This window comes from Mauremys mutica, chromosome 23 (genome assembly GCF_020497125.1).
Source record: "Mauremys mutica isolate MM-2020 ecotype Southern chromosome 23, ASM2049712v1, whole genome shotgun sequence".
In the NCBI taxonomy this organism is placed as follows: Eukaryota; Metazoa; Chordata; order Testudines; family Geoemydidae; genus Mauremys; species Mauremys mutica.
Window position 1 is genome coordinate 21317994 of NC_059094.1, and position 72089 is coordinate 21390082.

Here is a 72089-nt window from a genome sequence, read left to right on the forward strand (position 1 = left end):
CTTAATTCGAATTTGTGGAATCGACCTTATGAAGTCGAATTTGTGTATCCACACTAAATACACTAATTCGACTGTCTGAGTCCACAGTAACGGGGCCAGCGTCGACTTTGGAAGCGGTGCACTGTGGGAAGCTATCCCACAGTTCCCGCACTCCCCGCTGCCCATTGGAATGCTGGGTAGAGCCCCCAATGCCTGCTGGGGGAAAAAAATGTGTCGAGGGTGGTTTTGGGTAACTGTCATCATTCAACCGTCAATCACGCCCTCCCTCCCTCCCTGAAAGCGCCTGCGGGCAATCTGTTCGTGCACTTTTCTGCTCAGTGACAGCGCGGGCGCCACAGCACTTTGAGCACGGATCCCGCTGCAGTTATGGCCGTTGTCAACTCCTCGCACCTTATCATCCACCTCTTCCACAGTCAGCTGCTGAGAAATAGGGCTACTTTTCAATGGTGCTGCGAGTACTGGTGGACCATGGGGGACGTTTTACCAACATCAACGTCGGGTGGCCAGGCAAAGTTCATGACGTGCTTGTTTTCAGGAACTCTGGTCTGTTTAGACGCCTGCAGGAAGGTAGTTTCTTCCCGGACCACAAAATAAGTCTTGGGGATGTGCAGATGCCTATAGTGATCGTCGGGGACCCAGCCTACCCGCTAATGCCCTGGCTCGTGAAGCTCTGTGCAGGCGCCTTGCACAGCGACAAGGAACTCTTCAAGTACCAGCGAGCAGTGAGCAGCGTGACCTGTGACTGTTCAGTTTCGTTACAGAGAAGCTGAACCTGCCCGTTTCTTTACCAAGTTACTGTTGACTAGCATCTGCAGTTACATACCCCGCCCACCCCGCTTCCCCAACTTCCAACACACGTATAAAAATAAAATACATGTTCCACTGTAACTTTACAAAGGTTTCTTTATTGATGACTTTGCGTTACAGGGTTGAAACTGGGACACGGACTGTGCTGGGTAGGGTGTGCGGTGATGTAAAGACCGCCTGTAAACTCGAGGAATGACAGGCTCCTGCTCCCAGAGCGGTCTGCAGTGCCGGACTGGATGTTTCAACGGAGCCTGCCATCCCTCCTTTTTGGGACTCTGTGTGCGTGGGCTATGTGGCCTTTTGGCGGGGGAGGACGGATATAGATTCCTCTGCTGCGTGGCTCTGTGGTCCAGGACAGGGACCGTTGCATGAGATCTGTAACCCCCCTCCCCCGCTACAAAGTCACGTACCCCCCCACCCACACAGAACCTGCAAACCACCTCCCATACCGACCAGGGTGCGTACTGACTGCAGTGTGTGTGTGACCTGCTGCTGATCCTGCCCCCATGTCTGTACCCTGGTAAAGGTGATTGTCCTGTCAAATTACCAACCCCCTTCCCCCCCTTCAAACACAGTCTCCTCTAAAAGAACATGACGGAAAAAGTAATTAACAGAAAAGTATTTTTTATTATCAACTAGACAGTTAGGGGATGAAACTGGGATGGGGGCTTGGGTGAGGCGGGAAGGAAAGGACTTCTCAAAAATTAGGCTATGAGAGCTTTTCGGTACTTGAGCACTCTGCTTGGGTGCAGTGACAGTTTACACGGCCTCTGGCGCCCCTCCTTCTGGTTATTTTGGGTGAGGGGGGTATGGGACTTTGTGGCGGGGGAGGGCGGTTGCAGATACACTGCAGGGGGCCTCTGTCCTCCTGCCTGAGGTCCTGCAGAACATGCACAAGGCGCAGGAGCATGTCTGTTTGCTCCCTCATTAGTCCAAGCAGCGTTTGAGTCGACTGCTTGTCTTCCTCACGCCACCTCTCCTCCCGTTCGCTGTGTGAGCGCTGGTACAGAGAGAGGGTCTCCCTCCACTGGCTCTGCTGGTCCACCTCGTCTCAGGAGCGCCCCATAACTTCAGCGAACATCTCGTCCCCTGTCTTTTTCTTTCGCCGCCTAATCTTTGCCAGCCTCTGTGAGGGGGATGCTGTGGCAGGTCTGGAGACAGTCGAAGCTGTGTGATGGGAAAAAGGGAGTGAATTCCTTGCAAAGATAAATTTTGGCAAACAATGAACACAGTGTAGTCTGTCTCTGTGAATTCTGGGTTGAGATCCCAGTGCCTGATGGGGCAAACACCATTTTCGCGGGTGGTTCTGGGTAAATGTCGTCAGTCATCCCTTCCTCCGGGAAAGCTACAGCAGACAATCATTTCAAGCCCGTTTTCCCTGGATTGCCCTGGCAGACGCCACAGCGTGGAAACCATGGAGCCTATTTTGCCTTTTGTGCCTGTCACCGTATGTGTACTAGATGCCGCTGACAGAGGCGGTCCAGCAGCGCTACACAGCAGCATGCTTTTGCTTTTACATGATAGCAGAGATGGTTACCAGCCATACTGTACCATCTACCATACCATAAATTGGTAATAAGATGGGCATGGTTACCAGTCCTCTTGCACTGCACCATTTGCTGCTGTCATAAGTGCCCCTGGCTGCTCTTAGCCAGGGGCGCAAAAGCCAAAATTGGGAATGACTCCCTGAGTCAATCCCTCCTTTTTGGTATGTAAAAATAGAATCAGTCCTGCCTAGAATATGGGCAAGTGTACTAGAGAACCACTGTATCAGAGAACCAGAGAGCACAGCTTCTCTGTGTCAGATCCTGCATAGATTATGAGCTGAATGCTATTCACAAGGGGTGCTCCTGCAACAACCCCACCTGTTCATTCCATTCTTCCCCAGCCTTCCTGGGCTACCATAGCATTGTCCCCCCACTTGTGAGATGAAGTAATAAAGAATGCAGGAATAAGACACAGTGCCTTGTTAGTGAGAAATGAGTGGAAGGCAGCCTCCAGATGCTATGATAGTCCAGATAGGACATTCAGGAGTGTGGAGGAGAGGAGCCCAGCATCCTGCTGCTAGTCCAGGGGCAATTGAATCTTTTCTTTACACATGAAGGGTGGGGGCTGATGAAGCTCAGCCCCCTGTTGCTATGATGAGGACGGTTACCAGCCATACTGCACCATCTACCAGGAAAAATTAGGGCCAGGCGCCCTTGATCGACCTCACAGATGCTAGTACGCATGGTTACCAGTCCTTTTGCACTGCCCCATGTACCAATAGGCTGATGATGACGATGGGTATCAGTCTTATTGTACCATCAGCCATCCATAGCGTGGGGGGAGTGAGGATGTCGGTGTTCAGTGCTGCACCATCGCATCTATCTTCAGCATTCAGTAAAGATAGGGTGACATGTAAAAGAGTCAACAGAGGATTGTTTTCCCTTTCACTTCTGGGGGTGGGTGCGTAAATTGCCGAGCTATGCCCTGACCCACCACGGACACTGTGTTTGACCCTAGAAGCATTTGGAGCTCAGCCAAGAATGCAAATGCTTTTTGGAGACAGCAGGAACTGTGGGATACCTTGCGTCCTCAGTCCCCCCTCCCTCCATGAGCGTCCATTTGATTCTTTGGCTTTCCGTTACGCTCGTCACGCAGCAGCGTGCTGAGTCTGTGCTATGCCGTCTGTCCGGAGTTTTTTGAAAAATACTCTGGACCAGGCGTAACATTACAGTAATTCCCCTAATTAGATGCAGGAGTCTCCGAGCGAGATCGCCCTGAGGAGGGTCACTGAAGGAGATAGAGAGCGCATGCTGCGTGAAAGCCAGCACAAACCAGGGCCCTATGCAGCCGTGCTCGGGGAGGCAATGCTCCCTGAGTACCTCATGAAAGCCTCGCGCGGAAAAGTGTGCTGCCACGGAGCACCCAATAAGGCAGCTCTCCCCAGGAACCTCCTCTGGAGGCTTTTCGATTACCTCCAGGAGAGCTTTGTGGAGATCTCCCAGGAGGATTTCTGTTCTATCCCCATATATAGAGAGACCTCCTTTTCACATACTTCAGATTCCTGTTATATTAAGAATACAAGTTTACATGGTTAAAGCACTTACCGAGTGATCCTTCCCCTGATTCAGGGTCCGGGTTAACGTCCGGGGAGGGTTGGTAGGGGATCTCCGTGACGGTGATGAAGAGATCCTGGCTGTCGGGGAAACCAGCGTTGTAAGCGCTGTCGCCTGCCTCGTCCTCCACAAACCCTTCCTCATCTTCCCCATCCGCGAACATCACCGAGGAACTGGCCGTTGACACTGTCCCATCGTCAGAGTCCATGGTCGCTGGTGGGGCAGTGGTGGCAGGCTCTGTAGCGTCCGTTTGCCGCTTTGATTTTTTGGTAGCCTTGTCTGGGGTCCTTGATTTTCACGCGGCGCTGCGTTGCATCCCGGCTGTATCCTCTGTCTCTCATGGCTTTGGAGACCTTCTCGTAGGTCTTTGCATTCCGTTTTTTGGAGCGCAGCTCCGAAAGCACAGACTCCTCGCCCCACACACCGATCAGATCCAAGAGTTCCCGGTCAGTCTATGCTGCGTCCCTCTTTCTATTCAGAGATTACATGAACTCCTCTGCTGGAGAGCTCTGCATCGCTGCCGGTGCTGCTGAGCTCGCCCCGATGTCCAACCACGAAATGAGATTCTAACTGTCCAGACAGGAAAAGGAATTCAAATTTTCCCGGGACTTTTCCTGTGTGGCTGGTCAGAGCATCCAAGCTCGGACTGCTGTCCAGAGTGTCAACAGAGTGGTGCAGTGTGGGATAGCTCCCGGAGCTAGTAAGTTCGATTTGCATCCACACCTAGCCTAATTCAACATACCCATGTCGAATTTAGCGCTACTCCCCTCGTCGGGGTGGAGTACCGAATTCGAACTAAAGAGCCCTCTAGGTCGAATTAAATGGCTTCCTAGTGTGGACGGTTGAGCGGTTAATTCGAATTAACGCTGCTAAATTTGATTTAAAGTCCTAGTGTAGACCAGGCCTTCCTAACAGAGCCTGTCTCCTTTGCACCCACTGGGTAGCAATGCAATGTACAGAAGGAAACTGAGGCATGCCTAGAATTTCTAAGCATATTCCAGAAAATTCCCACTTCATCACAGGATCAACAATCCAGTCTTTCCATCCCATGTGCTTTAAAATTTAAGAAATGAGAGTCTAATTTTGAAATGGTGAGACACCTGCAATTATATACTTGAATTTTTGAATCCACGCACACTGTCCTCATTTTCTGAAGTTGTGTCTGAAATAGGATTCTGAAATAATACTCCTATTACAAAACAAATCTACTTTTTTTATTACTGAAATCAGACATATTGAAGAAACTGCTGTAAAGCAAAGGTGCTTCACTAAGTGTTTTCTGCACATGACCTTAATGACCAGAATTTAGCTTTCTGTAGTTGTGAAGAAAACTACCACAACTCAGCAGGCTTTAGAATACTAAAACAGAAATGCATTATTTATGGTTTTCAAAATAACTATGCAAAACAAGCAAAATGTTCCATTCCAAAAGAAACATTAATGCATATTTGATTATCTAAAGTTTTGTGATCATTTACTTGGGCTGCATGTGTGGTGATACTTCTGGTTTCACCAGAGTTCCTCTGGGGTAATTCATTTCTTTTAAATAAGAGATTAAAGCTGCCTATTTTAAGCTAACAAAAACTTCATGCAGTAAACTGAAAACATGAAAATGGAACGGACAGTGATCAGCTACCAAGCTCCCATGTTAGGTACCTCAACTTTTACAAAAGTGAGGACAGTTCAGTTTGTTCTAAATGCTCTGTATAGGCCCAAGAGTAATATGCTGGTGGTATCATACCTCAGATTCTGGGCTATGGTGGCATAGGTTAGAAAATTCTAGGAAAACAAGATGTATTTTAAAAGAATACCACACAAAATTCTCTTTTGGCTGAAATTTATGCTGAAAGGAAATCCTAGTGATCCCTAGTGTTAAAGTTTCTGATTGTTATTAGAAGTATTTTTTAAACCTTTAAACAGCCTCAAAATATTAGACAATTATGCAACTTTTATGTGAATCATAGCAATGTAGGGCTGGATGGGACCCTCACCACACTGAGGAAAGACCAAGTACACCTAGACAATCCCTGACATGTCTCTCTCTAACCTGTTCTTACAAATCTCCAACGATGGGGATTCCACATTATCCTGTGGTAAACCATTCCACTACTTAGCTATCCTTACAGTTAGAAAATGTTTCCTAATAGCTAACCTGAACCTTTCTTCCTACAAATTAAGTCATTACTTCTTGTCCTACCTTCAGTGGACATGGAGAACAATTAATCACCATCCTCTTTGTACAGCCCTTAACATATCTGAAGACTTATGAGGTCTCCCCTCAATCTTCTTTTCTTAAGACTAAACACTTTCGGAAGGAAGGAATTTCCCCTGGGCTATGCCTTCTAAGCTGCAACTCCTGTGAGGTGCATCACTGATTCTGCCCCTCAGTATCCAGGATTCATTCAGCTGAAATGAACCTTGTATTGTGAGGTTTTGATTTATTTCAGTCATTAACAATCACATCCCTGTGTGATCAAAGAGACAAGGTGTTGACCATTAAGCCAACAGGACTTATTGCTAAATAAAGGCACATGGCTAAATGAACCAAATCCCTAACAAGCTGTAGGAATAATCTGCAGTAATGATATAAAGTTGTTTAACCTTTATTAAGAGTGGAAAAATTAGTTTAGTAAAAGTTGAAAGTTTAGTTGCTTAATGTTTGGTATAATATTCTGTTTATCAGAACAAGTGTTTTTATCTGCAAATGTACTAACTGCATTAGTATCAAAAGTCTGCAAATTTCCAAGCATATATTGCAATATGCAATGTGTGCCAGGCAAAAAGGGAATAATGTGTAATTATCATGTGTGTAAAAGAAAATTACATTACAAGCTGTCAACCATATATTTATAAATAGATAAGTTTAAATTATTGGTTGAACCAGATAGAACTGAGAATCAGACTGTCATCAGCTGCATGCTTTGCTTCCATAAGGATTAGGTATGGAAACGGAGAGGTTTTGTCTTGAATATTCCCAACACTTGACAAATTATGGCCACTGAAGCTATCTTTATGAAATAAGAGAGAAGATAAAATCCAGCTGTGAAATTGGTCACAGCATAAAGTGAGATATGAAGGTGTTTTCCCTCCATCTAACAGTCAATAGTATATATTAACATCTAAATTATTTTAAGGAAATATAATAAGACTAACCAGCAGGCTGTTAATGATGAAACAGATTATCTCTGGGAAAAAAATCAATACATAGTTCTAGCAGGTTTAGTTAATATAAACTGCATTTCCTCCTCCCCCATCATCATCCCCTAACTCCACATTGATTATACGGACTCAAAGAAGATACTGTCATATAAAGTTCAGTACTTTATGCAAGAAGATCCCATTCAAGACATCTCTTGAGAATCAAGGTCAAGAGTGTACAGAACTGAGATAAATAGAGGTGTTCCTTGAATCATAAGACTTCTCAATGGCTGCGTTTACAGGAAGCATTCCCAGCATTTATATTTGGCATTGTTCCAACCATTCAGTGTTGTCAAGCATCAGGTTAATTATAATTCAGTGCAAAAAAACTTCACTGATGTAATGTTACAGTTGAGACTATAAACACACAGAAGTCAGGAAATTCAAGATATGATCCTATTTGCATTCTGCATTTTAGTATTTTGAATGTATACATAGGTTGTTAAAATTTGTGCCTCAATACATATTTCACACACACACACAAATGTTAAAGGAAAATTAAGGTTGCAAAGTCAAGTACTCAAAAGTTCGGAAATGCCAGAATTAAGGTTGCCTGTGCAACCTGCATTAAGCCACTGGTGCATATGTATTATGATACAAGCTTTACTTGTAAGCTCAGATACACTATTTTTGAGTGCCTTATGCACAGGATGGATCTGCTCTGGGGATCAATCAGGGTTATACAGTAAAGGGGATTCTTGTCTGTAGGACCCCTGATTCATTTGTTGTAAAAGCTGGGAAGTGTGAGATGTGAATGAAGAGAAAGGATAGTTTCATGCTTAAAGCAGTTGAATACTGCCCTGGCTATCTTTCTCTACAATGGAGTTCCTATGTGATGCTAGTCAAGTCCCTTAAAACTTTTCATGGATGATAACTAATTATTTGTGCCTCATTTAATTGGGGCCTGACTTGCGACTGTGATGTCTGATTTGCAGAAATGCTGGCATTCATAGCTGCAACTGAAGTCAATGGGAGCTGCGCTTTGAACATATAAAGTTCTATAAAATGCCAAGTACTCTGAAAAATAATTAGGCTCTAGGCATTTCAAATTGGTCACACAAAGTTAGTAGATACTTTTTACCTGCATTTCCCTTTGCCTCATCTGTAAAATTAGGATAATAATCCCCTCTCATCTTAAAGGAGTGTTGTGAAAATTAATTCACTAATTGTAAAGCAATCAGATACTGCACTATAGTGATCCTGCCAAAGAAAAGCCTATGGGAAAATTAAAATGCTGTTTCCAGGACAGGGTTTCAATGACGTAAGTTGTCTTATGTCTCTTTATACCATGTGGAACATAGGTCCTTCACCACTGCCTTCCTTTGGTGGTCTTTTGCTGCAGTCTTAGCTTCTTCCAATGTCATTTTCATAGAATCACAGCACTGCAAGGGACCTCGAATGGTCATCTAGTCCAGCGGTTCTCAACCAGGGGTATGTGTATCCCTGGGGGTAGGCAGAGGTCTTCCAGGGGGTCCAGAGGTCTCCTCAGCTCATCTAGATCAACTTGGTGATTACAGCCCCCAGGGGGCTCACGGGACAGGTTTAGGAAGATCGCAAGTGCAGAGCCAGCAATAGGGGGTGGCAAGCAGGGCAATGCCTGGGGTCCCATGCCACAAGGGTCACTTCAATGCTAAGTTACATACTTCAGCCCCATCACCTGGGGCTCTGGCATCAGACAAGGCTCACAAGTAAAAAACAGGCTCAAGTATCACACTGAAATGTAAGTACATTTATATTCTAATTGGTTTATTTTATAATTATATGGTAAAAATAAAAGTATGCAATTGTTCAGTAACCGTGTGCTGTGACACTTTGGTATTTTTATGTCTGATTTTGTTAGCAAGTAGTTTTTAAGTGAGCTGAAACTTGGGGTATGCAAGAAAATCAGACTCCTGAAAGGGATACGGTAGTCTGGAAAGGTTGAGAGCCACTGATCTAGTCCAATCCCCTGCACACATGGCAGGAATAAGTATTATCTAGACCGAGGTGTCCAATCTGTGGCTCCGGAGCCACATGCGGCTCTTCAGAAGTTAATATGTGGCTCCTTGCATAGGCACTGACTCCAGGGCTGGAGCTACAGGGGCCAACTTTCCAATGAGCCAGGGGGGTGCTCACTGCTCAACCCCTGGCTCTACCACAGGCCCTGCCCCCACTCCACCCCTTCCCGCCCCCTCCCCTGAGCCGGCCGTGCCCTCACTCCTCCGCTTCTCCCCCAGAGCCTGCTGCACACCACGAAACAGCTGGTCGGGAGTACGGGGAGGGAGGGGGAGGCGCTGACCGGCTGCCAGTGGGTGGGAGGCGCTGGAAGTGGGGGGGAAGGGGGAGCTGAGTGGGGGCTGCTGCCGTATTACTGTGGCTCTTTGGCAATGTACATTGGTAAATTCTGGCTCCTTCTCAGGCTCCGGTTGGCCACCCCTGATCTAGACCATCCCTGACAGGTGTTTGTCTAGCCTGCTCTTAAAAATCTCCAATGATAGACATTCCACAAACTTCCTGGGCAATTTATGCCAATGCTTAACCACCCTGAGTTTGGAATTTTTCCCTAATGTCCAACCTAAACCACCCGTGCTGCAATTTAAACCCATTGCTTCTTGTCCTATCCTAACAGGTTAAGAAGAACAATTTTTCTCCCTTCTCCTTCTAACAATCTTTTATATACTTGAAAACTGTTATTTCCCTTCTCAGTCTTCTCTTCTCCAGACTAAACTAACTCAATTTTTTAAACCTCCCCTCATAGGTCATGTTTTCTAGACCTTTAATCATTTTCATTGTTCTTTTCTAGACTTTCTACAATTTCTCCACATCTTTCCTGAAATGTGGTGCCTAGAACTGGACACAATACTCCAGTTGAGGCCTAATCAGAGTGGAGTAGAGTGGAAGAGTTACTTCTCGTGTCTTGCTTACAACACTCCTGCTAATACATCCCAGCATGTTTCCTTTTTTTGCAATAGTGTTACACTGTTGACTCACATTTAGCTTGTGCTCCACTATGACCCCCAGATCCCTTTCTGCAGTACTCCTTCCTAGGCAGTGATTTCCCATTTTGTATGTGTGCGACTGATTGTTCCTTCCAGTCAAGGCTCTGGAGTGGTGTGCACTCTTCTGCCCTTCCTTTATCCACCCCGCAGAAAAAACATATCCCCTTTTGCCCCATCTTCTCCAACTTGTCCTTGTTCTAGTCCTGTCTCCTTCCTGTCCTGCTTTCCCCTCCCCACTGCCCCCGACCCCCCAGTCCTATTTTCCTCATGTAACCACGTCCCATCTCCACTCCTCAGGCATCTCAGCCCAGTCCCAGACCCCACTTATTGGCTCCTCATCTGATCTGTCTCTCCCCCACACCCTGACCTCCAGTCACTCTCTGCCTTCCCTATACAATTCCTCATCCCCACTGACTTCCAACCTCAATCTCCCTCCCCAGGCTCCTCATCCAATCTCAGTATTCCCCCCAAAGCTCCATGTCCCAGTCTCCTTTCCCAGGCAGTTGCAGTTCTTCCCCCACACACTGACTCCTCAGAAAATCTGTTTTTTTTCTCCTCCACCCTCCCGCCCCCTGTTTCTCAGTTCCAGTCTCCCCCGAGCTCCTCATCTGATCTCATTTCCTCCACCAAAAATCTACTGGCTGCCTGTCCCCCATTTCCCTGCCACACTTCCAGTCTCCTTGCTCAGCCAGATCCAGTCTGCCCTTAGTAGGCTTCTTCTCCCGAGGCTGGCAGAGCTAATTCCCAGAAGAGACCAGCAGGAGGCGCCACAGGGGTGAGTCCCACATCGCTACACTATCCCTTAGTCTTTTAATCTGAAAAATATAGAAGGATTTTTTATTTTAAAAATTCTTTGGTTTCAACTGACAAATATTTATCCTCCTCATATTATACCAGCTACAATGATAAGCTGCTTCCAGTAAAGACACGCTAGAAAGTGCAAGCCTGTTCCGGACTGCACAGCCAGAATGAGGTACATGTTAAACAGAGACATATGGGAGCAGAATTATGAGTTATATATTGACTCTACTTTCTGTAAAGGTGTACTTATGTTGACCCCCCCCCCAATCCATACCTGTTCCAGCACCCACAGTTGTGAAAATACCACTCCCCTGATCAGAGATTCTCCAATTTTCTTCGAAAGCAGAATTTCATCCTGAGTTTAGAGATTATTAACTGGAAGAGTTGTGGTTTCTCATGCTAACCAAGACCTACACTCTTATAATCATTATGAAATTATCAATAACAATTTTAATCTGAGGATTAAAAAACCTGCTGGTAAACAAAATACCATGCATATTTTTCATTTGTTTCTTTCTCCAAATGCCCTACCCTATGTCACAGATCAATGGTCTGGAAAATTTCAGTTTAAAAAAACCAAAAACATAGCTCCATCAGTAATGGTGTCAGAATAATCCGAGGTCAACATCTGCTATTTTCTCCCTCCTTCATATCCCCTAACTGCAAAGTTTATTGCAAAGTTTTTAAATATTTAGGAATCAATTTTGTATGCAAACCTTTACTCATATTAGCAGTCTGATTGATTTCAAAGGATCTACTCATGTAAGTAAGGAAGACTCACAAGTAAGACTTTGTTGGGTGAGGTCCTGTATATAGAGATATTTTTAAGCTTTCCCAGTTATAAGATGGATGCATTTTACATATACTGAAAAAAACTATACTTTTTCAAGGGTACTTTTGCAGTTCCAGTGGTCTAGAGAAATATAACAAATAATCATCTTATATTTCCTATTAACCTGAAACACACATTTATCCCAAGTATCAGAGGGGTAGCTGTGTTAGTCTGCTAGAAATGTGTAAAAGCAGCAAAGAGTCTTGTGGCACCTTATAGACTAACAGACGTTTGGGAGCATGAGCTTTCGTGGATGAATACCCACTTCGTCAGATGCATCCGACGAAGTGGGTATTCATCCACGAAAGCTCATGCTCCCAAACATCTGTTAGTCTATAAGGTGCCACAAGACTCTTTGCTGCTTTTACACATTTATCCCAAGTTCTCTCACACACATGTAATAATCATAGTATTCTAAACAGAATGTTATATTATCAAAACTCTGTTAAGAGAACATTAAGTTATCTTCTAGCATGCGCTCAAGTACAAGCCACTCCAAAAGCAAGGTGAGGTGCGTGATGGGCTTGGCCCTGTCCCCCACTCACAAGCCAGCAGCAGTAGCTATCCCTGGAGGGGAAGAGCAGCTGCACTCTGCTAAAAGGTGCTGCAGTAAGTATCCCTCCATGTGGATCTGAGAGACTGAGTACACTGGATAAATTTCTTCCCGGAGCAGGCATGCTTCATTCAGTGAGCAAACTTTTAGTAGATTTTAAAGGTTTCTTAAGTAGCATGCACCCAAGTTAGCTACACATGCAGGCAGAGTGCCATCTACCTGCCTATGGATTGTTGGTAGATTGTTATTAAAAATAGGACTGAGTTGGTTTTTAAAATCTATTGCAGATACACAATGTACAATTCCCAAAGGCTCATCATTTGGCCAAATCATAGACATTTTTCACCAGGTCATTCCGACACATTTCACCAAGGGCTCTTCTCCTTAATTTTCTACTTTCTAATCACATCTCTCTATTAGAACTGTTGAAAAGGTCAGACAATTTTTATAATGGGAAAGGTACTTTTTGCTCTCTCTCAAAAACAACAAAATTGTTTTTGTTGAAGCTTTTCAAAAATATCCATCCTAAGACAAAGTCATGGCTGAAACATTTCAACCCAACAGATAAACATTATACGTGTCTGAAAACAGGAGGTTTAAATGGCAACTTTAGCTAAAGCTGATGCTAGCACTCCTGTTATATTTAGTGTATGTCTTCACTAGCAATGTTAAAGCGCTGCCGTGGCAGCACTTTTATGTGGCTGTGTAGATGCAGCAGCAACGCTGGGAGAGGGCTCTCTCAGTGCTGTAAAAAAACCACCCCCCACGAGGGGAGTGGCTCCCAGTGCTAGTGCACTGTCTACACTGCCACGTTACAGTGCTGAAACTTGCAGCACTCAGGGGAATGTTTTTTCAGACCCGTGAGCGAGAAAGTTGCAGCGCTGTAAAGTGGTAGTGTAGACAAGGCCTAAATACCTTTTTTCCCCACAGGCACTGCACCATACTGCTACAAGTAACAGCAATATAGAAAATGATGGCCTAAAGAACACAAGGTTTGATCCTACATCATTGAAGTTATCAGTACAGTAGACATTGACTTTAACGGGAGCTAGATCAGGCAACAGAGGTGAAACCCAAAACATGAAAGATAGCTGAAATGTAGATGTCTCCCACAAGATCCATTTTCTTGTTTGCAGAAGTGCCTTCTTCAGGAATAAAATATGGATGTGATATGTTTCTAGACCTCAATTTAGCCAAGGTTGAAATCTTGCCAGCCCAGTTAAACAGCCATAAAATTGGATTTGACAGTACAGATACTAATCACAAAAGAATACGACTGTTATGATACTTATGAACTTGCTGGATTCTAACTAGATCAAAGTGCCAGAAGGGGTTACTCAGCACCTTGATGAAACAGGATGAGAGACCGGGTTAACCTAACTAGGCCTTTAAAAAAACAAGTATTGTGGAAGCCCTGCAGAATTCCAGCTGTCACTCATTGCAAATTCAGGAGTCATTTAATGTCACCACTGCTGTAGGTGGGCAGGAGCTGAACTCCAGCAATTTCACAACTTTACTTTTTCTGAAATAAAAGCCCCTTCCTCTTTCACTTGAATGTGAAAATGGCGCTTGGATTAAAGGTATGAAACAAAATGTCAAACAATACTCTTTGTAAGGGAGAAGAAAAGGGGCGGGGGACGAAGTGTGTGTGTGTGTCAGAGAGAGAGTTGTTGCATCATGACAGATACTCCCCCATGCTTCTATGTGATGCTCGTCTCCTTTCAGAAGCTGGTTACCCTTATACTAGGATTTTATTAAAATATTTTTATTTTGGGATAAATTCAGGTGAGGGTCAACAAATCAGACACTAATCTGATTGTAGTCAGAACGCCTCACTGCTCAACTTTAGTTTGTGTTATGCAGTGTTGTTGTAGCTGAATGGGTCCCAGGACATCAGAAACACAAGGTGGGTGAGGTAATAACATTTATTGGATCAACTTCTGTTGGTCCAATAAACGATATTACCTCACCCATCTTGTCTCTTTAGTTTGCACTGTCCTTTTCAGCAGGGAGGCAGCCAGATATTGCATAGGGAAAGCAGTCTAGAAACATATTGAATGATGATGATGATGATGATTGATGATGAGTGGTATGGGACATGCACTGTTTCACATGGACAGGTCTTTCTTCTATGTACAAAATGACTGGAGTCACAATTAAGCTTAAAAAGTGCTGGCAGCATCTGTTTCCTCACATCTCAGTGTGATATATGTGTAGTAGTCAAGTGATCTCAATACACTGGTCAAAAGGGTTAATTGTCCTAGAATGTGAAGGAGAAAGTGTGATAGTATGAGGGGAAAGTGGTCACTGAGGCAACATACATTACTGAATCAATGGCCAGCAATTGAAGAACAGACTCACACAGCAGGCAGCTAATGATGAGACAAAGATTACAGCTAGCCACATCTTGCTGGTATGAGCATCAACTTACACATAACAGTGCTGATGTTGTACAAAACACAGAGCAGAGGGGCCACAGTGGTAAGACTAGTAATAGAGAGGGAGGGAGAAAGACTGGGAAAATAAATTGTGTAAGCTCAGATAATATTAATTCACCAGACTAATTCCTTTAAATTCTAGGCTGGGATTTGAGGGATTTATTTGAGCTGTACTTGGGACTTTAATGCTTTTTTGTCTTAGATAAGCTCTCCGTTGCATAGCAGTCCATAAAATTTAAGGCTTTTTTTTTTTTAAGTTTACAGTGTCTACCCTTATTGTCATGTTCATGGGGCCAGTAACACACATTCAGCTATGACTGTTGAACCTATAAAAAATGTGTCATGTTGAATTGTGAAGATGAAGTATAACACAGTGAGATATGTTCAGCTTCCTAATGCCTTAAGAATATTATGTTCACTGTATAGTTATCACACACTCATTTCTGCGAGGCATGCTGTTTCTTGTACATGTCAGCTGAAACGACAGGAGCTCTATTCAAAGACAGATGATGCACCTCCTGCTGTGCTAGCAAACAGACACTCAACGAGACTTGACTTTCACTGCTAACAGGCATGGACATGGAACTTTGTGTATGAAGCCTCAAACTGAATGAATGTGTTGAGAAGCCCAAATCTTCAGACTCCAAGCAGGAGTCTCTGCTTCTTAGTCAGCCAGCTCAAAATGTCTCAGTTGGCCTTGTTCTTTCCAGATCTTTAATGCAAACTGTGAATCCAGGAAAGACTTGAAATATGCAGATATATAACCTGACTACAGATAAAAGACTTTGTAACCTCTTGGAGATCAAATAGCCTTTGTTTAATAAACTAAGTGATTTAAATCCCTATTAAAGACAGATTTAAGGGGGGAGGAGACAGAAGAAATTCACTTTGGTGTTACAACCTGGTGCTTTTAAATGCCAACATAACTGGAATAAGTAAAATACTGTGTGTACTGAACTATAAGTATTCCTTTATAGTAGGGCTGTTGATTAAATCACAGTTAACTCACACGATTAACTAAAAAAAATAATCACGGTTAAAAAAATTAATCGTGATTAATCGCAGTTTTAATTGCAATGTTAAACAATAGAATACCAATTGAAAATTATTAAATATTTTGGATGTTTTTCTACTTTTTCAAATATATGGATTTCAATAACAACACAGATACAAAGTGTATGCTGCTCACTTTATATTATTTTATTAAATATTTGATAAACAAAAGAAATAGTATTTCAATTCACCTCATAGAAGTACCGTAGTGAAATCTCTATCATGAAAATGCAACTTACAAATGTAGATTTTTTTTTGTTACATAACTGCACTCAAAAACAAAACAATGTAAAACTTTAGAGCCTACAAGTCTACTCAGTCCTACTTCTTGTTCAGCCAATCGCTAAGACAAACAAATTTGTTTACATTTACGGGAGATAATGCTGTCTGCTTCTTATTTACAATGTCCCTGAAAACGAGAACAGGCATTCACATGGCACTTTTGTAGCCAGCATTGTAAGGTATTTACATGCCAGATATGCTAAACATTTGTATACCCCTTCATTCCAGAGGACGTTTCCATGCTGACAATGCTCGTTAAAAAAATAATGCATTAATTAAACCTGTGACTGAATTCCTTGGGGGGAGAATTGTATGTCTCCTACTCTGTGTTTTACCTGCATTCTGCCATATACAGTATTTCATGTTATAGCAGTCTCGGATGATGACCCAGCATGTTGTTCATTTTAAGACCACTTTCACTGCAGATTTGACAAAATGCAAGGAAGGTACTAATGTGAGATTTCTAAAGATAGCTACAGCACTCAACCCAAGGTTTAAGAATCTGAAGTGCCTTCCAAAATCTAAGCGAGAGGAGGTGTGGAGCATGCTTTCAGAAGTCTTAAAGAAGCAACACTCTAATGCAGAAACTACAGAATCTTAACCACACAAAAAAGAAAATCAACCTTCTGCTGGTGGCATCTAACTCAGATAATGAAAATGAACGTGCATTAGTCTGCACTGCTTTGGATAGTTATTGAGCAGAAGCCATCATCAGCATGGACGCATGTCCTCTGGAATGGTGGGCGAAGCATGACAGTGCATATGAATCTTTAGCACGTCTAGCATGTAAATATCTTACAACACTGACTAAAACAGTGCCATGCGAACACTGTTCTCACTTTCAGGTGACACTGTAAACAGGAAACAGGCAGCATTGTCTCCTGCACATGTAAACAAACTTGTTTCTCTGAGCGATTGGCTGAACAAGAAGGTAGGACTGAGTGGACTTGTAGGCTCTAAAGTTTTACATTGTTTTATTTTTGAATGCAGTCATTGTTTGTGCATAATTCTATATTTGTAAGTTCAACTTTCACGATAAAGAGATTACACTACACTAGTTGTATTAAGTTAATTGAAAAATACTATTTCTTTTATTTTACAGTGCAAATATTTATAATAAAAAAGTGAGCACTGTACACACTTTGTATTCTGTGTTGAAATTGAAATCAATATATTTGAAAATGTGGAAAACGCATTTAATCGCGCAATTAATCGTGATTTTTTTTAATTGTTTGATACCTCTACTTTATAGTTAGCATAATGGCTTGGAGTGGAACCAGCTGATCAGCTTAAGTCATTAATTGGAAGTCTGCCCTGTTCCGATCAAGAAGACTGAATGGAAACGGTGTGGGGATTGTGGCTTATTGTTCCTGAAGTTAAACTGAAGCATAAAACACATCTATTACGTTACTTCAGATATTATATATCGGGTCCGCAAACAGCAGTGCTGAAACAATTTTTATAGTGGGTGTGCTGAGAGCCATTGAACCAAACTACAAACCCTGTATATAATAGAAACCATTTCAAACCAAGGGGTGCAGCAGCACCCCCAGCACCTATGCCTGCAAACCTTAATCAGTCATTATGGAGGAAAAACGGTCATTTAAATCAAAAGAGTTTTGCTTCAGAAAAGACCATAGGTTTTAGCCCCCTTCATGTATGCATTACCTATGTGCGACCACCTAATGTCCGGTGGACGAGCATCTGTCGAAATGCTGCTGAGAAGCAGTGTCATCCAGAGGCGTCGCTGCCAAAATGCCACTGATTTTCGACAGCATTTCGGCAGCGATGTCTCTGCTTCTCGGCGGCATTTCAGTGGCGACGCCTATTGACATTGCCGCTTCTTGGCGGCATTTCAGTGGATGCTCGTCCGCCGGCCATGGTCCTCGGTGGCTCGTTCTCTGGCGTCTGCCAAACAAAAAAGGTTGGGGACCACTGTCCTAAAGGATTTGTTCTCAAAGAGACAACTGAGAGAAAGAAGCCTAGCATTTTGGCTTCTTCTGGACCTCTACAAGAGGATCTTTATAGTATTCTCAATAGTTTATATAATTTGAATAAATCACTGAGTCCAACTGAGTCTTTGCCTAATTATCTCGTTCCACTATATCTTTTCAGTCACTATTACCTATACAATTATGTACATTAATAATCAACTCTATTACAGAATAAGCGTCTACTCTATAGATATGTTTTATGCTAGAAAATATAGCTACGGGGCCTGATTCTATTATCATTTATAGTGGTGTGAATCAGGAGTAACTCTATTGAAGTGAATGGAGTTACACTGGTTTAAATTGGGTGTAAATTTGAGGAGCACAAACCCAAATAAGGAGAGTATTTTACAGAGCAATATTTAGCAAGTGTATTCCATGTAATCGGTGTGAATTGGAATCTTTTTTTCTTAGGAATATATTTTAACATATTTACTTCAGGGTATGTCCTTTCTTGTAGCTCCCAGGTTCTGTTTTTAAATTAAATTTTATTGTATTTTATTTTATTTTGCATTTAGAGAGTCACACACTTTAAAATTAAACTGAACATTCAAGAAAATCTCACAGCACTCATTGCATATCCTTAGGTTCTCAGACTGGAAAAGGGAATGTTTCAATACCTTCTACAAATCTGAGCTTGAACTTGATATAATTTAAGTACAGCTTTAAAAAAAAAGCAGTGCAGTTGAAAGCACTGAAGAATGAGATAAGCAATACTTGATGTTATCTGTGACAGGAAGAGTCTATCTACATTTTCATACAAAAATGTCTCATTTATTTTTAAAACATTCAGAGACAGATGGGTTTTCTTTCATTTTTCTGTTTCCCTGCAAATTGACTGGCCTGCTTTTTCTAGGCATGTCATCGGGAAAGGTGATGTATTTACAGACTGAGGTACTGGGGAAAATGATGCAAATGAGGAGAACTGAAGTAAAGCTGAGCTTTTTCTTCCATTTGCTATTCAAGACATTTGACTTGAAAAAAAGCTGCCACCACTCTTGCAATCCACTGAAATCCTTGCTTACAGGTCAGTACTGGTGTTCAATAGTCCACATCTGGCATTACTCAGAATACAATCTTTGTGGGGCAGGAAATCCAGATCTGAAATACCTTTGAAAAAGTATGGAAGTGGGCTCTGGCATTCTCACTTGAAAATGTAACATGATGATGTAAACAAAGGGATGGATTTTGCCTCACCCTTACAAAAGTGCAAGCAACCTTCCTCCTCCTCTTCACATCTCTGCACAGAAGCAAGCCACAACTGCAACCTGTAGGTACTCCTGAAGGGAGATGGGACAACACTGCATCCTTCAAAGGAATGGAGCAGTAGATATGCTCCCCAAGAGTTCAGGAGACATCATTCCTCCTTGAGGTTCTGAAATGCTCCAATAAGAGCTGTACACCTCTGCAATTCCTTCAGCAAAATCTTAGATAATATTAAGAGGAAAGTTTCTTACTGTACCGCCAAAGAAACACACAGTCCAAAGTATCAGAGATGGGAGAGACGCATATCACTTTATCCAGTATTCTGCCAGTGGAAGATATTACTCCATACTACATACATATTCTCAAGTTCTTTATGCAGTCTATTTTTAAACATCTCAAGTGATAGGACGTCCATCCCTTACCTTAAAATACTATTTTAGAATAAGAGACCTTATTAAGAAGTTTTTTTTAATGCTCAAGCTCGCCATAAACCTTGATGACCAAAGGGGTATAATAAGCCAGGCTGGCATAAGGGAGTAGCGAGCAGGGCAACTGCCGGGGCTCCACACCACAGGGGGGCCCCACGTGGCTGGGGCTCGGGCTTTGGCTTTTGCCCCACATGACCAGTGCTCAGGCTTCGGCTTCAGAAACATTGCGGAAACCCAATGTGTGAGCAGGTAAGGGAGAGATTGGGGGGGGTGCGCGCGCGCACTCGTTTGTTTCTGCTCTGGGCCCCAGTGAGTATAAAGCCAGCCCTGATAACAAGAAACTTTTGGTTCTATCTCTTTGGTCACCAGTAAAATCTCTCCACTTGCTCCTTGGTGTTTATGTGGGTTACATTTATGTCCTTCAAATAGCTGCAGAGAAGCTGTCAATGTAGCCCTCTTTAGTCATCATTTAGCCAAGTTACATATTTTGATTTTTATAATATTGTCTCCTAAATCAATCTCTCCAGCTCCTATTCTGAATTCCCTCCAAGAGCTGTCAACAGATTTTATCTCCTACCAGATCATTTGAGATAAATAGGGTTCATATATTTGATCATTCCCTATATGTTCTTGGAAGTTGGTGAGGGACAGGACTTCCTAAATTAACACAAAACTGCATCAATATCATCTTTGTAATTGGCATTTAAAGATCTATCAATTCTGTCAGTGCACCCATGCATCGAGCTATCATTTTTAGAGAGCCCATTCCAATAGAATTTTTTTAGTTTCTCTTTGAGTTTCTGTTTTTGTTCTAGATGAATGGCTCTTTATTGAGGTCACAGGGTATTAAGAGGGTTTTTTGTATCAGCTCAGCAGTTTGTTTAGTTGTTGGGCAATGTTGCCTTTTTGATCATTTTAGTTATCTTTGTTTACAGACCATTGTATTTTAATACTAGGTTGTGATTGGAGACAAACGAAGAAATGCTCAATCTCTGATGTGAGCAGGTATCTTTCCCCAACTGCTATAACAAAGTCCATACACTGTGTAGAGCAGTGGTTCTCAATCCACGGCCCATAGGCTGCTTACAGCCAACTCAGCACACAGCTGTGGCCCATGTGACATCCTCAAGGCCATACAAATAGTATATGGATTGTGTGGAAGCGGCCCACGATGGTACATAGGTTGAGAACCACTGGTGTAGAGTCAGAAGCTAACCCCATTTCTAGGCTCCAACATCATTAACAAAAATTCGTAATTTAGCTCAAGCTGTCTCCCTTGGGCTGCCTGCGCCTACATTTCCTATCATGAGGCTGCTCAGGCCACAAGAAGAGTTTTTGTAGGATTTGGGGAGTTTGAGCTTGACATTGCCATGCTAGGTTACGTGAACCAGTGGTTCTCAGCCAGAGGTACACGTAACCCTAGGGGTATGCAGAAGTCTTCCAGGAAGTACGTCAACCTTTCTAGATATTTGCCTAGTTTTACAACAGGCTACCTAAAAAGCATTAGAGAAGTCAGTACCAAACTAAAATTTCATACAGACAATAACTTTATACTGCTCTACATAATATACGCTGAAATGTAAGTACAATATTTATATTCCAATTGATTTATTGTATAATTATATGGTAAAAATGAGAAAGCAAGCAATTTCTCAGTAATAGTGTGCTGTGACACTTTTGTATTTTTATGTCAGATTTTGTAAGCAAGTAGGTTTTAAGTAAGGTGTAACTTGGGCGGGGGGGATGCAAGACAAATCAGACTCCTGAAAGGGATACAATTGTCTGGAAAGGTCGAGAACCACTGTTTTATTTTTGTACAGGCACTTTCTCTTGCAAACTACTGCAAGGGGGAGGGATAGCTCAGTGGTTTGAGCATTGGCCTGCTAAACCCAGGGTTATGAGTTCAATCCTTGAGGGGGTCATTTAGCAATCAGGGGAACTGTCAAGGACAGTACTTGGTCCTTCTAGTGAAGGCAGGGAACTGGACCCGATGATCTTTCAAGGTCCCTTCCAGCTCTATGAGATAACTATATCTGTTTATTATATTATAATCCTTATTTAAGCCACTGTAATATGTCAGTGTGGATTTCAAATAAAAATGATAGCCTGGAAGAAGGCTATTCATAATGTAATGTTTGGTTCTAGCCACTTTAACCTAGACATTTTGTTTAAAGCAGCAACAGAAATGCAAGAGGATTATCAAAGAAAATCAGCATTAAGATTGTTTACTTGTTGAAGATATGCCTGTTGTACTCCCTGCAGGCTTCATATTAGAGCATTCCTCTAAAATGTAAGCATGTGCCTATATTAGCACAAATCAAACAGGTTCAGATTTACCTTGAAGGGAAATAATAGCAAATCAACTCAAAAAACCCTTTAGGCTACAGAAATAATGCAGCAGTAAACACCCATCTGTCATCTAATTCTACCTATTCTACCTAATTCTGCATTAAGATGGGTATGTTAGCCATTTGAATCCCAAATGACATCTGATCTTGAATAAATAATTATTGCTTTCCTGTTCCCATGGGTCTGAAAATCGGGAGTCCAATTTTCAGAGGTGCTGATAACTCATACTCTGAGCTGCAGGTGCTCAGCACTTCTGAAAATCAATTTTAATAAAAAGGGACAGAAACAAAACAGTCAGAAGGTAGAATCCTTTTAGAACAGCTATGTAAATTGTAATCTCATGGTACTATTAAATAAAAGGAATTCTTTATTTACATGTTTGATTTGCTTATATTTTAAATTATGAAAAAAATAATTTGCATTTGAACTATAGTTTTGAAATTATTATACAAAACACAAATGGGCTTAATGTGTGACATTTCCTAACAGATTATCACCCTCCATCTATATAAAGAAATGCTAAGAATTGCTGTTCCATCAAACACTTGAATTTACACAAACAGCTCTCTGAATACTTTAGAAATCATTTTCAGTTGGCACTTTTAGAAAAAATACTTCAAAACCGAGTTAAGTTATGCTGTAACTTGAGTGACTGCAACATCTGACCCCCAAAAAGCCCAACCATATTTTTCAAGTGTCAATCTACGTGCCAAATATGAATTTCCTAACCTTCAGCTTTAAAGAACCACAGCAAAAAGGTTAGAGTCAAGACTATAGTGCATTTTGTGAAGAGATATCATAGATTCAGAGAAATCAGAGAGGGAAATTACTTGTTTAAGAGACATTGCTGAAATAAAATCATATTTAGATGAAGTTTCCTCTCCTGTTGCTAACATTATTTTAAATCACTGAAACTGAGAGAAAAATTTACACTAGTTTACTTCACATTATTTATTGATGCTTTTGTATTTTGTTAGAAATGAGCCTGCACTGGGCTCTGAACTTCCTAGCTAATCCTTCTCTATAATGGGCTGAATGAATTTTGGGAACCTTCACATCCTGATCCAAACCCTGTAGCCTGGAGCTCTCTCTATATGAAGTTACTCTGAGCCACCACATGCCCTCTGCATGGGATTAGCTAAACACTTAAAAGGAAACAAATCAATTTAAAAACCACACTGTTGTCTGAAAATGTTTCATCTACCACTATTACACCCAACACCGAATGTCACTAACTAGAAGAGACTCAAGAGAAGAAGTATTCCTTTTTTTTCCCCCAGGTTGCTTCCTTTGTGCATTTGACAGCGGTTTATATATAGACAGCAACACTGTTTCCTTTTTTGGTTTGGGTCTTTAAACACAGCAACGGGGGAGATAATTTTTTATTTTTATTTTATTTTTTTTTAAGGAAAATGCAAATGTAAAATCACAAAACTTTGCAGGGAAGCTCCAGAGCATGGTAGAACAGAATACATCGCGCTCACACATATGCACACGCACAATGTACCAGACACTGGTACATGTGGGAGTCAGCAAGCATAAACAGGAAGTGCTTGCACTCAGGGGGAATGATAGGTGGGTAGAAAGTGGGATGCCTCATCCCAAGTACTCTGCTCTGTAATGGCTCCCAAGATCTGTGTCTTCATATACAAAGCGATGCACAAACATACACAAGCTATTTCTCCTACAGGCTATGAAAGATGAGAGAGGTTGATGTTATTTCTACTTTTAAAATTCCTGAAAGGCATTCAGATGATGTTGTCATGAGAACTGTATAAAGTACTTGCACAGATCAGACAGACAGATCTGCTTCAGCAGACAATCACCCTATGCTAATGCTCTCAATACAGTCACTTTTCAGAACAGATCTGTAGCTGGTGTAAATCAGTGTCGCTCTACCAACTAAGGCTCTGGCCCTTCATATCTGAAAACTTGATGCTTCCTGAGCTCCTTTTCTTGACACGACACTTAGCTCATGAAACAAGAGTTCATCATAAATCTTCATACATCAAGTATCACTGAGTTGCTTGCCGGGGGCATGCTCTAGGGGTTAGGCCAAGCCTTTGCACTCACCCAGCCTCTGGTCTGAAATGTCCAGGCAATCTGGTCATTAAAGGTTCAGCACTCTGGCTGAGTCCTGGAGAGTCCACTCCTTCCGGGGTTGTTAACAAACCCAAAAAAGAAATTAACACTAATGAGCAGTCCAGTAGGCTTGGTAAGGCTCTCTTTCTTCAGAGGACTTCTGGTAAGTTGTGGCCCCAACCACCAAATGTGGTTCAGCACTGGGCTTTCCTCTGTTCCTTCAGGGAAAGAGCCATCAGGCAGCGGTCATCTAAGAAGTTCTTGCCCTCTGCCAGTCCGTTATCAGAAGCTGAGGACTAGGGGCCTGCTCTCCTCTCTGGTATGCCCTCAACTGTGCTGTGTTCTCTCCTTTTAAGCTCCTCGTTCCAAATCTTAGATCTCTTGCAGGTGTGACGAGGTGGGGCTGACTGAGCCCACAACAGTTTATTACTCCTGTGTGCTCAGCATGGGGCTTATATACTCCATCACACAAAAATAAAAATAATTGATTTTAAATCTCATAGACCTCCTCCCATAAAAGAACAAGTAGTAGCAAGGTACAAAACTCATATATTGTTGGCAACATCACAGCACTGAAGTGCCTGTGAGGAAACTGGAAATGGGGGGGGGGTTTAATCCTGCATCCCTGCACAGAGCTGATGCAGGAAGGAAAGAAGAAAAGGCAAAACATTAATGAATCATGGGACTTTCTTTTCAGCAATGGACACAGAAGAGCTACTTGCCTATTAAAAGCAACGCTGTTTGGAGTCTAGACACTTTGGCAATTGGCTAATTCACTGATATGAAAAAATTACCCCTTTAGAGCCACCCAAATCTATTAGACTCCTGAGGATGTGCTGAGAAAGAGAGAATTATAAAAGGTTGATGCCACTTGCACTCAACTCTGAAATGAATAATCTATTATGTACAGTGATGAGATACACATATTAGTTATACAAAACTGGCCTAACAAGTATCTAACTTACCAGTATCTTACAGAATCCAGGATACCTTCAGAATGATTTTATTACTCATGCATCATTTTATGTTTGACATACATCTTAGTTATTCACATATATCATTATATATGCTACAGTGAAGTGAATGCTTATTAAAATCTAGCAAATAAGATTTAGGGTCTTTGTCAAAAATCACTTGTTATTTTCCTGTAACTTAAAGTCAAGAATAAGGTAAGGCATAAATATTGCACACAAAAAAAACCCATATAGAATGAATCTGTTTAAATAAAAAATATTTTCAAATATTTATTCTACCTTTTGAAAAAGTTTTAAAAACAGGATGGATGAGGTACAAACATCATATTTTGTGAACCTTTAGAATCCCAATTTACAGGGGCAATAGTGCAAGATTTCTCCTCTTCCAGTACAGATAGAAAGATAAACATACTCAGATATTTGTATTTAATCAGTCTATGTCCAATGTACTATAGAGAATAGGTAGTAGGATGATGAAGTGTCACAGTATGTGGATATCTCTAATTTACCATTTGAAAAAGCCTACAGTTAAAAAACAGGCTTGCTAGTAATGTATTTAAAACCATACCTGACATAATAAATGAAACAGAATAAATGTATACAGCAAGTGAGACTTCCAGGGAACAGGGGGAGACTTCGCACTTTTGCTGACAGTGACTTTACTGTCAGTGGCCTGTCTCTCTTGAAGGCAGCTGTCAATCACAGGCCATCTTTCTCTCCCACAGGAGTTCATTGTGCCCGCAGACAGTTGTGGAATAACTGCTCCTGGGCGTCAGAGCAGCAGATGGAGTGTATCTGTCAATCATTGTCACTAATTATTAACTTCTGTCACTCAGAGAAAGGCAACATATCTCTGCCTGATCCTCTGTGATTTGATCTGCTACGCCACCTCGGAGACAGACAGTTCAACCTTTCATTATGTGTCACACACACAGCGCTTTGCTGGGTCAGTCCCCGTGACTCAGTGTTCCAGCAGAATTCTATTTTAGCCACATAACATTACAGGGAGAAGCTTACATGAAGAATGCTCCTCTGTGTTCAAATACAACGGTCACTCATTTTCAGTAAACATTTTGAAGTGAGATAAATGGAGAGGTGCCAGCCTCTATTAGGATTCAAATGAACAAGCTAAACGAATATGCCAATTAACTCATTTTCATATGATGTGTCTGCTATTTATTAATTATTAAAACATTAATTATTTTATCTCAAACAAATAAATAAATACCAAAAAAAATGCTAAAAGGTATACCAGACTGAAATTTATTCTGGCAATGGAATTATCTTATTGTATAGATACCATATAGATACCAAAGTGACAGAGGCCTTATAAATAGCTACAATAGATAGATATCATTGTCCCTTCTTTAGATAGCTCAGAAAAATTACTTTGAACATTATAATCAAATCATTTCTTGACTGAACCTACATTTGTCAGAATCCTTTCCTTACTCTGCAATTTTAGATGCTATTGTTTATTTCACTGTTTTAATAAAAGTCCCCATGATGACATTAGATGTTCTCAGCTCACTGCTGGAGAAAGCCTTCTTCAGGCCTGCATGTAATCTTCACAAAGGAAGGCTGGACTGGAACCTATCCATGCTTGCCCACTACAGCTTAAAGTTGTGACACTGCTCAAATACATAACTAAGCAGATTGAAATTAATTTTGACCCTCACAGGTGAAGGCTAAAATTTTCAAAAGTACTTAAATGACTTAGGCTCCTGAGTCATATTTTCAAAGGAGACTGAGGGCCAGATTATCAAAAGTGTGTGGCACTTAAATATGTAGATAGGCACCTAGTAGGGTTTTCAAAAGCACCTAGGTACCTAACTTCCAGGATTCAGACACCTAGGTGCTTTTGAAAAATCTCACCAGGCAATATCTGTATCTTTAGACACCTAAATACTTCAAAAATCTGGTCCACAAAACACTTAAGTACCAATGACTTCCAGTGAGTTTAGGTTCAAAGGTACCTAGGTAAAATCTGAAAATGGAACTTCGAGTACAATTTTCAAAAGCACTGAACTTCTGAGTCACACCGCAACACAGTTTATACAAAATCTAGTCACTTTTTTTTAAAACAAGGAGTTAAAACTTGTAACTTACAAATATTAGTTGCAATCTATTCCATGAAATACAGAGTAATATTTCTATTTACTGTTATCTTTTGACATCCTTCTGGCTGCTGCAGCTAGTCTTCAACTGAGAAGATAACCCATCTCACATTTGTCAGATGCAGGCTGTCCCATTTGTAAAGCTCTCTTTCCCTTTGGAATGTGGCCCAGTGTACCACAAAACCAAAACCTTCAGCTTCACACCAATCATGCAGCCTATGGTTCACTTCCAGTATTATCTGTATTCTGCCTTTTCTTGCTCATGGGACTGGAAGGATCTCTGTGAAGATCACTTAAACTTTCCTTTTCTTTAGTTCTCTTCCAACACCCCTGAAGTCTTCTTTAATCTGTGCAGTTCCATGAGATATCAAATACAACTGGTTTAGTTTCTGATGAGATTATAAATTTGGTTGATAAAGATACCTGTATATATGCAATGTACTTAGACTTTTATAAGACCTTTGATTTAGGCGCATGACACTGATGAAAAATTAGCACTATACAGTAACAGTAAAGCACATGTGAAATGGATTAAGAACTGTCTGACAGGTCTCAAAGAGTAGTCATCAATGGGGAATCCTCACTGAATAGAGGTGTTTCTAATAAGGTTCCACAGTGATTGCTACTACGCCCAATGCTTTCAACATTTTTATCACTCATCCTGAAACAAATATAAAATCACTGCTGATAACATTTGCAGATAACACAAAGATAGGTGGACTGGTAAATAAGGATGAGGACAGGACAGTCATACACAGTGTAATCTGGCTCCATCGATAACCTGGGCCATTCAAAAAAAATTGTTTTAATACAGCCAAATGCAAAGTTATACCTTTAGGAACAAGGAATGCAGACCATACTTACAGTCCATCCCTGCCCCCAGGGACTGGAAAGTAGAGGCTCTGGAAAGGATTTAGGAGTCATAGGGGATGAGCAACTGAACATGGAATCCCCATGCAAAGCTGTGGCACAAAGGGCTAATTCAATCCTTGGTTCTATAAAGAGGGACGTATCGAGTAGGAATAGGAATAGGGACATGACTAACTTCTGTTTCTAGCATTGGTGAGGTCACTATTAAAATATTACACCCATTTCTGGTGTCCACATTTTTAAAGAGATGTTGAAAAACTGCAGAGTGTGGAATGGGAGGGGGACACAAAAATTGTTTCAAGACTAGAGAAGATGCCTTACAGTGAGAGACTTAAAGAGCTCAATCTATTTAGCTTATCAAAAAGAAGACTGAGAGGTGATTTGATTACAGTATATAAATACCTTTATGGGCAGAATATTCCAGCCACTAAAGGTTTCTTCAATCTGATGGAGAATGGCATAACATGAATCAATGGCTAAAAACTGAAGTCAGACAAAATTCAAATTAGAAATTAGGCAAAAATATATGAGTGAGGATGATTAACCACTGGAACAAACTACCAAGGGAAGTGAGGGATTCTCCACCTCTTGATGTCTTCAAGTCAAGACTGGATGCTTTTCTGTAAGATATGCTTTACTCAAGCACATGTTATTGGGCTCAATGGGAGAAATTTTATGTCCTGCATTATAAAAGAAGTCAGACTAGAAGATTTAATTGTTCTAGATAGATTTTTAAGGCCAAAAACCTATGAATCCTTCAGCCCAATACCATTCAACCTACCTACCACATCTGACTGGCTATTCACAAAATTATATTACTCAATCTCTCCCGTCTTGTCCAAAGAACACAGCACCAGTTTGGAATCAAGTCTCCAAAGCTTCATTTTAGAATTTAAGTTTCTTGATTAAATATGTTCCTGTGAATTCATACTTAAAGTTAGGATGAGATGGCTTAGAAATCTGCCATTAATCCATAATTCTCCCCAAGAAACACTGTAGGGTTCTGATACTGTTCGATCCAGATCCAAACTACCTATTGTTTTAGTTTTACTTTTGTTAACCTGACCAATGAGGTTCTGCAAACACATAACTATACTAGTTTTGCTCATCTCTATTCAAAATCCTCAATCACATTTCCATCATCTTCCAATCCTTCTGAATTCACTACACTCAGACATCAGAGTGACAAGAACAGGATAAATGATAGGAGGACTAAAGGGAAAACTTCTGGTGAAAATTTCATTGCAGTCTCTCAATTAACATTTTTACTCTTTCAGTTCATGCTCTTGTGCACCATTTAAAGAAAAAATGTCAATGTCTTCTATTATAAGGACTTTTTGCTTCAGCTCTTACTGGAAAAAGAAACCAAGTGACAAAGAGAGACCATCTCTACAGAATACTTCTCTATTTCAGCTCCTGACAATCTGCTGTCATTACAACTAGAAGCACATTTTATTTGCTTTCATAACCTTTGACAACTAGAATCACTAACAATATTTTTGTTGAAGAAACTTTTATAAAATATTACAATCAATTCAATTGCATTAACACATTTGAACCTCTAAGTTCAACACAGTGGAAAACACAATACTATTTTATTACATCAGCTGTCTGGTCACATATATATCATCTATAACTAAAATCAGAAGTATGGTGAGTCCTCTTTATCTAGAGTTTGCAAAAGGAATTATCTGACAGCTGAAAATGAAAAACTACTAATAAGCATTATGGTTTATTGAAAAATTTAAACAATGAGATTAAGGAAACTTTTGCAATATTAAGGAATGTATATGATACTATTTTACCTTGCTTGAAGAATTCCTTTGGGATTTCTTATGCTGTTATACCACAACTAAACTGTAGTATTATGTTAAGGAGTTCTGCCATTCTTCCTATATTCAGAACACATTTAAAATTAGGAGGGAATTGTCCTTCAGCATATTGCACTTCACTAAATTGTTTATATTTTTATTGGAACCATTTACCCCTCCAAATAACCAGAATAGAGGAACGAGAGGCAAAGCTCTACCTAACACTTCAATCTTTTAGTGCCTTAGGAGATACATTTTTAAAGACTTTTAAAAACATTTTTCTGAAGGCACACATTTAAGGATTGTGAAAAGGAAGTCTTTGTGGAGAGATTTTGCTGAGTGGGAAATCAGTGGAGGGGGTAGAGCCGAGGGGAGAGAAGCAGAGAAAAGCCCAATTACCTCACTTATTGCTAACAGAAAGAACGAAAAAAAAGAAAAACCACTGTCCTACACTCACTCAAGAAATGAGCTGAGGGGGAGAGAGAGTTGGGAGGCCAGAGTAAACAATGAAGTTGAGCAAACACTAAAAACATGTTTCCAGTACTATTAATGCAAATAAAACCAATGATTTTGATGCTTTAGTATTTACAACTAATCTCTGGGTGAAATTTCATCCTCAAATAAATATACTTGTTTGAGTGCAACTGAGTAAACATGGTCACATGTAAATACAGAGGCTGGCACAAAAAGCAACACCTATTTGTGCCAGAAATGATAAAAATGAGTCTTCAAACCAAGGAACAGAAAATACCGTTCTATTTCAGTGACCAACCACACAGATCAGATAGTGAATACTGCTTAATACTCACAACTCCTTTGTAAGCAATTTTTGGGCTCAAGTTTCTTTGCACAATGTTCACTGGACAATTATGAATAGGGCACTACCAAATTCATGGTCCATTTTGGTCAATTTCACAGTCAAGGCTTCTAGAGTCATGAAATTTACATGCAAATCTCAAATATTTTTATAGATATCTATGTGTGTACACACACACACACACACACAGTTGAGGAAAAAGGCTGGAAAACATGAACCCTAAAGGCTCAAAAACAGAAGGTGGAAAGGGACACAGAATTTGGTATTGCTTAGTATTCCAAAATTTTAGGAGACCTGACTCATGATTTTTTTAGTGATTGGGGTTGGCAATACCACCACTAACTTCTCCTCATAGACTAAGAATTTGTCTGCTTTTCTCCTAAACCAAGCAATCATCTGGTGATCCATCACTATTTCTTGGCAACACAGCTTCTGCATCTCCTTTACCACAAAATTTCAAGCATACATACTTGATGGTTCTTATGCCATTGTGAGTGGAAAGCTGTTTCAGTAGAAAAATCTAAAAACTAGCAATTAGGAGTCCTGGGTTCTATTCTTGGATCTTATAATGATGATCTATAAAAACTTGGGCAATTCACTTGGCCTCTCTGTGCCTTAGTTCCATCTCCCCCTCCCTTTGTAAGCCTTCTGATTCTTCCCTCTAACCTGCAAACATCTGCACAGTATATAGCAAATGACCCTCTGATAGGGTAAAAGACATGAGAACCTTTGAACACCAATCCAGATTTTGATATTGTATTCCTCATGATGATATTTGAATTCCTACTTTAGGAAAGACAGAGGAAGAACAATACAATTAAGAACATCTTAAAACTATCATTGTTAAAAATGAAATAGTGTGGCAGTTGCACAAAACAGAAGCTCCCCTACCAAACAGGTACAGAATCGGAGCCAAACAGATCCTATTCAGTTTCAAGGCCATGTCTTGGGAGAGTATTTTACATGCAAACATCCAGCATTATGTTCAGTGCAAAGGTTTTAATAGGCTACTTATATATAGTATTATAATTTCTATGTGGTCATTAACATGATGGACAGCAGTAGTGGTAAATATCATTTATCAGACTATTGCTTTTCCCAGGCTAATAGGAAAGTACCCCTCTAATATTGGAGAACAATCCTTCTGTACTATCTATTTCAAAGCATCTCACACCCAACCTAATGAAAGGGCCACTGTAGCTCTAGCAAGTCTTTTTTTTATTCCCCAGAGAACTGAGAAGAGCAATAAAAACCCTTCTTACCAAATAAAGCAGAGATGTTTTGTACCATTACAGAAAATGCGCCAAACCTGATAGTCCTAATGTTTGATTCTGAATATGACTGTCATGAAACAAGTGCAAGCCTTCAGCAACCGCGGCTGCCTGATTAGTCTCACAGTCACTCCAACGAGCTATCAGCTTCCCAGCATGAAGTTCTACTGCATCACTGCTCCAAGCCTTTAGGCAAAGGATTCTAATAATGAGTCACAGTGCCGTGACTGAGGCCACACTTCTGCTCTGGTAAGCTGCTTGCTGAGAGGGACTGCATGCTCCCTCATTATCATTTTATAGTTTTTTTTATTTGTTCTTTTGTATTCATTTTCCTTCCCCCAAATGCTTAGTACATTACAGTCAGAGTACTTAGTGTTACCACCAAGGCAGAAGGAATATGCCCTGGTTTAATAACCTTCTATTATGAGGTACTGTTATAAAAAAAACTTATGATCAGTCCAAGCATTATAGAAAGAATCAGGTTTGTCCTATACCAGCTTCTGGCAAAATAGATAAATAGACACTATTATAACAATGTGATTGATGTTATCATGAGAAAATATTTTATACCTCTGTCTCTCTTTCATGTATGGTGTCCCAAATGAGTCAGTTATTCGGTATGAGATTTGTGGGTGTAGCTATGCAGTAATTATGTACTTATATGGTAAATAGAAGGTAAAGGAGAAAGGAACTTAGAGCAGGAACACAAGAGACATATAGGCCTAGATTTATAAGAATAGCTTAAAAAGTTAGCATATTTATAAGGCCTTATACCCAAACAGGAGTAGGGTATAACAGTGATCTTAAGTCACAAGATGACACAAGGCTTTGTTTATTGTTTTGCAATAAGCACAAGTGTTGAAAGTTGTTGATAGGTAGCCACGAGAATGCAGTTTGTACCATTCTGGGGTATTTTTGGAGGGGAATATCAGCAGATGTTTAACCACAACAGTAATCCAATGGACATATATGTTAATAAGCATAACCTAATTAATATACTAACCTATAGGATAAGGACACCCTAATATTATGAGGGCGAGGAAGTTAAGGTATGGTGAAGGAGGAAAGAGCTACACGTAGATATGCATGATGGACATCAAGGCCTATAAAATATCCAGTCTTAAGTACAGCTGTTGAAGTTCTTCACTGGCATGCCAAAGTCAGACTAGGATTTGCCTCAACCCTTAGAGCTCTCATCACAGATAGAGTGAGTATATACCTGTAATGGTGAAGGTCATCCTAGAGTGCTATATTATAGATTCATAGACTCTAGGACTGGAAGGGACCTCGAGAGGTCATCGAGTCCAGTGCCCTCATGGCAGGACCAAATACTGTAGACCATCCCTGATAGACATTTATCAAACCTACTCTTAAATATCTCCAGAGATGGGGATTCTACAACCTCCCTAGGCAATTTATTCCAGTGTTTTACCACCCTGACAGGATCTTTTTCCTAATGACCAACCTAAACCTCCCTTGCTGCAATTTAAGCCCATTGCTTCTTGTTCTATCCTTAGAGGCTAAGGTGAACAAGTTTTCTCCCTCCTCCTTATGACACCCTTTTAAATACTTGAAAACTGCTATCATGTCCCCTCTCAGTCTTCTCTTTTCCAAACTAAACAAACCCAATTCTTTCAGCCTTCCTTCATAGGTCATGTTCTCTAGCTCTTTAATCATTCTTGTTATTCTTCTCTGGACCCTCTCCAATTTCTCCACATCGTTCTTGAAATGCGGTGCCCAGAACTGGACACAATACTCCAGTTGAGGCCTAACCAGCGCAGAGTAGAGCGGAAGAATGACTTCTCGTGTCTTGCTCACAACACACCTGTTAATGCATCCCAGAATCACGTTTGCTTTTTTTGCAACAGCATCACACTGTTGACTCACATTTAGTTTGTGGTCCACTATAACCCCTAGATCCCTTTCTGCCATACTCCTTCCTAGACAGTCTCTTCCCATTCTCTATGTGTGAAACTGATTGTTCCTTCCTAAGTGGAGCACTTTGCATTTGTCTTTATTAAACTTCATCCTGTTTACCTCAGACCATTTCTCCAATTTGTCCAGATCATTTTGAATTATGACCCTGTCCTCCAAAGCAGTTGCAATCCCTCCCAGTTTGGTATCAACTGCAAACTTAACAAGCGTCTTTCTATGCCAATAGCTAAGTCGTTGATGAAGATATTGAATAGAGCCAGTCCCAAAACAGACTCCTGCGGAACCCCACTTGTTATACCTTTCCAGCAGGATTGGGAACCATTAATAACTACTCTCTGAGTAGTTATTTCTACTCTCTGAGTAGTTCTCTCTCTTTACTTTCTGGATTTCTTTATTTATTGAACTAATCATTGCAGTAATAAAAGTTTTACAGTTACAAAAGGTTTTCTCTGAGTATGACCATTGTTGGCTCCCAAAGCAGTAACTCTGATAATACTGGGCCTGAACTAGGGACAAGAACCTTCCAAATGACAGAATGCTAATGGGGAATTTCAATCAATAATCAATAGATCAGGCAACTGGGGATAAAGGATTATATCACTAGATTCTACGATAACAGAAGCATTAGAATGCAGATAGAGAGACCAGAGAATATGGTAGAAGTGAAACAATACAGACTAGTACAGTTCTGAGCAACTGACTCTTTAAAAGATAGACGAATGAGAGATTCTAGAAAATAATAACTATGACTAACCTGACCAATCACTTTAAGGAAGTGGAGGTTGGGTAGGGAGATATGATAACTGCAAGTATCTGGATAGTGTAACACTGAAAAGGGAGAAGAATTACCTAGGGTGGTCCAAGTGGTAAAACAAAATAATAGGATTAAATAATGTGAAGGCAAATTCAGGATAAGCAACGGAAAAGAAAGCTATTAAACTCTGGAACCTCCATCACATATGTTATTTAAAATGCATAAAGATAATGAGACTACACTACAGCAAACAATCCTGCACTGGCCAGTGGAACAGACAAGAGCCTAACACAGCTTTTACAGGTTTCAGACTGGTAGCCGTGTTAGTCTGTATCAGCAAAAAAGAATGAGGAGTACTTGTGGCACCTTAGCTGCATGCATCCGATGAAGTGGGTTTTAGCCCACACAAGCTTATGCCCAAATAAATTTGTTAGTCTCTAAGGTGCAAAAGTACTCCTCGTTCTTTTTACAGCTTTTACATTATTTCCTAAAAGCCTCTACACCCAAGATAAACCGCTCCACAGAGTTATGGCTCTGCCTATGTTCATGAAAAATATCAACTTTTCCAAATCACTAGTGAGTACATAGTTTTTTTCATTCTAAAACTACAAAGTACTCACTGCAAACACAGTCAGAAAAACAGAGCCCATGTACTCATAATTAGGTGTGGGATTTGGCATCTGACAAGGATTCTAGAGTTACCTAAAGTACTCTCTTAACTGCATGCTTTCTGTACGCCACCGCCTGAAGGAGAACATGGAAACAGGAGAAGAAGCACAGTAAGAAAATATTGGAGGGTGAGAGGGAAAGAGCTCAAACCTTCTCAGCCCTCTCTAAATAAAAACCAGGGGGTATGTGGGATGTTGTACAAACAGATTGACAGAGGAATTCATATATTTGTGCTGATCTGCAATTTGGCAACTAGAATATATGATTGTTGAGGAAAGTTCTACCTCTCTTGTTACTTATACGGTTCTCATCACAATAGTGTTGGAGCACCAGAGAGTTCTTATGTGAACAAAGTAAAGAAGGGAGCTCTGAGGAACCTGCAATTTCAGCTTATTGACATTTAACTATTTAATCATATGGACTGCATCCTATAAATTTCACCTTGCGCTGGAATGAAGCTTCAAACTCAAAAGAAGCTTACCTAAATCCAGTTTTGCAAGATTTCAGGTGAAAACCATAAATAATTCCCAGCTCAAGAAAGGCTCCTGCAAAATTCAGTCCAGGCTGATCTGAAAAGTTAGTGAAACTCTGCAAATTTGACCCAAGCTTCGGGTTAACAACAAAAGCCTGTTGTGCACCTCTAAATAAAGTCACTGGTACATCTAGTCAGTGGTCACACTTCCCAGGCACCTCCCCCCAACCCCACTTTTTTTTTGGCTTATTCTTTACTAAGCTGGAAGTTAGACCAGACTGAGACTAAAATGCTCAATTCCCCTCATGAGTAACTAATTTTACTAGTTCTCTAGTTCTCATTTTCTTTTACTATTAAGCATTCATTCAGAATGCAAAGCAGGAAGAAATGGTAGAAAGCACTTATTTTGACAGTATCACATGTTTTCCAGGAAGTCCACACCAACATTACTATTGTTACGTACAAAATAGAGAAAGGAAAGGATAAAAAATAAAACAAAATATTGGACCAGATCATCCTCCGGTATAAATCAACATAGGACCACTGAGGCCAAATGAGTTACACAAATTTATATGAGTGGAGGATCTGTCTCATAATAAACAGGACAAGGATTAAATGAAACCAAGCAAAGGTTTGAATCACAGTGTTATTAAAAAGTCACATGAGTATGAATTAAGCTAAAGAGGCAAATAGGGAAAAATAGGCAAGAGAAATACACACACTAGGGAAAAATTCCAGAGTTGCACACCAATCCTCACTCCTTATTCTCTGCACCTAACACAAGGACAGAGAGAGTGAGAGAAAGAGCACAGCCTTCTTACAAATACATAAAGCACCTAGCATTGTCAGAAATAAATACTAACCAAAAGTAGTAGTAATATTTTCCAGAAAGTGGGACAGTACCACAGATACACTAAACACAACAGCAGAATCTCATGTCTAGCCTGAATTTGGATGATGAGGATTGATCCACATAGCAGAGACTGGGACATTTCCTTTCTTACTTGTAATTTTCTCATCTTTTTCATTCTTTTTGAGACCAAACTTCATTCCATATTAGCAGCATATGGCAGTGGGCTGGGGAGAGGAGGCTTCACAGAGATACAGAACACAAGAAAGAAAAAGAAAATGTGTGAAAAAAATTAGATGATGAGATTGTGTTCAGAGTTTCTTATGCCGTGAAAAAAAACTCAATGCCCAATGTGCCTATACAATACATGTAGCAGTAAGAGACAGTGCATGAAACAGGCGTCTATGTTCAACCCACACAGAAACTAAGACAGAAATATCTACCACCACCACATCACCCACACTGTAAACCCAGGTTCCAAAACAACTTACGTTCCACAAACAAATACAGTGTAGGATATAAAGGAATAACGAAACTTGGCTTTGATATTAGTGCATCATTCCAATACTTCATACCCAACATGGTTCAGGTGGCACTAACTGCTAGACTGGAGAATGCAAAGAAAAACTGAGGAAATGGGGAGGGGTTTGGGAGCATAAATATCTTTTACAAGTCTACTGTTCCAAATCCATAACACATGTTTGAAAGTATGGGTACGTCTACACTACGGGACTATTCCGAATTTGCATAAACCGGTTTTGTAAAACAGATTTTATAAAATCGATTGCGCGCGGCCACACTAAGCACATTAATTCGGTGGTGTGCGTCCGCGGTCCGAGGCTAGCGTCGGCTTCTGGAGCGTTGCACTGTGGGTAGCTATTCCCTAGCTATCCCATAGTTCCCGCAGCCTCCCCCGCCGCCCCTTGGAACTTCCGGGTTGAGATCCCAGTGCCTGATGGGGCAAAAATCATTGTCGCGGGTGGTTCTGGGTAAATGTCGTTAGTCACTCCTTCCTCTGGGAAAGCAACGGCAGACAAGCATTTCGCGCCTTTTTCCCCTGGATTGCCCTGGCAGATGCCATAGCATGGCAATCATGGAGCTTGTTTTGCCTTTTGTGACTCTCACCGTATGTGTACTAGATGCCGCTCACAGAGGCGATTCAGCAGCGCTACACAGAAGCATGCTTTTGCTTTTGCATGACAGCAGAGATGGTTACCAGCCATATTGCACCATCCAAACCCTTCCATAAATTGGAACTAAGATGATCATGGCTACCAGTCCTTTTGTACCATTTGCTGCTGTCATAAGTGCCCCTGGCTGCTCTTAGCCAGGGGCGCAAAAGCCAAAATTGGGAATGACTCCCTGAGTCAATCCCTCCTTTTTGGTATCTAAAAATAGAATCAGTCCTGCCTAGAATATAGGCAAGTGTACTAGATAACCACTGTATCATAGAACCAGAGAGCACAGCTGCTCTGTGTCAGATCCTGCAGAAATTATGATCTGTATGCTATTCACAGGGGGTGCTCCTGTAACAACAACACCTGTTCATTCCGTTCTTACCCCAGCCTTCCTGGGCTACCATACCATTGTCCCCCCACTTGTGTGATGAAGTAATAAAGAATGCAGGAATAAGACATGGTGACTTGTTAGTGAGAAATGAGTGGAAGGCAGCCTCCAGCTGCTATGATAGTCCAGACAGGACATTAAGCAGTGTGTAGGAGAGAAGCCCAGCATCCCTCTGCTAGTCCAGGGGCAACTGAATCTTTTCTTTACACATGAAGGGTGGGGGCTGATGGAGCTCAGCCCCCTGTTGCTATGATGACGATGGTTACCAGACATATTGCACCATCCACCACCAGAAAAAATTAGGGCCAGGCGCCCTTGATCGACCTGACGGATGCTAGTCAGCATGGTTACTGCCCCATGTGCCAATAGGCTGATGACGAGGACGGTTACCAGTCCTTTTGTACCATCAGCCACCCATGGCAGGGGGGGAGTGATGATGTTGGTGTTGACGGCTGCAGCATCGTGTCTATCTGCAGCATTCAGTAAAGATAGGGTGACATGTAAAAGAGTCAGAGGATTGTTTTCCCTTTCGCTTCTGGGGGTGTGTGTGGGGGGTGAGTAGATTGCCAAGCTATGCCCTGACCCACCGCGGACACTGTGTTTGACCCTAGAAGCATTTGGAGCTCAGCCAAGAATGCAAATACTTTTCGGAGGCTGCAGGAACTGTGGGATAGCTTCAGTCCTCCAGTCCATGAGCGTCCATTTGATTCTTTGTCTTTCCATTACGCTTGTCACGCTGCAGTGCGCTGAGTCCCTGCTATGGCGTCTGTCTGGAGATTTTTAAAAAAGGATTCTGAATTTCATCTTCTGTAACGGAGCGCTGATAGAACGGATTTGCCTGCCCTTACAGCGATCACATCCGCATGGTCCGTGCTGGAGTTCTTTTTTTATTTTGATTTCAGACTGCATCGCCACCCGTGCTGATCGGAGATCCACGCTGGGCAAACAGGAAATATTCAAAAGTTCGCGGGGCTTTTCCTGTCTACCTGACCACTGCATCCGAGTTCAGATTGCGGTCCAGAGCGGTCACTGGTGCACTGTGGGATAGCTCCCGGAGGCCAATGCCGTCGATCAGCGTCCACACTAACCCTAATCTGATATGTTAATACCGATACTAGCGTTACTCCTTTCGTTAGGGAGGAGTACAGAAACCGGTTTAAAGAGCCATTAAAATCGATATAAGGTGCCTCCTAGTGTGGACGGTTGTGGCGTTAAATCGGTTTTACGCTCCTAAAACCGGCTTAAACGCCTAGTGTAGACCAGGCCTATGTTTGGTAAGATACAATTATGGGCTTGATTCATCCCTTCCAGTGTAAGAGTATGTACACTGCTCTCCCACAACCCACAGGAGGTGCTGTGTCCCGGGGTGATTCAACCCCAGGAGAGCAGAGTGGTTCTCTGCACTACAGCCTTCTCCTGGGGAGCTTCTTATGCCATGTAAAAAAATCAACTTACTTTTCCTGGTGGATATTTTATGATGCATGCATAGAATGTAGTATGGCTATGAAAATACAAATGCCCATCACAAGAGACCCAAACAATGAAAAGTAGCATAGGGTTGAAGGGTTAAAAGAATCAAAAAAAATTTTTGGAGAAAGAGCAGATCTTGGGAGACCAGATGCCACAAAGCAAAGCTACTTTCACTTAATAAAACCAAAACATAAAAATTGAGAATGCAGGGGAGGATTAAGTATTTTAAAGGGTTACAACAGACAGCTATTACAGACAGCTCCAGGGAAATGGCATAGAGAGGGGAGCAGGTCCAACTGGGATAAATGATGTGTCTAAGTGGTAAATTATGTCCTCACTACTACAACCCCATCTGAAATCAGTGGAGTTGCATGGGTGTAAATGACAGAAGAAACTGATGAAAAATGTCCAATGCCTGACACTAATGAATATCCTTTTTCATATCATTGAGTAAAAACAGTGCCCACTCAAGACAGGGAAGTATGCAAGTATCACCCAGGTTATTATTTTACATCCTAAGTAATGTTCACTATGACACTAGACTACAAAACTTTTCTGCATTATTTTTCCATTTACTTCGTTGAATGGATTTATACCCCTCATAACTGGACATAGGAGCTATAGTCCTATAGACTTTATTTTTTAAAAGGTTAAGTGTCTATAATAAATGGCCAAATCTGATCTTTTGAACCTGTGCCCTGTATGGCAATAACCACCTTGACACTGATTGTTTCAATGCATCACAGGTCAGATTCCTTAAATTTACTTTGCCACAGCCCTGTTGATGCAGGCTGTACCCTATACATTTCCCAGGTTAACAGCTACAGTTCAAAAACCTTAAGGAGAAAAATTAAAAGAAGAATTGACAAGTTAGAGACCACTAGTATTGTAATGGTACTACTGAGGTATTCTCACCATTAGCACCACAAGTGTATTGCTGTTCTCAGTATCAGAAGATTTTCACCATGTGATCTGTATGGAGAAATGCCAGCTCCTACAATTCTTTTTAACAGTCTCTTGCACGTCAAAATTCAAACCCTATTAACTATCACACTTAAAATGTGACTTGTTTATGGGGTCATAGTCTTGATATTTCTTTTGATATTTTATTGTTTTCTATAGCTTGAATGTCCAATAAAAGCAGGTGTTCTTCACTCTAAAGAGTTGGCTGTGAACCTGAAAATGCATACTCCAAACAGGAAAATCTTGATGAAAAATAATAAACCTTAATCTCGTTAGGATCCCTTGGCAAGGGGGCAGGGCTAATTCAGGGAGAACAGGGGTTTAAAAAACCAGCTCCTAAACCACCAGAAGAGTTAGTGACTAGGAGCAGCAAACAGGGTTGTGCAAGGCAGTTTAGGCCTGGTCTACACTGGTGGTGGGGGAGGGGATCGATCTAAGATACGCAACTTCAGCTACGAGAATAGCGTAGCTGAAGTTGACGTATCTTAAATCAACTTAGAATCACTTACTTCGTGTCCTCGCGGTGCAGGATCGACAGCCGCTGCTCCCTTGTCGACTTTGCTTCCACCTCTCGCCGAGCTGGAGTTCAGCAGTCGACGGGAGCGCAATCGGGGATCGATTTATTGCATCTACACTACATGTGATCAATCGATCCCTGATAGATCGATTGCTACCTGCCGGTAGATGTACCCTTAGAGAGGGAGTGCGAAAAGTAGATACACCTAACACACTAAACTTAGGCCAATAAACCATCCTTTAAAAACAACCAACCAAACAAACAAAAAACCCTCCAAGAGTAGAATGCAGGTAGAAGTCAGGCAGCAGAGTGGGGATTATCCACTTTATCACACTGAATGCTGCATGTACAATTACCTGCCTTGTGGACAAGTGGCATGTGTGTGCATCCAGTGCAAGCAGTTATTGCCCTCAGAGACCAAGTACAGGCTTTTAAAACCAAAGTGCCTGAACTGGAAGAAGCAAGGGAGACAGATGAGACTTTCTGGGACCCAGTACAGTGGTCCCTGTTCCAGTTTGACAACCTCTGTGCTGTTGAGGAGGATGAAAGTCTTACGAAAGGAGAACATCAAGCTGAAGCAGAGTGACACTCCTTCCTGATGATGTCATGGTATCCTCTCACACTGAGGATACTCCTCTGGGAGAGGAGACCCCAGTTATTAGGAAGAGACAGGCAATACCAATGTGTGATTCAATTATTAGAAATATAGATAGTTGGGTTTGTGATAAATGGGAGAACTGATTGTGAATTCCCTGTCGGGTGCCAAGGTTGGGGATCTCGCAAGATACCTAGACAGACGTATCTGCAGTACTGGGAAGGAGCTGGTGGTTGTGGTACATGTAGGTACCAATGACATAGGGAAGGATAGGAGAGAGGTCCTGGAGGACAAATTTAGGCTGCGAGGTAAGAGACTAAAGTGCAAGACCTCCATGGCAGCATTCTGTGAAATGCTTCCAGTTTCATACGCAGAAGCAGTTAGACAGCCAGAACTGCAGGGTATCAATGTGTGGATGAGACAATGGTGTTGGGTGGAATAATTTAGGTTTATCAGGAACCGAGAAACTTTTTGGGAAAGGAAGAGCCTATACCAGAAGGATGGGCTCCACTTAAACCAAAACAGAACCAGACTGCTGGCATGTAAAATTAAAAAGATTATAGGGGAGTTTTAAACTAATTGCTGGGGAAAGCCAATAGGTGTGGAGGAGCACATGATTCAGATGGAGACATCCCTCAGGGGAGGATTTATTAAAGGGGATACTCTATATCCTAATAAAGGGGACAGGCTAGAAGTACAGGTAGGAACTGAAGAGAAACAGTTGAACAAAAAAGAATCCCATCCAATTACATTGTATGAAGGAAGACAGTATTGACAAATTTTTAAGAGCTTGTATACAAATGCTAGGTTTCAGAGTAGCAGCCGTGTTAGTCTGTATCCGCAAAAAGAACAGGAGTACTTGTGGCACCTTAAAGACTAACAAATTTATTTTAGCATGAGCTTTCGTGAGCTGCAGCTCACTTCTTCGGATGCATAGAATGGAACACACAGACAGGGGATATTTATACATACAGAGAACATGAAAAGGTGGAAGTATGCATAACAACAGGCAGAGTCTAATCAATTGAGATGAGCTATCGTCAGCAGGAGGAAAAAAAACTTTTTGAAGTGATAATTAAGATGGCCCATAGAAGGTGTGAGGAGAACTTAACATAGGGAAATAGATTCAATTGGTGTAATGACCCAACCATTCCCAGTCTTTGTTTAGGCCACAGTTAATAGTATCTAGTTTGCATATTAATTCAAGTTCAGCGGTTTCTCTTTGGAGTCTGTTTTTGAAGTTTTTTTGTTGCAAAATTGCCACCTTCAAGTCTGTCACTGAGTGGTTCGAGAGGTTGAAGTGTTCTCCCACTGGTTTTTGAATGTTATGATTCCTGATGTCAGATTTGTGTCCATTTATTCTTTTGCGTAGAATGCTGGAATTCTAAATACTAAGATGAGTGAACTTGAGGGTCTGGTATTAAATGAGGATGTTGATAAACTAGACATCACAGAAATTTGATGGAACAATTATAATTAATGGGACACAGTAAAACAGAGTATAAAATATATAGGCATGACAGAGTAGGTAGTGCTGGTGGAGGAATGGCACTATATGTGAAAGAAGCAGTGGCACCACTGTATGCTCTCTAATGTAGCCACTGTAAGTTGACAGGAGAGAGCTGTCCCATTGGCTTAACTACTCCAGCCTCTGTGAGCAGCAGATGCTGTCCCAAATGAGCGCTTATGTCGGTGTAACTTATGTCGCTCATTGTGGATAGTTGTCTGAAAACATCTGCTCAATGTACAGCAGCAATCGAAAAAGCTAACAATGTTAGGAACCATTAGGAAAGGGACAGGTAAGATAGAAAATATCATGCCGCTCTATCAAGGTACGCTGACATCTTGAATAATGTGCACATTTCTGGTGCCCTGTCTCAAAAGAGATATTAGAATTGGAATAGGCACAGAGAAGGGCAAACAAAAAGATTAAGGGTATGGAACAGCTTTCATCACATGAGAAAATATTAAAAAGACTGTGACAGATTGGGTCAGAGAGACCCCCTTGGGAACTGCCACCTGATGTGCTGAGATTAACTCTAAGCCGGTTTTCCCTGGCAGCTTGGGACTTCAGTACCCTGTCTTGTTGAGCCAGACACGCTAGCCTGTTGCAAACACAGACCCAGGTCTGAACCATGTCCCCCAAAAGTGCAGACTTAACTGAAAACAGCTTAAGAAGTGCTCCTGTCTCCAGCACCCAGATACCCAGTTCCCAATGGGGTCCAAACCCCAAATAAATCCATTTTTCTCTGTATAAAGCTTATACAGGCATAATAGCGCAGACTCACCACCGCTAGTGCCTCCTGCTGGTTGCTCTGGAGCGCCCCCTGCGGGTGGTGTCTTGCTTGTTGTCTACCCTACTCAGCTGTTTTGGACCCATGTTACTCCCCCACTCAGCGGTGAAATCTAGTCTTTTGTGTACTTTTACCTTGTACTATACAGATATCACAGGGGAGACCAGCGTTTCTCATATTGGGTGTCCTGACCCAAAAGGGAGTTGCAGGGGGGTCACAAGGTTATTTTAGGTAGGTCATGGTATTTCCACCCTTACTTCTGCTCCGACTTCAGATCTTGGCAACCAGAGAGCGGCAGCTGTTGGCCAGACACCCAGCTCTTATTTCTGTACTGATGCCTTCAGAGCTGGGTGGCCAAACAGAGGCGGCTGCTGACTGAAGGCCGAGCTCTGAAGGCTGCAGCACAAAAGTAAGGATGGCAATACCATATCATGCCATCCTTACTTCTGTGCTGCTGCTGGTGGCGACTCTGCCTTCAGAGCTGGGCTCCCGGGCAGCAGCCCCTGCTCTCCAGCTGCTCAGCTCTGAAGGCAGTGCTGCCACTAGCAGCAATGCAGAAGTAAGGGTAGCAGTACTGCAACCTCCCCACCCCCCACAATAACCTTTGAACCCCCTCAAAACTCCTTTTTCGGTCAGGACCCCTACAATTACAACACTGTGAAATTTCAGACTTAAATAGCTGAAATTATGACATTTATTATTTTTTAAATCCTATGACCTTGAAATTGACCAAAACCAACTGTGAAGTTGGTAGGGCATTACTGATGAGGTGGGTATCAACGACTGAAGAATGACAGCAAAGCTCGTCTGATTTGCACTCATTAGCTATCAGATACACACCCACACCCCTTTATCCAGTTCATGCTTGTTTCAATAATTTTGTACTCTGCAAAAAAGAGTCATTGGTGATGAGAGGGGAAAGGTAAAGTCATCAAAATAGTTGTTTCACAAAATTACAAAGTTTCTATAGAAAGTTTTATTATTTATATACCAGTAGCACCTAGAGGCCCCAACCAAGGTCAGAATCTCATTGTAGTAGCTGGTGTATGTAATGCTTAGTAACTCTCCCTGTCCTGGAGAGTTTGCAATCTAAAAAAGATAACACAAAAAGAACATATGATAATCTCCATTTTACAGATGAGGAACTGAGGCAGAGAGATAAAGTGACTTCCCCAAATACACACATGGAATCCAGATCCCATGGCTCCCAGTCCAATAAATTAAGCATAAGATCATCCTTTCTTTCTCAGCTGTAATTCATCCTTCAAATTGGGGTGGGAGGTAGGGAAATAATGTGTAAATATTGCCCCTTCCTCCGAACAACTCAATCCTGCTATCATCATTATTTTAATGTAGATTGCAGAAAACTTTTAAGGGATAAAAGAATATAAATTTCTGCCCACTGTAAAATTCAGAAAAAGTGAAAAAGAATTTAGTTTCATATAAAGTAAGCTCACACTGTATCATGCTACAAATAAATAAAAAGTACTGCTGGCCATTTGTTAAAATGGACCAAACTTGAACTCCCTGGACTGCTCCATAAAGTTACATGGATCTCTAAAAACAAATATAAATTAGCCTTAATATAAATATAAATGAAATAGGAATATATTCTGATCTATCAAAAAGTTTTCATTCTCACACTTATGCAGGAAGGTAAAACAAATTCAGAAAAATAGCATGTTTTCCCCGGAGCCATAATTTATTACACTGAAAAATATTAAGAAATTCAGACTAGAGAGGTTATATTAACCTTTGGTTAGTCAAAGTTAATGCAAATATTTAGGTTTCAAAGTACTGTATGTAAAAAGAATTCAAGAAGTACCAATTCAACTGTGGGTTGGGACCCCAAAGTGGACCACGACCCTGTTTTAATAGGGTCACCAGGGCTGGCATGAGACTTGCTGGGGTCCGGGGCCAAAGCCGAAGCCCGAGCCCCACCACCCAGGGCCGAAGCCGAAGCCCGAGGCAGGGTTCAGGCTTTGGCTTCAGCCCTGGGTGGTGGGGCTTAGGCTACAGGCCCTTTGCCTGGGGCTGAAGCCCTGGGGCTTGGGCTTTGGCCATTCTACCTGGGGCACCAGGGCTCGGGCGGGCTCAAGCTTCGGTCCCCCCATTCCTGGGGTCTTGTGATTTTTGTTGTCAGAAGAGGGTCACGGTGCAATGAAGTTTGAGAACTCCTGAATTAGATCAACACCTGCAGCAGAAAGCCTAGAGAAGGGGCTGAAGCTATCGGGATTCCCACCATTGAATATATAAGCAACTTGGCACTTTCCATTTACACCATCTACAGGAATAAGAGTGAGCGCTAATAGTGAACACTGTCATAGGATGTAGCACACTTCAAATTTTACTCCAAAAAAACCTCATTTTCATGGCAACTTGGTAAGGACAGCAGTCATGAAAATGTACAACAGCCATTTCATACTCTATACCTGGAGACTGGCAGTTAAACTCCTTTGTCTCCAGGACTGATACGAGTACAAAATAAATGCTCACCATCTTTAGCATACAAATGGTGATCCAAGGATTAATGAAATTAACTCATTTATTAACTGTGCTGGTCATAGCTACCGCAGATATATCTTAGGACAAACAGAGCATCTCAGTATCTAAACACAAAACAAAGAATGAGCAAATAGTATTGCCGTAACATTTACAATGCAGAGTTCGAATACAAAAGAAACAATAGACTCCATAAAGGAGAACGTAAAATGGTATTCTTCAGCAGAATGCCTGAATGACAACCACATTAGGTTTAGCATCTGCAAGTCAGCATTAAAGGCTCAGCCCAGATGCGCTGAGAAGCATGCTGCATAGCCAAATCTGTGGTGAAGACAAGAGTGACATCACAACTGAAGATAACTGCTGTAAGCAGTAAACTGAGAAAACTTTAGACTAAATATATACTGTGAACATAACACATAGGAAGAAGGTCACTTGATAATGTTACAACTTCAGTTTTTATGAACAGTCCTGCTTTAGGGGAAATATTTAACTATAGTGGGCGGGGTGGATGGGGGAGAGAGAGAAACTGAATTTCTCTTAAAGTTATGACTTGAAATTCTGTTTTGATCATGTAGTTTCTACTGTGCTCTGTCTCCAGTCAGTATCATGTATTCTTCAATGTAGATTTGTTCACCTCTAGTCTGCCCTGTGATGTTATTTCAGGACTATATTAGATACAATTTTAGGACTGCATCAGATTAGGATTGTTTCAAACTGGTAAATAAATTCTGTTCTCAGGAGCCAAAAAATCTTACCACGTTATAGGTGAAACCGTGTTACCTTGCTATATCAAACTTGCTTTAATCCACTGGAGTGCGCAGCTCCGCCTCCCCCCGGAGCACTGCTTTACCGCATTATATGCAAATTCGTATTATATCGGGTCGCATTATATCGAGGTAGAGATGTATTGATATAGCTTTTAGACGATAAAAAAAACTTAGGTATCACTGCATGCTGATTTGTGCCCTGTCTTAATCAAATAATAAAAGTATCCCTGTGTACGGACAGAAACAGCTGATTTACAAACGAACAGCTCCTCCTAATAATGCCACTTCTGCTGCTTGAGACACGCTGCGGTTGATACTTCTGCACCTCTCTGAGCAGTAACTCAAGGAATGGATTTCATAACTGCACAATTCAGTAAGAAAAAGCTCCATTTCAACAAACCTCATGAGAAAAGGAAACTCTTTTTATGGATACTTTGTCACTAGAGTCTTAAGGAGACACCATTGACATTTTTTAAAATCACACAACTTTAAAAATATCTGAAAAGGTTTAATTGTTACAAGTTACATGTATGTTTACTTTGTGCATATGACAGCACTTTATGTATAGTCAGTTCGGCATGTTATTGATATGCATCTTTCACAGAGGAAGAGAAAAGAAAAGCATTTTTTAAAACAGATCATTTTCTTGTAAAAATAATGCATATTGGCAGGGGAAGGTTTAATATTTTTAACACATTTAATGAAATGTATTAGAGTTCTAACCAATTGCATTTGTTGTTGTATTGTTGTGAAACAAGATCCACTACTCTGCTGATATTCTGGCTGGCATAATTGAATATTATATACACAAGAAATCTCAGTGGTCTATGGCTTTTACTTTCTACTATCTATGCAGTTATGCATGGTTATTTTTTACTTGTCCGCTGATAAAAGAAAGAGGTCTAATATACTGGAGAAATTGTTCAAAAACTACTACTGCTTGCAAAAGTTAATACTTCTCCTTCCCCTGTAATGCAAGCATGGGTTACTGGTAGTATAAGTTTTGGCCAGGTTCATAGATTCATATTAGTAACTTCCAAGGCCAGAAGGGACCATTGTGATAATCTAGTTTGACCTTCTCTCTAACACAGGCCAGAGAATGTGCCCAAAATAATTCCTAAAACAGATCTTTTAGAAAAATTTCTAATCTTGATTTAAAAATTTTCAGTGATGGAAGATCCACCACAATCCTGGGTAAATTGTTCAACAGTTAATTACTCTCACTGTTAATAATTTATGCCTACTTTCCAGTCTATTACCTTTATCAACCAAACTTGTAATCTTATCAAAAAAGACATCTAGCTAGTCTGACAGGATCTATTTTTCCATAAACCCATGCTGATTGGCATTAATTATATTAACCTTCTTGAATTCTTTATTAATTAAGTCCCATACCAGCCTCTCCATTATCTTGCCCAGGATCGATGTCAGACTGACAGGGCTATAATTACCTGGGTGACCCCGTTTAACCTTTTTAATTTGTCTGATCCTGGGAACAGTCTGTCTTGCACACCAGACTTTTACAAAATGTTGTGAATGATCACTAATTTATGGCACTTCTGTTTCCTGCCTCTTTCCCCCATTCCAGTTTATGTGTCTCTCACTGCAGTCAAAATAATGTCCCCATTCTTCAATTAGATCTGTACAGGCAGACCAGAATCTTGAACCTGCACAGAGGCCAACAAAGTTAAAGTGGCAGTCCAGGTACACAAGCGTCCATTCGACTGGATCAGATTACAAGACTGGGGCCTAAATCTACCCATTTTGCATCAAGAAACCTACTTTTTAATTTATGGCAGAATTGAATACAATCAGCTAAATGTTCTGACCTTCATTTTTCTTCACAGCCTCTTGTAAAAGGGAATGTGACAAATTATCTCATCGATATAATCAAAACACCACAATTACTAGCGAGGTGACCATTCCACGTAAACGACTGTTTTAGATGTTCAAAATGTTCTCAGACATTTCTGTTTCAGTCTGAAATTTCTCGTGTTTGGCCTTAGATCAAACCTGAAATTGTTTTTTTAATTGTGAAGAAAATCCTCCAGCTGTTTTTGAGTTAGGCAAGTATGAAAAGAACACTCGTCTGCATCAAAAAGTTTTCTGAGTGTTGTTTTACATAGGGATCCACTATACATTGGTTTCCTTACTAATCTGAATATGCCTGCAAGCGTGTTCAAACTTCCTGATATCTGATCTGTTTCAGAGCTTGAAGGGATTCTAGAGGACTTCACATGAAGGAGACAGACAGATATGAGTGAGGGGTATCCATCAGTTTTAAGACCTGCATATGTTTCTGGATATGGTGAAAACAAGGCATAGAAACATTAAGTAACTTGTTCAAGGTTATTCCATGAGTTCTGCCAGAAAACCCAGGTCTCCAGATTTTTAAGACTTGTATTTAGTCCATTAGACAATAGCAGTCCAGTAAACGGTATCTATATTCTTTAAAGATCTTGGACCTATTACTAAGGGGGAGCACAGTGCAGTGCCCTTATCCTGCCAATATAACCCTCCACCATGAGGCTTATAGAATTCTAAAGTCCATGTTATGACAAATTGAAAAAAATCATATTGCAAATATAGAAGGACATAATGAGATGGAAAGACTATCGGGGTCAGAAGAAGTTTTATAGAGAGAGAGGAAATAATTTATGGTTGAGCTGGTCTGAACAAGTTTGCTCTCACCTGGTTGTGAAAGCTACAGAAAACTGGGCTTGCTCTGAATTTCAACAAGATGACATTTTAAAAAATGAATACGTAGATCATGAATGTCTTCTGTGTACTGCCCTATTGCTTAAAGGCCTCTAAAAGAACTTATGTTTAACACAAATTTGATTTTCCTTTAGCTCAATATGTAACCTTATTGCTTTGGGATGCAGAGACCTCTGGTTCAGTTTCTTGCTGGGATGGAAAAACCACCAATATAACTAAGTCTTTGTTTGTTATTTAAGTCTTTTGGCTCCAATCCTGCTTCCACTGAAGTCTGTGGGAGTAGAACTTGGCCCTTGGATACCCATATTCCAATGCGTAATCCGTAGTTTTCCTCTTTTATTTCTTTCCCTTTTATTTTCCTTTAAAAAAATGGGATAATTCCAAGGAAGGTATTATATTAATTGAATGTTAAAGTTGAAACTTTAAATGCATAAAAATGAGGGAAAATAAAAATTAATGTAATCACCATACACATAAAGGCATACCTCTATCAGATTATTCAGTAATACAAAGCATCATCTAAGCACAAAGAAACCAACAATGCTGCTGTGGGAATTTAACTCTATAAATACTTGAACTGGGTGTTAAAATTCTCAACCGAAACCTTCATTAACTTGTGGGGTTTTTTTAATTGAACATTAGTTGGGAAAAATCTCATCAAGCAGAAACACAATTCAGAACAATACAATTTAGAAGGAAACTAATGCACTTAACTAAGTTCTATTGTTATAGGATCTCTTTTACCAAGTATAATCTGAAACTGAATGCAGCACCACAAACAATAAATAGAAACATAGTTCTGTCAGTGGTGCTGGGACAATTTTTATAGTAGGGGTACTGAGAGTCATTGAACCAAACTGTAAACCATGTATAGGACAGAAACCACTTCAAGCCAGTGGGTGCACCAGCACCCTCAGTACCCCTAGTTCCAGTATCTATGAGTTCTATATATTGTTTCCTTAGTATTATGCCATAATCCATCAACCTGCAAATAAAAGTTAATGCCTAGTATAAAGGGGTCAGATTTTAAGGTCCCTACTCTATACTAATTTCTTCACTATGTGAATAGAAATGTGGTTGTGTTCTGCTGCCTTGAAAAATGTTTTCTATTTTTCAAACTAAGAGCAAGGAAAAAAAATCTCTCTTTTTTTTTTGTTAGCTTATATCTGACATGTTTGAGTGATCGCACTCTCTTTTCAGAGGCAGCTGCTTACATAGCAGCTGCTTCTGACGAGTGAGAGTACTATCAACACCAAGGCAGAGGCACAGTCAGTAACTCTGTAACCTCCCTCTCTCCCTGGCATTTTCAAGCTTTTTACAACATAGTTCACAGACTGCTAAGCTACATGAATCTTTGCAAGATTGACAGAAAGTCAGTTTTTCCATCTCTCCAAACAGTCTCTCTGGTTAGAAATGTTCTTCTAAAAGATCTGCTCTATAAATTGTTTTGGGGAAGTTCTATGGACTGTGTTAGACAAGAGGTCACAATGGTCCCTTCTGTCCTTGCAATCCATTAAATAAGCTGAAATTTCAAGATCATCTACTGTAAATAAAAGCATTCTTTACATATCAGCCAAGAAAGTCAAATATAAACCATGAAGATTTTCTAGGTCTTAGGATTCTTTTGTTAGTTTTTTATTGACTGCACATCTATTACCTCCTCATTGAGTATCTGAGTGTTCCCATGCAATTAAGCTACACAAGCACGAAAGCAAAGTTAAACGTCCTGTCCAAAACACAGTTCTGCAACAATTACTGTTCTGTGTGAAATTTTACAATTAACTTATTCAATCATAAATTCATTTACTCGTTAAGACTGATCTGCTGAGAGTTATTACAAGCTAAGTTAAGTTGATAGACCCCATTAAAGTGCAGTACGGTCATGGAATTTGTGATCTTAACAGTAGTGCCTGTGATGGATACCAATTACATTGCCATTTTCCACAAAAAGTCTGCATGACATAGAAGTTATTATGAATGACTGATAAGATCACTGAATATTTTACATCATGATTTTTCAAACATGATTCATCTCTAATCATGGAGTGAGCATAACTACTTATCTCTTATATTATGACCTACTGTATGCGGGAGAGTCAGACTAAATCAGTCAACTCTCATCAGTATGAGCTAATTATTGATGCTTGTGGAAGTTGGCATCTCTCCTCACTATAGTAGGATGCTTGATCATTTTAACCATCTCCCCTTCAGAAGCAATAGCCAACTCACTGGGAAAGAAAGCCTCTTTTCCAGACAGTAAATTTTTATTTATGTATTTTTGATATCACATTAGCTGTGAGCTCATTTAGTTGCCTCCATGTTTAGTTTCTTATGGAGCTACTCGTACATATACATATTAACAGGGGCGGCTCTAGGAATTGAGCCGCCCCAAGCAGGGCGGCACGCTGCGGGGGGTGCTCTGGCAGTCGCCGGTCCCGCGGCTCCGGTGGACCTCCCGCAGGCACGCCTGCGGATGCTCTACCGAAGCTGCGGGACCAGTGGACCCTCCGCAGGCATGCCTGCGGGAGGTCCACCAGAGCCATCTGCCGCCCTCCCGCGGCACGCCGCCCCAACCGCGCACTTGGCGCGCTGGGGTCTGGAGCCGGCCCTGCATATTAACATTACAGGATTAGTGGTAAGGTCAAAAGGAATATACCACTATGTCAGAGTCTTCTATTTGTGGAAATAGTTAATTTCTGAGAGAAGAGTATGAAGAAATAAAATTACTTCACCCAGATATTACTGCATATAAGAATTTTAAAAACAAACCAAAAAGCATTCTGAAATCACCAAAGTATTTACATTTTTGTATAAACTCTATTTTTACCACTATCTAGAAAACTGGAAGAAACAATAATAGAACTCTCTTCTGTACTTAACTGAGGCCACTGCAGTAAATATGAGAGGGTAGAGCCCAGCTCCCACATTCCATACAGATTTAATGCTCTTATTACATGAAGCCAACTCTCAAACACTGTGATTGCTAATTTTCTTCATTACAGAAAAATAATACAAACAATGCTAGTAATATTTGGAAGACATTTACAAACATATCAAATGTTTGAGTTCTACTGCCTACAAGTAACTTAGAACTTCATGATGCATTCATTAGAACAGCCCTGCTCAAAGCAAGCACTGCCTCAGTTAAACTCATGTCATTACTTCAATGAAATGACCAGGAATAACAGAAGGTAGAATATTATGCCTAAATAACAAGGGTGAAAGTTCTGATCTCCTTAAAGTCAGTGACAAAACTCCCATTGACTCCAGCTGGGCCAGGATGTCACCCCAGACTCTTACTATGCCTTTTCTAAACCTTTTATTTGTACTCACCAACCATGTGACTTACAGAAGGTTAGGAAGCCAAGATCTAGGCCAAAAGCCTCAGAAGTAGAGACTTAAAGTTAAGCTCTTAAGTCCTTATTTAGGCACGTGGGAGAAAGCAAAACCACAGCAGTTAAAAAGCTTAACTTAGTTTAAGGCTTAATCAACTATAACATAAGTAAAGCAAAGTGATCATAAAGCTATCCTGCTCTTTACCCAGTTCTGGTGCGCAAACAGGCTGTTTCTATCTTCATCAACTCCATGTTGGTTTGATCTGGTGAGGGGCCTGCACTGCTCCACAACTCCTCCTTTTTTAAACATGCACCCTTTATACATCTTGTCTCGCAACATCACACTGGTGCAAATTATGAAAACTACCTAATCTATAAATATTCTATTCAAGATATATTTTCCTACGCACTAACCCAAAATCCTTTTAATGGATGCATTTTTATTTATCCTGATAAAACTCTAATTGGTACCTCCCTATCTTTATTAGTCATTGCTATCCTCCTCCTTACTCATTTTCATTGCTTTCATGTATTTCATTATTTGTTACAACAGTTGTCTTATTCTTACTTATCTGTTTCTTGTTTGCAGTGTTGTTGTAACTGTATTGGTTGCAGGTTATTAGAGAGATAAAATGGGTGAGGCAATATCTTTTATTGGACCAACTTCTGTTGGTGGAATAGACAAGCTTATGACCTTGAAGTTACTGGTTGGCTAGTTTTGCACAGTCAATAGCCATCCTCCTTAATGTGTCAGGGTACGTCTACACTACAGGATTATTCCGATTTTACATAAACCGCTTTAGTAAAACAGATTGTATAAAATCGAGTGCACGCGGCCACACTAAGCACATTAATTCGGCGGTGTGCGTCCACGGTCTGAGGCTAGCATCGATTTCTGGAGCGTTGCACTGTGGGTAGCTATTCCATAGCTATCCCATAGTTCCCGCAGTCTCCCCGCCCCTTGGAATTCTGGGTTGAGATCCCAGTGCCTGATGGGGCAAAAATCATTGTCGCGGGTGGTTCTGGATAAATGTCGTCAGTCACTCCTTCCTCTGGGAAAGCAACGGCAGAGAATCGTTTCACGCCCTTTTTCCCTGGATTGCCCTGGCAGACGCCATTAGCATGGCAACCACGGAGCCTGTTTTGCCTTTTGTCACTGTCACCGTATGTGTACTAGATGCCGCTGACAGAGGCAATTCAGCAGTGCTACACAGCAGCATTCATTTGCTTTTCCATGATAGCAGAGATGGTTATCAGCCGTTCTGTACCATCTACAATGCCATTGTAAATTGGCAATGAGATGACGGTTACCAGTCCTTCTGTGCTGTACCATCTGCTGCTGTCATAGGTGCCGTTGGCTGAGATCGGCCGGGGGCACAAAACATAAAAATGGGAATGACTCCCTGAGTCAATCCCTCCTTTATGGTATCTAAAAATAGAATCAGTCCTGCCTAGAATATGAGGCAAGTGTACTAGAGAACCAGTGTATCAGAGAACCAGAGAGCACAGCCGCTCTGTGTCAGATCCCGCAGAAATGATGAGCTGTATGCCATTCACAGGGGGTGCCCCTGCAACAACCCCACCAGTTGATTCCCTCCTCCCCCAGCCTTCCTGGGCTACCGTTGCAGTGTCCCCCCATTTGTGTGATGAAGTAATAAAGAATGCAGGAATAAGAAACAGTGACTTGTTAGTGAGATAAAATGAGGGGAAGGCAGCATCCCGCTGCTATGATAGTCCAGACAGGACATTAAGCGGTGCGGGGGAGAGGAGCCCAGCATCCCACTGCTATGATAGTCCAGGCAGAACAGAATCTTTTCTTTACACATGAAGGGCGGGGGCTGATGGAGCTCAGCCCCCTGTTGCTATGATGAAGACGGTTACCAGCCGTTCTGTACCATCTACTGGGAAGTAGTAGCACTCATGGGCTGATGATGAGGACGGATACCAGTCCTTCTGCACTATACCATCTGCCACAAGGCTGATGATGACGACAGATATCAGTCATATTGTACCATCAGCCACCAAGGAGGGGGGGGGCGAGGATGCTACAGTTCAGTGCCGCAGCATCGCGTCTACCAGCAGCATTCAGTAGACATAGGGTGACATTTAAAAGAGTCAAGAGACTATTTTTTTCCCTTTTCCTTCTGGGGGTGGGTGGAGGGGGTAGATTGACGAGCTATGCCCTGAACCACCGCGGACAATGTGTTTGACCCTACAGGCATTGGGAGCTCAGCCAAGAATGCAAATGCTTTTCGGAGACTGCAGGAACTGTGGGATAGCTTGAGTCCTCAGTCCCCCCTCCCTCCCTCCATGAGCGTCCATTTGATTCTTTGGCTTTCCGTTACGCTTATCACGCAGCAGCGTGCTGAGTCCCTGCTGTGCCCTCTGTCTGGAGATTTTTTTAAAATGCTTTGGATTTTTGTCATCTGTAACGGAGCTCTGATAGAACAGATTTGTCTGCCCATACAGCGATCACATCCGTACGGTCCATGCTGGAGCTCTTTTTGGATTTGAGACTGCATCGCCACCCGTGTAGATCAGAGCTCCACTCTGGGCAAGCAGGAAATATATTAAAAAGTTCGCGGGGCTTTTCCTGTCTACCTGGCCACTGCATCCGAGTTCTGATTGCTGTCCAGAGCGGTCAGTGGTGCACTGTGGGATACCGCCCGGAGGCCAATACCGTCGATTTGCGGCCACACTAACCCTAATCTGATATGGTAATACCGATATTAGCGCTACTCCTCTCGTTGGGGAGGAGTACAGAAACCGGTTTAAAGAGCCCTTTATATCGATATAAAGGGCCTCTTAGTGTGGACGGGTGTGGCGTTAAATCGGTTTAATGCTCCTAAAACCGGTTTAAACGCGTAGTGTAGACCAGGCCTAAGACCACTGAGATCTACACCTGGCTATTAAATCACATATTTGTCTGATTTGTTTTGGCCTGTTAATTACACAGACAAAGAATCCACGGCAGATAAGGCACAAACCAACTCTCTGATTTTTACATTTGAAATTGTTTTAGCAGAGTTTTAAAAGCTGTGTCAACAAACGCTTACACACAGCAGAAAAGTTCCCTTTTATATATTTAAGAGTGCTATAATAAAATATATCTACTTCTCTAACATTATTTAATATACATTTATTTTAGGGCCGTCAAATGATTTAAAAAATCGCAATTAATCACAAGATTAAAAAATAGTCACAATTAATCACAGTTTTAATTGCACTGTTAAACAATAATAAAATACCAATTTAAATTTATTATAAATATTTTGGATGTTTTTCTACATTTTCACATATATTGATTTCAATTACAAGAATACAAAGTTTACAATGCTCACTTTATATTATTTTTATTTAAAATATTTGCACTGTAAAAAGATAAACAAAAGAAATAGTATTTTTCAATTCACCTCATACAAATCCACTGGGTCCTACTTCTTGTTCAGCCAATTGTTAAGACAATCAAGTTTGTTTACATTTACAGGAGATAATGCTGCCAGCTTCTTATTTACAATGACACCTGAAAGTGAGAATAGGCATTCACATGGCACTGTTGTAGCCAGTGTTGTAAGGTATTTACGTGCCAGATATGTTAAACATTTGTGTGCCCCTTCATGCTTTGACTTGTAGGCTCTAAAGGAGGGGTAGGCAACCTGCGGCACGCAAGCTGCTTTTCAGTGGCACTCACCCTGCCCAGGTCCTGGCCACCGGGCTGGGGGGGCTCTGCATTTTAATTTAATTTTAAATGAAGCTTCTTAAACATTTTAAAAACCTTATTTACTTTACATACAACAATAGTTTAGTTATATATTATAGACTTATATAAAGAGACCTTCTAAAAACATTCAAATATATTACTGGCACGTGAAACCTTAAATTAGAGTGAATAAATGAAGACTCGGCACACTGCTTCTGAAAGGTTGCCGACCCCTGCTTTAAAGTTTTTTGTTTTGGTTTTGAGTGCAGTTATGTTAAAAAAAAAAATCTACATTTGTTCATTGCACTTTCCTAATAAAGAGATTGCACTACAGTACTTGTATGAGCTGAATTGAAAAATACTGTTTCTTTTGTTTATCTTCTTTTACAGTGCAAATATTTTAAATAAAAATACAAAGTGAGTACTGCACACTTTGTATTTTGTCAAGTATTCACCCACGAAGGCGCATGCTCCAATACATCTGTTAGTCTATAAGGTGCCACAGGACTCTCTGCTGCTTTTGTATTTTGTGTTGTAATTGAAATCAATATATTTGAAAAGGTAGAAAAACATTCAAGAATATTTATAATACATTTAAATCGTTATTTTTATTAACAGTGCGATTAATCGCAACTATTTTTTAAATCTAGTTAATTTGTTTTGCATCAATCACATGCATTAACTGCGATTAATTGATAGTCCTAATCTATTTAACACGGTTCTTTAAACATATCTTTACACACATAAAAAAGGCTGATTTTCCAAGTGCTGAGCAGCCAGAAGCTCCCACTCACCTTTAAAAATGAGGCCCATTGCTTTCTGTGCCTAAATAAGGACTTAAGCTCCTAACTTTACACTCCATTTTTTAGAATTTTGGCCAGGGCTTTATACCAGGCTCATCACCTGTGACTCTGGTTCCTGCTCCATAAAGCTCACCACATAAACAGCAGTTGTATCTAAATATGTGTAGTACAGTCCTCCCCCTTAAGAGATATTTCCACACAGTCAGAGGTCTTTGCTTAGGGAACGGGAACAGACTGGGCGTTGGCAGATGGCGATACACCTTGTCCCCCTATAATCCTGTATAAACTGGAAAAGATAATAGAGCTCCAACAAGGGTCTAAGGGCACATGTCGTTCTGGGACTGACATGCTTTGAGGGCTTGGACAAGTCACAACTGCTGTTCTTCATTCTCACCATCAATAAAACACATATACTGATATTTAGATATCCATCTACTGCACAAAGGCATTGTGAAGATTCATTAGTTAAAGCACAAAATAAGTGCTAAATGTTATTATAAGCACTTAAATACAAAGGTGATCAGTGCCTTAGTAATACCCATGACATATATGTAGTGTGGCAGAGCTCTGACCTTGCTCCTGTGGGTCCTGCGCTTCTAGGCCGTTTATGCTAGCCTCAGTGGCTCACTGTGACCCTCCACGTAGCCCTTCTCTCTCTAGGGCCAGGGTTACAGTCTACTGAGCCCTTTTCATCATAGGCTGCAAGGAGGTTGGGGAGAGAACTCCCACAGTCTCTGTTCAGCCTCCTGTCCTGACAGGGACCTGACTTCCCCTTCCAGGAGCTGTTCCTGTAGTGGTGGGTTGGGGGGAACCCGGGCCCGCCCTCTACTCCGGGTTCCAGCCCAGGGACCCTAATGGTAGCAGTTGTTGGCAGCCAACCTTTCACTGCCAGAGTTGCTACATTTCCCTGGGCCACTTCCCCACAGCTCTCCTGCTTCTCCCTTCTTCACCCTTACCTTAACGATGTTTTAGGGTGTCTTCAGTAACCAGCCCTTCAGCCGCACTTCCTCTCCTCTGGCTCCCCTGCCTGACTGGAGTGAGCCCTTTTTATAGTAAACAGCAGGGCCTTAATTAGAGCCAGGTGGTCACATTAACTGAATGGCCTCACCTGACTCTTTACAGGTTAATTAGAGTCAGGTGTTCTCATTAGCCTGGAGCAGCCCCTGCTCTGGTCAGTCAGGGAACAGAAAACTGTTAATCCAGTGGCCAGTATATCTGCCTTCTGCTATTCTGCTGTACCCAACAGGCCTGAGTCTATCACAGTAGTCACAACAGCTCTGTAGCATGGCTCTGAAACCACTGGCTCTTTTCATATAAACCAGGGGTAGGCAACCTATGGCACGTGTGCCGCCTTGATTTTCAGTGGCACTCACAGTGCCCAGGTCCTGGCCATTGGTGATAGACAAATGTCCACAGGAATCAAGAGTTAATTTAAGCCTCATATTTGCAAAATCAAGCCAGAAATCTTGTGAGAAAATATTCTAGGACCTCCTGTTTCAGACTGAACTAGAAATATTGCAAAAACAATCTCTCGTGGTATTTTTTTCCATTTCCAGTCAGAGCTAGAAAAGGCAGATGAAGGGGAAAAAATAATGAGAGGGAAGGAGGTTAAGTAAACTAAACGTATCTAAACTACAAGAAGGTTCAATTTTAATGTCGGTTCAGGTAAGTTTTATTCTACATGACCTGGCTCCCCCATCCAAAGTCTACGTGAGATGCTTTGCCGATTTTCCAGTAACTGACAACCACATCCAGAGGGTCCCCTTGAAGATGTGTATTTGATCTATGGTCTGCATTAATTTTAAGTGGTACAATAATATTTTGTTGAAAAGTAAATCCAAATGTTTTAAAGTAACATTCACTATCAACTTTATAGTTAAAACTATTTACAGATTTGGCAATATTTTAAAATACAGAAAAATGTGCTTCTCTCTTTTTTGTTCTAGGTTACATTATATCCATGAGATATAGAAAATCCTGAAGAAACTTATTTTTTTTATTTGTTTGTTATCAGGAAACAGTCATCACCTGGAAAGATCGGTCTGAGATTCCAAATAAACTATGGTTGGTGGTCTCTGCAGTTTTTGGCAGCAAGAACATTACACCAATGACTAAAGTGGACAATATTCTGGATAAGCTGAGTGGCGAAGGTCTCAGAGGAAATCCCAACGCACAGTTTAGCAGAGTTGCCAAGCTGCTCCAATTTGCTTCTCCATATAAAGAGAAAAATTTCTTAACACATAGATGGAGAAGTATTACAGGAGTTGTCCAGGTTGTTAGAACCATATTTTTGATCATGGATTTTCATGAATTTTCATTATTGCCCATTTTCATTATTGTCAGAGTCGGATGCCACCAGAGCACCCTCTTGTGGCCCGAGGTTGCTCTGCAGACCCACTGCTGTCAATCTTCCTCCTTTTCAGGGTTCCCCAACTAAACTGAACACAGATCAGTTTCTCAGGATCTTCATCTCTGCCCTCAGGGGTGTCTCCTCCAAACTACTGCCAGGCTTCCTGTCTCTGGCAATCCCTCCCTTTCTCTGCAGTTCCTCCCAATCTCTGAGCTCCACTCATCACTTCCACTTCCTGCTACTATTTACAGGGAAACAAGTGATTTGACTCGGGTGTGCCTCTTCAGTAACCAGGGTTGTCTGGGCCAAGGCCTTTGGCCATAAAAGGTACAATTACAGGTACTGTTACAATTATCATCACTGAAAACATACTTAAACAGAAAACATTTTAAATTCTACAGTGCTAAGTAGGGCTTTCCCCTGAGTAGTGATACACACAGGGCATATCTGCTGACATGTGTCCGCAGCAAGGTTACAATGGCATGGTCATACATACTATACATTCTTATTTGTTGTAAAGATGTGGATGGCTAGAAACTTATCTCTGGCCCTACTATCCTATGTAAAACAACTTTGCCTAATACAATATGAGAAGAGAACAAGACAGCCATCTAGAGGGCAAGCAAAGGAAATTATCATCCTCCCTAAATCGCAAGTGATCCCACTAGGACAGTGGCCCTCAAGTTATACCTCACTTAAAACCTACTTGCTTACAAAATCTGACATAAAAATACAAAAATGTCACAGCCACTATTACTGAAAAATTTTTTACTTTTTCATTTTTCTCATCTAAATATAAAATAAATCAACTGGAATATAAAATATTGTATTTACATTTCAGTGTATAGTATATAGAGCAGTATAAAGTTATTGTCTGTATGAAATCTTAGTTTCATACTGACTTCTCTAGTGCTTTTTAGGTAGCCTGTTGTAAAACTAGGCAAATATCTAGAAGAGTTGATGTACCCCCGGAAGACCTCTGAGTACCTCCAAGGGTATGTGTACCCTGATTGAGAACCACAGCAACAGGAGCACAAGTCACAACTGAAAAAGATTAACAAGACTAAGCAGAAACAGCATTCATGTGCTAATCCCATTTGAAAGATTTTAAGAGGAATCCTACAAGTCTTTTTTTTCCTTTTTAATAGAAGCTAAGGTAAACAACTTTCAAACTGCCAGTATCTTTCTATTTCATTTTACAAACCTTATCTGCTATGTTTAAATAAATTGTTTGATACCTCTCAGTATACGTGTTAAAAGTCAAACTACAAAGTAATTGCAGAAAACCTAGTTTGAAATATTTAGAGCTATAATTGTACACATTATAAAATACTGTGGAAGAAAAAATAAAGATCTAACAAAAAGAAATATGAGGGAATTCACTCAGCTTTGTATCCATTTTTAAAAGTGTGTAAGAGAATGGAAAATTTAAAGAATATCATCATCATTAGCTATACAAATAATTAAAGTAATTTCTAAATGATCTTGACAGATTCCCTGAATAAACACTTAACATTAACACTTTTTAAAACAACTCAAACATTTTAAACAAACTTAATTAGTATACAAAAGTGAGTAGATGCTCCACAATCAATGGCTCTAGGAATTATCATAGAAATACTGAACATTTTTAATTAGATGCTTTACTATCTTTTTTTGGATTCCCCTCAGCACCTCTGCACCAACCCCAGTAAGAGGACTACTTAGTAATACATGACTCTTCTAAAATAATCTGCAGCAAAACCTTGCAATTAATCCATCCCTGTGATACAGCTCAAAATATTGGGGCCCACATGTCTAAGGGTTCACGCCTTGGAAGACTGTGTCAGTAACCAAATAATAGTTTCAACAGGTCATAGCTAGGTGTGTAAAACGGTTCTTTGTAGCATTCAACCATCAAGAAAACATTATATCAGATTTACACAAAAGCTTGCAAACCTATACATAGTTTAAAAACATATGTACATTGCTGGGAGGGAGGATTGTACATTAACATTTTAAAGATTTATTTGCATGTAGTTAGTAATGTATAAGGATAGTAAGAAAAAACAGATAATATAGTGAACATAAGGAAGAATTTTTCAGCTTTCACTCACAGGTCGTTTATCGTAAAAAGAAGCAACTGGATCCCTGGATGACCACCTCAGCAGAGAGGTTACAGGCTTAATAGACTAAGTGCTGAAACCCCAGGTCACTGCAGAGCTGAAATGAAGCACAGCGCTGGTGGCAGTGGCAGGTGTATGGGAATCTTCACAGCTGCTTTCTAGCCTTACCTATCCAGTCTACCAGACTGTTAATTTGGCACCCTTCAAACAGGATTAAATCAAGTGAATTTCATTTATTTAAATGAGAAGATTCTTTTCTCTCATTTACTGATAAATTATAGAAAACAGATTGAGCAGGAAATGGTTTCTTTGGGTAATATTTAAATGCAAGATAAACTGTCATCAAAAAGGAAAAAACCTAAAAAATTATATAGGATTCAGTGGGTATTATCTGCTCAGGTGCCAAAAATCTTTAATTTCTAAAACAGTGTTGTCCTAACATGGACAATTATAATGGGTTTAACACTATTTGAGCCAAAGTGCTGTGGCTCTCTCTCAGAGAGAGAATGTTTTAACAGTCTCCAAAGGAGGCAGCCAAACTGAATACAGTAAAAAACAGCTTCATAAAGGCTCTGACAGACACACATCCATGTAATGGACAACACTTTGCAAACAAAAAACAAATTATAAAAAAGAAACTGTGACTCAGCGGTGTAAAGTGAAATGATAGGCATCTGACTGAAAAGGATGTTAGAGTAATACTTTACACACACAATAAAAAAAACCTCACTTATGTGTGCATTATGTATGTGTATATAAGATTTTAACCGGTTAGTCATTAAACAGAGCAAACAGGGTTATGCTTCTCAGTTAATTAATGCTCCTTTAAATCTTATTTTAATACCCGTAATGCCTTTTTAAAAATACGGAACATAAAAAGGTACCTTTTATGTTACTTTCCAAGGTAATCTTTTGCTTGTCCAGAGTTTGTGACCTATGGTTCCCCTTGGCCTAGCACATTTGGGGCTCATTTTAAGTTCATTTAATGTACACTAATCACATTTGTTACACTTGTCAGTAGTTTACTAGAAAATTTATAGTCTCGTGGATTAAAAATATATTTATACTTCTTAGTTTTTAATCCACACTATACAAATATTTAGCTTACATTTGAGATAAATTATCCATAGAATGATCTAATTTCCCTATCAAAACTGAAGAAAGCAAAACTACAGAACAGCTGGTGAACTCTGATATGGCATTTGTTTGAATGGGACACCTCAAAAACAAAGCATACATATAGAGACTTATGCAATCATAATGCCAATCTTTCTTTGCAAATATAATTTTAAAAAAAACCAATAAAAATCTTAAAAACCCATTGTATTAATCACTGCTTTATATAGTAAGTTATGTTTGTCAAAGGCATAACTTGCGTTTAGTTTCTCACTGATGTTACTGCATGAGAATCTAAACTTTCATTCAATAATAAGTGGGGGTGGAGTGGGGTGCGGGATTTCTAGCCCTCATGGTGGTAGAGAAAATCTTGAAAACATGGTGTGGGTGTATTCTAAAGGTTATGAAACTAAAAGACAAATTAAAAGAGCACCTCATTTATATATTTATTTTAATATGATTTTTATGACCTAACTCACGACCTTTGAACAGCTGGTTTTGGCAGTGCTGACATTACTGATGCTGAAGTGTCACCTATGCTTTGCAAACATATGGTACATATATTTCCTCATAATTTTGAGAGAGTACATTTTACCTTAAAGACAGTTAGTGAACAATAGCACTAATTCCAGACATTCACAGGAGATTAAATTTTATACAACAACAATGCACTTAAATCATCACCCAAAATGCTAATCAAACCCAACCCTTTTATGAAATTCACAGTAGTATGGCTAACTCTTACCTGTTAATGTTTATGCACTTTCACCTCCTGGGCAAACTAGGAAATGCAAACATATAAGCTGATCTACTGTGAGAATGGCTCTTTTGAAGAATTTCTGGTACATTCAAAATAAGAAAGATCATGTGAATCAAAGGGATGCAGGGAAGCACCATCTAACTTCTTGTGTATTTATATAAACCAAAACTTTCTAAACTATTTAAGTTCACCCATCCCCAGTATTAATCCACCAATCAGTATTGAAAAGAAAATACTTAGATGAAAAGAAAATTTTAACATACAATCAGAAAATTACAATCCAACACAATTTTCACATGAAGTTTTCTCTGCTCATAGAAAACAGATGAATTTAATCAAAAGTATATCAAAATCCTATACTGTACTGCATAATCCAAGAACACATTATCATTAACAGAAGATTAAATAAGTCATAACAAAACACATCTTTGCAGAGATAGGAAATTAAAAAACCACCAATTTCGTTTGTCTCCCCCTATAAAAACACTTCCACTCAGTCTTCTGTAGCAGGAAAAACTCAGTTTTATGCCCGGATCTATGTGAATTTTTTTAGTTCTCTTTTATTTTTATTTTTTAAAAAACCTTTCAAAAAAGAAATACATCATTGTATTCAGGAAATTAAGAGCTACAATTAAGAGCTATAACTTGCAAGCCAGCATCAGCTATTTTTTAGATTCTAGAATTGGATTGAAATGAACATATTGCATGTTCATTCGAAATCACATTTTAGTTTATTTTTATTTAGTTAGTTACATGTTTCTAGGAATACTTTATGCCTATGTATTAAAGTTCAATTTGTAATATTATACACTTTGACAAGGGGTCTTCTACATTCTAGAAGCTACATGACTCAAGGGAAAGGTGAGAAAAAGGCATACAAAATAAGGGACTCAATTCTATTCTCAATTTCTCCAAAAGCCAATTAAAACAAGAAACTTAAGAGGAATATATAATAAAGTAATTGTTCTATTATTTGTTTATTAACTCACAGCTGGAGGTGGTAGTTTTATGTTGGTAAAACTAATACTTTTAAAAACTAATTCAAAATGTGTCACATTTAGATAAGGGGAACGTTCCAACTACTATACTGACAAATGAAGATTTTGAAGGACAAAACCCTTCAGGCCTTACTCAGTCTGAACTCTCACACATGTCAGCAGGAGCCTTGACTAGGTAAGAACTGAAAGTTCAGACCCATAATTAGGAACAAAACAATCTGTAGTATCAATAACACAAATAAGATGTTGGTCATCCGTTCCCACTTCTCTAAAGCTGGCATTGGTGCACCACAAAATACAGCACAAGAAGAGACATAACTACAAGGAGAGCGAGCTTCCCAGTCACAGTACTCTAAAAGACCAACTGTGGCTTTAGTTCCTCTAGGCAGCTGATTAGTAATATGATGCATAAACCATCAAGAAGCTCATAGGGGTAGGAGCTATGACTTGTGCAATTTATACATGCAAGTGACCATTGTCACATTTCTTGCTGGTGAGGTCCAGAATTACAGTCCTAGTAATGAGTAGCTATTTCTAGACACATTAGAGAACTGGACAGTTTTAGGGTCTAGTGGCCTTTGGGAAGGGAACGCTGTGTAAAATTTTCTGCTCATGCCCCCAGATCAATTGCTGGCATTATGGAAGCTTCGTGTAATTTTATTAGTATTGCTGCTTTCAAGCAGATGTTACAGACCAATAAATAAAATGAGGAGATGAAAGAGAAAAAAATTATTAGTCCCACAGAGTATGGAGAGAACTTCTCTAGAGTCTGATATCAAATTTAGAACTTGCTTGACCTGCCAAGACCAGAAACATTCACAAGTTTTTTCTTGTTCCCAGCAAGTTTCTCTTTTTTTCCTCTCTTTCTCTTCACCTACTATCTTTTCAGAGAGCTAAAAGTTCTAAAAATAGTGAGAACATTGTGACTACTGCAAACTCTGTGTTTTAAGCTTACTGCAGATACCCAGTCCATTTATTTTTAAAGGCGTAAGGTCAAATATATATGCAAACTCTCTTACTTCTCATGCCATTTCCGTAACACTGACAAAAGAATTTATAAAAACAAATTCCTACTATATAGTCCAGAATAAAAGAATAATGTATAGAAGATTGTATTCATTCTGAAGTAATATTTCCCTTAATTTCTGGATTCCTGTATGAAGCTAAAACATGCTTCCTGCCTTGCCTTTGTTTCATTTCAGAGAGCTGAAACACATAGGGTCTGCTTACTGATACTAGCAAGATATAATTGTTGCACTAAGCCCAGAAATGCTTTTAAGCTTCTTTTCACTGGTCTTCTAATGATGACCTCTTCCTTAAATTTGTGATGGTTTCAACTGGCTTTTCGATCTTCTGTGTAGCTATAAAAGGCAAAACACCTCCTCCTAACCCCATTAGGATGAAAGCTGAGGATTTTATTATTCATTTTTAATAGGAAGAAGCTAAAAATCCCTCAAGAAGTGTAAAAGGTAGGTTCTTGATATATCAGATACTGAGAGGTTGCTACAAAGTCATGCCTTTCCTAGACAGTCTGAGAAAGAGCATACTTTGTAAGAGAAAGAGAGAAGTTGTCTTTTTTCCCCTCTTTTTTAAACAAAATATAATTACATTTCAATTTGATAGGCCTAGTTTTATTCACTCTTGTTAGTCTGCTGCACAGTATTTAAACAGAGGATGTACCATAAACCTAAAATACAGCAAAGTGTTCAGGCCAAGACATTGTCTCATAACTGTCTATTAAACAGTAACATCACACTACATAAAGGTAACTAAATATAACATATCCCTCCAGCATTCTGCAGTTCATAATTGCAAGAAAACTCCTGCTGCAGACAGTGTCATTGTCCAAAAGACATTAAAGTCAATATTAGTATCAAACACCATCTGGCATAGGAGACTGCAAACTGGAGACAAAACTAACTGAAAACCTGGTCAGCATAGTGGTTGACTGGCAATAAAAGGAGATTTCAAGAAATGCTGCCCTGTAGCTGTTACGGAAGAAGGTGATGGTCTGAGATGCTGAAGCACAGAGCATTGTCTAAGCACTGGACATTGTCTGAATCCTTTTTTTCCTCAGCCAAGGGTTGCATTCCTCAGGGGAGTCATGAACGGCATAAGGCACTGAAACTTAAAAAATTTATTACAATCTGAAGCAGAAAAAAAACCTCAGTCCCCAACTCACCCTTACCCTTCAAGTATTTTCTGCCGTCTTCTTGAAACGCACACAAACAAATTATATAAGAGTATCATTATCATTTGATTCACTTTTTAGTAAAGGTGAGTGAACATTTTGTACTTTGAATAATGAATCACCAACCTGAAAATGTTGAGAAATACTGGCCTAGAGTCAAAGTCACAAGCAGAGTATGGACAAAGCATTAGAGTAGCTTAATCTCTCCATGTGTGAAAGAAAAAAAACAACAACAAACAAGAAAAAATCCAAGTCTAACTCTACTGACTATTGTTAAATGGCAATTCCATTAAAAAGCGACAGAGAGTCCTGTGGCACCTTATAGACTAACAGAAGTATTGGAGCATAAGCTTTCGTGGAATACATGGGTATTCACCCATGAAAGCTCATGTTCCAATACTTCCGTTAGTCTATAAGGTGCCACAGGACTCTGTCACTTTTTAGAGATCCAGACTAACACAGCTATCCCTCTGATACTTAATTCCATTAACTTAATTATACATAGGCCAATTACAATTTTATCCAAGAAAACATATAGATTAACAAAACCAAATAGTTACAAAAATGTGTGCCTACATTTAGCTCCATACATGCATACTAGGCACATAACTAAGTGGCCTAGTTTTCATAAGCCCTGAGTACCCGGTAGCTCCTATTAACTGCAGTGATCAGTCAGGGTATGTGCTTGAGCTGGAGACCTTCACTGTAAGGATGAGGTTTTTGAAAGGCAGGGGGGAGGGATAGCTCAGTGGTTTGAGCATTGGCCTGCTAAACCCAGGGTTGTGAGCTCAATCCTTGAGGGGGCCACTTAGGGATCTGGGGCAAAAATTGGTCCTGCTAGTGAAGGCAGGGGCTGGACTCAATGACCTTTCAAGGTCCCTTCCAGTTCTAGGAAATTGGTATATCTCTACTTATTACTATTACTAAGGCGATTCTCCAAGAAGCCTCTATGAGTCTGAAACCCTTGGTTCACCATAGCCTATAACCCAGTCACATTATCTGGTTATGTCCCAGGCATTTGAGAAGGTGATGATCTGTAGGAGCCTAGGGGCAGAGAGGAAACAAGCAGTCATTGTTATATGGGATAGAGTTGGGAAATCGCCAATGTCAATTGTTGTTTGAAGTGTTGTTATAGCCATGCTGGTCCCAGGTTATTAGAGAGACAAGGTGGGTGAGGTAATGTCTTTTATTGGATCAACTTCTGCTGGTGAAAGAGACAAGCTATCAAGCTCCTTCTCCAGATGAGTTTCAAAAGAGCTCTGTGTAACTTGAAAGCTTGTCTCTGTCACCAGCAGAAGTCGATTCACACAATGCACAGTCAACCTGTGGAACTCCTTGCCAGAGGATGTTGCGAAGGCCAAGACTATAAAAGGGTTCAAAAAAGAACTAGATAAGTTCATGGAGGATATGTCCATCGATGGCTATTAGCCGGGATGGACAGGGATGGTGTCCCTAGCCTCTGTTTGCCAGAAGCTGGGAATGGACGACAAAAGATGGATCAATTGATGATTACCTGTTCTGTTCATTCCCTCTGGGGCACCTGGCATTGGCCACTGTCAGAAGACAGGATACTGGGCTAGATGGACCTTTGGTCTGACCCAGTATGGCTGTTCTTATGATTCAATAAATGATATAACTTCACTCACTTTGTCTCTCTAATGTCAATTGTTGTAGAATAGAACATTAATTCCGTTAATGGAATTACAGTAGAACCTCAGAGTTACGAACACCAGAGTTACAAACTGACCAGTCAACCACACACCTCATTTGGAACCAGAAGTACACATAGGCAGCAGCAGAGACAACAAAGAAAATAAAAAAGCAAATACAGTACACTGCTGTGTTAAACGTAAACTACTAAAAAAAAAAGGGAAAACTGTATTTTTCTTCTGCATAATAAAGTTTCAAAAGTGTATTAAGTCAATGTTCAGTTGTAAACTTTTGAAAGAATAACCATAACATTTTGTTCAGAGATACAAACAACCTCCATTCCCAAGGTGTTTGAGGTTCTTCTGTACGTTGTTTATAAATCTGAAAGAACATTTTTAAGAAAGTATCAGTGGCTAGAAGATGGTCAGCAACATCACGAGATTAGGTGGCCTGATACCACGGTGATGGGTACCAGGGAAGAACAGAGAGATCAGACAGAGTATAGCTGAGATTTTCTCTTTTCACTTAGAATTTTTCCATTACGTGGAACTCTCACAACAGTAAGGTGTCAGGCTCCACAGCAGCTCTCACCAAGCATTGCAAACAAGTGCAAAAGAACTTCAAAATGACTGAGTCATACTGTACTCCAAATTCAGCCACTAAGTGCTGGGAATTCCAAGTGTCAAAAGAGCAGTTTCCCTGTATTCATCCACCCTCCATCATGGCATGTGCTCACAAATATCCAGCAGATAAATATTTTCTGACTGCTACTCAGAAATATTTAGCTCAGTGAACACAGACAATCTTCATGCTATCTGGGATGCATCCAGAATTAGAAAATAGCCGTTTCTTCCGCGTATTTGTACACTAGATTGTAGGAAGTATTTCGTAATTCGTTGTGTCACTAAACATTGGGCTATATTTCATTTGTTCTACTTATTTAATACAGCTGACATTTTCATTCTGAGATCAATATGGTCATAACTATGTTGAAAATTATGGTGTAAATTATAAACTATAGTAACTTTATTTACTTTTTTTTTAAAAGTACCATAAAAATTATTCTCAGGCAGGACCTAATCAATGTTATAGACTAAAAATATGCCACTCTGCATGAAGCTATAAAAAGATTAATGTACTTTTTTTTGGCAAGAAATTAGTAGCTTAATGAAGTGGATAAAAACGCTGTCACAATTTTTATTGGCTCTAAATTGCATAGTAGTGGAGGTACAGTAAGTGCCTAACACATAATGACATAATGAGTCATGACTTGAGCTGGAAGGCTAATTTGCCCTTAACTGACACAAAACCAGGGAATTAACATCACAGTAGTTTCAAGCCAATATAAGATGCATTATTTAATTTCACAGCAGGTTTTAAACAGAACTGTTAAATGTAGAAATATTGATCTATTCTTCTGTGAAATTATGGAATTGGGTGGGGTTTTTTTAATGTACATCTTAAATTCTTGCTGCTGCAATGACATTTCTTTTCACAGCATCATGTGTTACAAGTGTATTCAACACGCCAAGTTTGGATATGAACAGTCCTTGTGCATCAGTCATTATTCAGACATAAGAGGGTTTGCTCAAAAACAAAAAATAAACTAATGCTAAGTTTATGAAGTGAATACTTTCAAATATCTGTTAGTCTGTTGTAAACACCTTCACGCCAAAGACTATCACTTGAAAGATACCATATGTGAACAAAAGCACACTTATGAGCAAAAAAGTGATAACTTTCAAAATAAGAAAACATTTGTCGAACAATTGATGGGAGAAGGAAAAACGGACAGCAAAGGAGCTGAACTTACAAGTAATAAAGCAGCAAGTAACATTTGGTTATATAAACTGTGTCTCGGGCCTCACTGATGTTTCTTATTTAAAACTTCTTTATTCACAAACAATCTACTGCCTAACTGAATCTGGGAAGGGTCTATGAATACTAAAGCAAGGGTATTCGGATTCTGTATTCATATGTCTATCATAGAGCTCTCCTGTTTTACAATGGGTGCATCATTATAAAATTGCTATTTATAAAGGTGTACAACTGCAGATATAGATATAATAGCTGACACCATATATAGATAGATAGTATGGGTTTCATTCAGGACTCATCTGCTACACCAAGTTACGAACCATTATTTGAGTTTACATCTGGCTTAAGTCACAAGTAAAATTAGCAGTTTTTTCATCCTAGCACATAGTGGGCATTTGTCCACACATAAAAAACCAAATAGTGCAGCATGAGTGGCAATGAAACTCAGGAGCAGTCAAGAACTGGAATGACAAAGGGTTAAACAAGTCCAGACTGAGGTGTGCTAAACATACCTGTGATTATGGGGGGGAAGAGCTTGACAGACTTACTTTATTCTAGGTAATATTACAACTTCTATACTTTAAAGCAGGGGTAGGCAACCTATGGCACGTGTGCCAAAGGCAGCACGCGAACTGATTTTCAGTGGCACTCACCCTGCCCGGATCCTGGCCACCAGACCGGGGGCCTCTGCATTTTAATTTAATTTTAAATTAAGCTTCTTAAAAATTTAAAAAACCTTATCTACTTTACATACAACAATAGTTTAGTTATATATTATAGACTTATAGAAAGAGACCTTCTAAAAACGTTCAAATATATTACTGGCACGCGAAACCTTAAATTAGAGTGAATAAATGAAGACTCGGCACATCACTTCTGAAAGGTTGCTGACCCCTGCTTTAAAGAGCATAAAATTCACTCATTTAAAATACTACATATGCATTTTGTACCCTTAGAGAGCCTGATCCTGCAAACACTTGTGCACAGAAGTAACTTTATTCTTGCAAGTAGTCCATCCACTTACCTGTGTCTTCATTTATGGCCCAGTTATCTCACACTCCTTTGCAGAAAGATGTTTGTTGAAACACTTACAAGGATTCTGACAAAAAACAAACAAACAAACAAAAAACACAAAAAGCCAGTAACAGAAACCTGAATAAAATGGTCCAGAATAACGTACAGAATTTTAGACATAACCTTAATGTTAATGGTGAAAAACCTTTCTGAAT

At 40.3% G+C, this 72089-nt stretch overlaps 1 long non-coding RNA gene across 1 annotated transcript; it reads right to left on the minus strand.

Annotated features, from left to right (window-relative positions):
• Nucleotides 1-27003: 27003 nt before the first annotated feature.
• On the minus strand, nucleotides 27004-45134 carry LOC123355220. Its single transcript, XR_006575017.1, has 4 exons — nucleotides 45036-45134; nucleotides 29866-29952; nucleotides 28463-28543; nucleotides 27004-27537 (listed from the first exon to the last, which is right to left on the minus strand). It is a non-coding gene; the product is annotated as an uncharacterized LOC123355220 (long non-coding RNA).
• Nucleotides 45135-72089: the final 26955 nt, after the last annotated feature.